Below are 60,989 nucleotides of genomic sequence, written 5' to 3' on the forward strand. Positions count from 1 at the left end.
GGTTGTGTGTGTGTGTGCGTTTCAGGGTGTGTGTGTGTGTCTGTGTGTGTGTGTGTGTGCGTTTCAGGGTGTATGTGTGTGCGTGTGTTTCAGGGTGTGTGTGTGTGTCTGTGTATGTGTGTGTGTGTGCGTTTCAGGGTGTGTGTGTGTGTGTGTTTCAGGGGGTGTGTGCGTTTCAGGGTGTGTGTGTGCGTCTGTGTATGTGTGTGTGTGTGCGTTTCAGGGGGTGTGTGTGTGTGTGTGTGTGTGTGTGTGCGTTTCAGGGTGTGTGTGTGTGTGTGTGTGTTTCAGGGGGTGTGTGTGTGTGTGTGTGTGTGTGTGTTTCAGGGGGGGTGTGTGTGTGTGTGTGTGTTTCAGGGTGTGTGTGTGTGTGTGTTTCAGGGGGTGTGTGTGTGTGTGTGTGTGTGTGTGTGTGTGTTTCAGGGTGTGTGTGTGTGTGTGTGTGTGTGTGTGTGTGTGTGTGCGCGTTTCAGGGTGTGGTTCCTTCTCGCTGCATGCGCTGGTGTGTCTTTAATAACAGGGACAGTTATCACTGGGGGAGCGCTGGGGCATTTCCATCTGTTCGGCGCAGACCACAGCCCCCAAAACCTGCCCGCCCCCCAAAACCTGCCCACCCCCCCCCCTCGTGAGAGGGGCACAGCTGCTACTGTACGGCCTGTCCGTCCACGGGACCCCCCCCCCTAAAGGACGAGGCAGGAGCAGTCAGGCTTTGAGCCGGCAATTTCAGACCCTTTAAATCATTCTCCATGCTCTCCGCAAATGAATAATGCGCACATTAACGGCCGGCGGGTCGTACATTTCCGTCTCACTGCACTGTATTTTTCAATAAGGCGCAGAGGGGTCCCGCAGAAAATCATTTTCTCCCTTTCCCACCTCCCCACTGCAAAGACAAAAAAACACTCCCTTTATTTAAACAAAGGATCCACTACAAAACCAAATGTCCCTCTAAAAATAAATCATTTGTTTATAGAGAACTTGGTTCAGTATAATGTTTACAATATTCTGTTTTTATCAATCCAATTTCTTGTCTTTAAAGTAATTTAAAATACCTGCTTCTGTACAGGCAATTGTCAATTTTCCAGTTTCCATAACATTCCTGAAACGAGCCAGAATATTTTTTTAGACCGCGCATTCAAACCCTGCTCGTTGCAGTTCTGTGAAAAACAAAAAGCGTCATGGTAACAACTGTCATTTTCAAAAAAGTGACAGTTGAAGGCCAGGCACTCTCAGCGCTCCACATTGCACTTTTCATTATTGCTGCGCCTGGATCAGAGACACGCAGCTGGCCTCTTCGGCCTGTTTATTGGCCATCAGGAGTAATTAATCACGGACGGGAGAAGTCCGGGGGTGCGGGAAGGGTGGCGAAACGCCGGGTGACAGTCGGCGTTCCTGGGAATACCGCCGCTTAACGGATGAAAGGATCTGTGCGCTCCCCGGACCGAGCTGCGCGGGGCGTCCGCCCTAATGACTGCCAGTCTGATAATCAGCCGTGAACGTGACCTCTGACCCCCGTGTCAGGGGAGAGGATGCAACCCGGCTGGATGAAAGATGCTGGGTTTTGTAGATCAACTAAATTTACATCAATTAGACGGGCAGTGGGAACGGAGAGGTGCATCAGAAACCATTAGTTTTATTTAAGAGACGGAGGGGGCGCGGGGGTGGGAGGGGGGTGCGTTTTATAAGACTAACAGTGAAGGCATCCTGTCGGGTTGATTATGTGTTTGTCAGGAGAGGCCCGGGCTGGAAAAAGGGGTTCTGTGTCGAGTCATCTTCAGACAGAAATCTGGACCTGATATAGATGTCGGAGCAGCTTATGGCCGATGGGTTTTCCATCTGGAGGAAAGGCTGTGTGCGTTTGTGTCTCTTCAGCTCCACGGGTGGCCACTGCCTGTGTTTGTTTCTGCCTGGAAGGGGTAACGGGGCTCGCTCAGTCTGTTAGCGTAGAGCGTCCGTAACGGAGATAAACATCTGCGCAGAGCCCAGCAATAAAAACTTCTAACAATAGGAGAGGAGCGTCCATTTTGATCAGAGCCAAGCTCTAAAATGAACAGTGTCAGACTCTTGAGTTTCCCCACATTCTAGCGCAGTGCATGTCTTATCCAACAAGGATAAGATCCTGACCTGACAACTTTTACAGATTCAGGCCTTACTGCCCTGCTGAAAATTACAGCCCGGGAGCTGAGCTGAGTTACACCGTGGAGCTGAGTTATACCGTGGAGCCGAGTTATACCGTGGATGAGAGTTATACTGTGGAGTTATCCTGTTCACCAGCTGAGCATCTTGCAGTCGGCTGGTCCACCAATTTGACTTCCAGCTTACTTACCATCTCAGCCACCTGTAATAAGCCACAGACCAGCTATGACCAGCTACAGACCAGCTATGACCAGCCACAGACCAGCTATGACCAGCTACAGACCAGCTATGACCAGCCACAGACCAGCTATAACCAGCTACAGACCAGCTATGACCAGCCACAGACCAGCTAGAACGCCAGAAATCGCAATTTAAACCAAGCTGGTATTAAACTGGATTTTTTTGCAGGGTTGGAACACTTTTATCAGACATGTAGAGCACAAGACCTAGGCCATCAGTTAATACTGAGGGTTGTTTAGGGCACGCAGATGCCAAAGAAGCTCTGCCACTAACTGTGGCTCTTAAAAGCAGTCAGAGTTCAAAACACTCTTCAGCCCAGATCACCGGTCTCATGCTCACTTTACACAGTTAGATTTCAGAGACTGGGTAGTTCAGGTTAGTTTAGCTTTAGATACTGGTTAGTTCAGTTTAGTTTCAGATTCTGGTTAGTTTAGTTTAGTTTCAGATACTGGTTCGCTCAGTTTAGTTTCAGATTCTGGTTAGTTTAGTTTAGTTTCAGATTCTGGTTAGTTTAGTTTAGTTTCAGATACTGGTTAGCTCAGTTTAGTTTCAGATACTGGTTAGTTTAGTTTCAGATAGTGGGTCGTTCAGTTTAGTTTAGTTTCAGACACTGGTTAGTTTACTTTAGTTTTAGTTGACTGGTTAGTTTAGTTCAGTTTCTGATTCTGGTTAGTTTAGTTCAGTTTCAGATAGTGGGTAGTTCAGTTTAGTTTAGTTTCAGACACTGTTTAGTTTAGTTTTAGTTGACTGGTTATATGCCTGCTTGTGAATCCTGTGTTTCGTCCGTGTTTTCCTGTAGGTGGCTGAGGGGCAGGAGATCTGTGTGATTGAAGCCATGAAGATGCAGAACAGCATGACTGCAGCCAAGATGGCCAAGGTGGGGCCCGCTCCGTGCTTTATTCCAGAACGATCCCTCAGGGCTGTGGAACGAACTTCCTGCAAGAGCCACGTAGTTTCTGGGCTTTACCACAATCATTTGTGCTCTTAATCAGTTCAGTAATATTCTGCTTGACATGGGACTGGGACTGGGACTGGGCGTAATGGCTCAGGCAGTAAGTGCAGTCGTCTGGCAGTCGGAGGGTTGCCGGTTTGATCCCCCGCCCGGGCTGTGTCGAAGCGTCCCTGAGCAAGACACCTAACCCCCAAATGCTCCTGACGAGCTGGTCGGTGCCTTGCATGGCAGCCGATCGCCGTCGGTGTGTGAGTGTGTGTATGAATGGGTGAATGAGAAGCATCAATTGTACAGCGCTTTGGATAAAGGCGCTACATAAATGCCAACCATTTACCATTTAACCTGACGGGGGCTTTTTTTCCCCCTCCCTGTTGTCTCTCTGAATGCCCAGGTGAAGAGTGTGCACTGTAAGCCGGGGGAGACGGTGGGAGAGGGAGATCTTCTGGTGGAGCTGGAGTAACGCCCCCCGTGCCTTCCCCACGTCTGGCTGCAGTGTTTCCCTCGTCCAGAATGAATACAGCACTTAGACTAGCGGACACATTCCTCCTGGACCTTCTCAGCTGCGTGGGCTTTGCTCTGAACGACAAACAAAATGACCTGCGTACGGTCTGCCTTTTACCCTTCCAAGAAGGTTATCAACTGTAAAAAGAGAATTCACTACACATTTAATTATTTATCAGTATGTTGGCTGTGTGCATTCAGTGCATTAAAATGCAGCGTTTGTGCGTCATTCACACGTGTGCCCATCAGTGTGTTTTCCGTTTTGCCACAAACCGCATTTTTACAACCTGTTGTGCAGATTATTATCTTTACCCTGAAATATGGCTGACGTCAGAGTAGACGAGTGACTGCACATCCATGGATGTACGGTAGTCTCGACTTCTGTGAGGGAAAAGTTGAACTATATTTCCTGGCAGGGGAATATCATGTTCAGCCTGAACTTTAAAGGGATGGACCGGGTGGAAGTTTGTTGATTACTGTGATTGCAGAAGCTTGTTTCATTTCACGTTCATTTTGTAATAAACCAATATTAGAATTTTTAACATGGTGCAAAGCCAAAATAAACAAACTTGAATCCCTTTAAAAAATTGCATAGGCAAATGTACTTATTTATTCATTTATTTATCAGGGACAGTGCAAATTCATCAACATTTTCAATTTCCACATCAATGTGCCAGAGTTAGCTAATGAGCTCAGTCCCTAACCTGAAATGTCTTGGGACTACAGTCAATGTTAAGGAAATCATTAAGACGATAACTTCATTGCATAGGTGTAATAAACACAAAACTAAATATATATATTTATTCATTTACTTCTAATTTCTGTCTACATTTGATCAATTACATTATTACAAATTACAAGTTCTATTGGAAAAACATGCTAAGCATCTAATGCAGAAAAATGAGCCATGTACCCCATTCAGGAGTTAGCGTTGTGCAGCAGGGCTCAGCTCCTCACGGTCCTCCAGGGCAGAGGTCTGCTGGTTTTCCACCCTCCCTTTACCTGGGAGTCAGGTGTGGAGACAGTCTGGCCAATCAGCAGCACTAATTACACCAGAGAAGAGAAAACCAGGGCTGGGTTTGGATTGAGTAACGTGAGCCGCCGGGCCCTGCTGCGTACACTGTGAAAGTGTTTCTCCAATCCCGTCCTCCGGTGAGTGTGCGTCGGCTACAACAAAAACCTGGTAAGTGGGTCCCGAGGACTGGAGCGGAGAAACACCCTGAGGTGGTCGACGTGCGCTTCCTGGGGAACACGGCACTAATCTGACTGACGATAAGGATTAAGCTGCCGGGATTAAGATGAAATCGGAGAAGAGAAATGTGGACCGGGGTGCGGAGCGCGGGGGTCTCGCCGCCTCACTGCCGGCTCTCACGCAGAGCGTAGACCAGGCCGTGACTGCCGTAGGCGTCGTAGTTCTCGAGCATGGGGAGTTTGAGGCTGTCGGGCTGGTAGGCGGTGGTGCTGTAGACGAAGGCCTCCAGGCCCGTCCCGGGGGCCGGTCCGTCTGGCTCCGTCCAGTCCCCGGCCACCAGCCTCACCGCCGTGCGCTGGTACATGCTGGGGCAGTTCTCGAAGTCGTCCAGGAAGGCCAGCATCTTGGCGTCCACGCGGTACACCTCCCCCCTGACCCGGCGGCCGGTGCCGGGAACGTTGAGCAGGAAGGGAATGTTGTACTTCCCGGCGATCACCAGCGGGAACGCCTCCGCGGTCTGCGCGCTGCCGCAGAATTCCGCCTTCCCGTTCGCCGCGTCCATCATCCGAAAGTGGTTGGGCTGGCCTCTCTTCAGAGTCCCGTACACAAAGATGCGCGTCATGGAACCCAGGGGAGTCAGGGCGCTCTGTTAAGGGAACAAGGGCAACGTGTGAGTCATGTTCCCTCCACAGCAGGTCATCGCAGAGTCGCTTCAGTGCCTAACTGTCAAATAACACAGCTCTTCTGAGGTTTCAAAAATAACTTGGACCAAAAAAAGAATAAATTGTCATTGTGTGCAGATCGGTATGTACATCTTTGCAGTTCTGCACACTCCCATTATGTCGACTGTAGGTGCCATTTTGTTTTTGAACTTGATGGCTGTAGGCCAATGTTGTTGTAATTTTAAAGTAGCAGAATCATTTCTCCATTGTGAGAAATGTGAGGCGAGTTTGTTCCATGCAGTGAATTGTATCTTAAAAGCTAAGTACAGGATCTTAACTACAGCGTTCCCTATGGGAAGTCCTGGTGTGAGGGATTCTTGAGAAAAGAATGATTCACAAATTAAAAGCCAAGGCACAGTAGGCAACAGTAGTCATTTAGCTGGCTAAAGTTAGGAAAGAGCAAGATGATTTCAATTTTTGTAGCCCTTGCAATTTTCTGTTTAGCTCACTAAAAGACAGTGCCCCATAGATAACACAGGTCTGACATGGATGAAAACTTATCACGTCGAAGTCACCAACTGTAGGAACCCCCCAAAAAAACAGAAGTATCTGAGAGGCGAAGGAAATGCGTGTAGTCTTACCAGACGCTACTGGAGCAGGGTTAATTAAAGGTGTTGTCCTTCATCGGAACTCCAAAAGGTAAATATAACCGCTCCTCTGTTCTAAACGCGCAACAAAAATAACTGCAAATGTCCGCCAATAGTGTTTCTCCTCTATACACCCAGGGTTTACAGGCTAAACAAGGACAAGAATGGCCCTGCTCTGTGTCTAACAAACCAGGTTAACCGGCACAGCTGGATGCTGACTCACAGCTGTGGTTTATTTCTAAATGGTGTTTCAAGATCTCTATTCAGCAACCAAGTGTACTGCACCACCAATGACACCAAACTATTTCCCACAACATGAGCTATCTAAAAGACACTAAACACTGTATGTGGGGAAAACCCATGATATATACAGTACTATTTCAAATGAAAACAGTTCTGGGAGCATTCCACTGAGGTGGCAGAATCGTGCAGACAGCACAATGATGGGAGCAATAGTATTGACGAGCACTGTCTTTTCATCAAACCTTGCTGACCCCGTGTCAACATGGTCAACACAGCCCGTTTCCTTCTGGGGGGTCTGCAGATGTAAAACGGCCTACACCCTGTGCTTTGGCGTACGATGCTGCACTGTGGTGTTTGTGAGAAAGCCTATTTTAAAAAAAGCTAGAGGTTCTATTACATGCGTGTTGGTGCAACTTACTTTATTATAATTGACTCTGCTTCATTGTGAAGTGTTTGTTATGAATGTACAATATTTGAATATTTGATTTGAACATCCTAACCTATACCTTTCAGCTTCTCAGAAATGGTGTACAATCTGATAAACAATAACGTTACAAACTGGAAGTTTTCGCAGTGCCGGTTTTGTTGGTCTTTTTGTTTTCCTTACAGCTCTGAACTATACTGTATATCCAAAGACGTTTAGCAGGTTGGACTGCTCGGCGTATTAACAGGGTTTGTCTGTGAATGGGCATGTGTGCTCAGAAAACCTACCCTGCATGAGTTGGTAATTTAATTATACATGTTTCTTTGAGTAGGGACATCATTACTGCCAGTTTACACCAGGCTCCTGTAGCTGATGTTCTGCACACAGAGATTATAGCTATTGCCAGTTTACCCCAGGCCTGTTAAAATTGCATAGACACGTAGAGACGTGTTCACTGAAACACTATAGCTGAGTGGGCCTAAGGAGGTAACGTTAGTATTGTTGAGTCAGAAAAGATGGGATGGGATGGAAATTTTGCCCATGCATTTACAAAGGCTTACCAGTAGGGCGGCAGCCTTTATCCACGTCCGTACTCCCATTTGCTGAGGTCAGCCCTGTGTGTGGAGAAGGGTGCAGCATTACTGTCTCGAGTGTGGACAGACTGGGCCAAGGGTATGAGGGGGATGTGGCTGGGTTGGCGCTAAGACATTACATTACCGCAGGGTGTGGCTGGGTTGGACCTAAGACACTACATTACCGCACGGTGTGGCTGGGTTGGAGCAAAGACATTACATTACCGCAGGGTGTGGCTGGGTTGGAGCTAAGACATTACATTACCGCAGAGTGTGGCTGGGTTGGAGCTAAGACATTACATTACCGCAGGGTGTGGCTGGGTTGGAGCTAAGACATTACATTACCGCAGGGTGTGGCTGGGTTGGAGCTAAGACATTACATTACCGCACGTTGTGGCTGGGTTGGCGGTAAGTCATTATATTACCGCGAGGTGTAGTTGGTTAGTGGTAATACTGTGGAACCGTGACGATGCATGTCCAAAATCATGTTAATATGCATTATGCGGTCATATGCAGGACTCCTTCCTTGCGTTATTGCTCTTCTGTATAATGGCATGATGTTCTATGTATGACCTGCTTTCGGTATTCATGTTATACATATAACATACAAACCACTCATTTCCTTTCAGGGTTCAATGCCAATAGAAAACATTTGCTTTTGCAATGATGTTTGTTTAAAAAAATAAAAAATGAAAAAACTCAAATGTGACCTCCCTCTTGTCAATAATTAAAGTGAAATTAAGTAAACTCTCCAAAAAATTGAAAGAGCTTGACACAACTGATGTGTCCATCACGTAGCTGTAATTTCATGTGCAATTGTGGATTATTATTATTCCAAGAATGCATAAATTAATCTGTTGCATTTATATAGCGCTTTTCTCACACTCAAAGTGCTTTACAGTGATGAGGAAGAAACTTGCCTCAACCACCCACCTGATGCAACGGCAGCCATTTTGTGCCAGAACACTCGCCAGCAATTTTTCTTTAGGCAACTAAATCAGGGGATGATTAGGTGGCAGGTTGAGGGAGGAATGGAATGGCTAATTGAGGTTTTTTGGATGCTAGTGTGATGACTCGCCAGTTCAGAAACTCCAGGGTGGAATAATATATTCCCCGCTCTGTGTGATGGGGATTGTGGGTATTTTGTCCTGCAGTTGCCCGGAATCCCAGCCAGGGGGCGCCCTTTTCATCAGAGCCTCACGACCGTTTTTCCCTCTGCATGATCCTTGAGAGCTGCTAACATTACTGCCATTTAGCAGACATTACGTCTAGCTGACGCTTTTATCCAAAGCGACTTACAGTTGATTGGACTAAGCCGAGGCCAGCCAATGAGGGGTTGAGGACCTCACTCAAGGGCCCCAACAGCTGTGCGGATCTTATCGTGGCTACACCGGGGCTTGAACCACCGACCTTCTGGGTCCCGGTCGTGTTGATGCCGGTCAGGTTGGGTACCTTGCTCACAGGTACAGTGGTAGTTGTACCTGTTAATGAAACCAGCAATCCTTCAGCATGCACGCCCTGTTCTCCTCCCCACTGCGCCCCGCTGGGTCTTCAGGGCCCAGTTCCCACAGTGTGGTTCAGCTGCTGGTGCGTTCACACCTGCAGAGACGGCGCTCATCTCCCTGCCGTGGTGAACAGCGCTTCACCAGGACGCTGCATGTCCATGCACGCTCGTTCAGTGCGCTTCAAACGCAGGCACTGCACTGCACGCGTACCCTCTTCCAGGCGCTTTGAAGGGTGCAGTTACTGGCCCGATTCTCTGGCCAAAGTTTCCCCCCGCACGGCTGTAGGAAGCAGGTGAAAAAATAAAAGCGCGCTGACCTTTGAACCCCGCAGTGGACCCCGCCGACTGATGTGTGTCCTGGGGTCACTCTTAACTTTCAAGATGGGGGTGTGCGTGGAGAGGGGGGCCCCTAAGGGACCGCTGCCCCGGGCTCTTTGATGCTGTCCTTCTGAGGCAGCAGAGACCAGGGGCTTCCTGCTTGGAGTGTGACCCCCCCCCCCCCTCCTGCAGGCACTTCACAAGGCTTCCTTGCCCAAACACCTTTCTTACATTAACTACAGAGGCACTGCCGGGAGCCAGCGCCCGAACCCGGCCCAGTGACCCCTCTCTCCCAAACTGCGAAATATTCCCGTGCGAAAACAAACACTGTAACGTGACACTCCTATTATCTCCCATCCAGGGTCCAGCCAGGCGGCTGGGAGACACCTGCTTTCCCCCGGAGACGCCAATCTTCCTCACACTCGCATTCTTCAAAAGGCTACACTTTTCTTTTTTTTTGGTTTTTGTGAGGTCTTCACTTGGTTGCAAATGGTAAATGGTCCGCATTTGTTTCACGCCTTCATCAAAAAAGCTGTGTGGCTGATGCTTCTCATTCACCCATTCTCTCTCTCTCTCACACACACACACACACACATAACGGAGACTGGCTGTGACTGGATGTGGAAGCAGTTAAACAAGATGCCAGTGGAGCAGCCAGACAGGTCTTAGACACACCTGCACGACTGCCTGCAGCGGTCGTGGCTGGGTTAAAATTAAAGTAGTCTCTGACTTGTGTGCCACTGGATGTGGTCCATGTCTTCTACATTCACATTTCTATGTACTTCTGTTAGGGATCCCCCCCCAGTGCACATTTTATCAGAAATGGCTATGGAAAAAAATATAACACCAATCAAATTAAAGACTGAGGTGAATCAACGGGCTCATAATCGTTTGGACACCTAACCGCTATAAAATTAACCAGAAGATAATTAAAAACAAATGATAACGTGCAAAACCTGTATTGTCTTCGTGGGTTTAAGGAGAAATGTCAGCTAAGTGTAAGGATATCGTTAGTAAGCGTATTTATCGGTCTGGCTTCGGTGATAACCTAAACTAATGTGTACGTTAACGTGTGTACGAATCTAATGTTGAGATGTGGGAAGGTGAGCTTACCTCTGCCGAAAGAAAATCTTCCCAAGGCGGGCCAACCGTCACCGTTAATTGTTGTTGAATATATATTTTTAATTAAAAGGTTCGGTTCGATGTCATTTGGTTTAATTGAAAGTTGAAACACAAAAGTAAAGCGGGGGGAAAGATACCGGAACCGTTTCTCCGTGACGTCGTCTTCCATCGCCCCTCTGACCTCACTGCCTTTTTACCTTGAGGCAGACTCCACCCTGCGGCCGAGTACATGAGGTGTGCTGATGGACGTGTAGTGGCTATTCTAAGGTGCTACACCATCCATAATAATGACAATCACGGGTATTAAACATTAAGGAGTTTGCAATAAACAACGCTACTTCTTTTTATTTTAGCCTGCAGATGACAACATCTAATAACTCAATATATCCAACACTGCTAATTCTCGGTTAAGACTCTGGACATGACACTTTTACATACGTTTGTGCCAACCTAGTGATTTTAATTACCAGGCATCACTCACTATAACTAAAGAACTCAATTTGAACTAGAATGCACGCGCTTAATCCTACAGATCTTGTGATGCATCTATGCATGCGTTTTATGGTTCCACCCGCGCCAAATTCATCGGAGTGTCCGCCCCAGTCATATTATATTATCTGGAAAACCTTTCCACGTATTGAAAACTACTTGAAAGCAACAAAATACTTTCTTGATTTCGGCAGACATTGAACACATTCTAATGTTCTATAGTCTACAGTAATGCTGTAGACACGGATGCTGTGGGCTCAGTCTCATTTAATAAAGACGTTAAAGATCATAGCTAATACAGTTTGAGATATTATGTTTTTACACAAGCCGTGTCATGTAACGTTAAACCAATCACGTAAAAGACATTTTGTAAAGTACCTAATTTCCGGTACGAAAAACGTTTTCTCCCAATTTAAATGATAGATATCGCTATACATCTATGTAAACCTTAATATTTTGTTTTTCGCAAAGACTAATGACTTGCGGATTACACTGTAAAGTGTACAAGTATTAAATATTCGCGATTAATGGGAAAATCTCATCTTACCTTTAGCTATTTGAACTTTAGAACAGCTAAACAATTGCAGTCTGTCCAATGTGTGGCATGAGTTTGCACTAGCTAGATAGATAAAAGAGTCCAGTCATGTGAAGATGCCAGCAAATTAAATTTGACGTTTGCAATTTTGATCACTAGGGGATAGGCTAAATTACTGCTGACACGTTGCATAATAGCGTGTGCTCGTTCATCTTTGCCCGTTCCCTTTAACCGAAAACTAATGTTAACGTTCGTCAAAACTGTAACGTAAATGAATTACGTATTTTACTCGATTCATTATCATACTGCAAAGTCGATTCACCAAAAAGCAAAGGGTTGCCAGTCGCCAGTAGGCTACATAGGTAATAAAATGCAACGGGACTTTTTCATTTGTTTGGTTACGTTAGTTACCCAGGCAACTTCGGTAGATTGGGAGTGCTGCCTCCTTGTTTATTGTAGGTAGCTATTGAAACCATACTTATCATTTTATATTTGCATTTTCGTTTCCATGTTGTTTACCTTAATAAACAGGGGTTTACACGTTTCTGAAGATTCTGTCCGGTTCCCTAAAAACGAGTGGTTTATACTTCCTCCTTTCAGCCATATGGGAAGTCGCAAGTGACAAAAAGATTGCGCGAAATGGTTTACTGACCTTGCCGGAGGACATATAGCGATTCCGAAAACTACCCCCATAACCAATGCTAGACAGTGAAAGTTATGTTGACAAATCATTGTTTTGTGTTCACGAACATTCCAAATGACAAAAACGTTAAGCGCATAGTCTATTTCAGCGAAACGAATTTCAGAAAGGGCTCATTTTTACCTTTATTTTTCTTCAATAATGTAAAGTACAATACAAAGATGAAGAGCACACATCTGCGCGATGCAGTTATTGAACATTCAGACAGTCGTCTTCCTCTGCTGCTGTTCGAGTTTGCGTCGAAGCATGTTGTAGTTCTCCTTCGTCCCCGGTGCGTTATGTTATGCGATAGTTTACCCCATCGGTGGTAGAGAACAGCTGAAGCGGCAGGACGTTTGGAGTTAAGAGTTAGTTTGAGTACGTTTTACTACGAATACAACCACTTCAATTCATCATTCGCCAATCTTGCCGAAATGTATATATATTGGGTGGACAAGAGACAGAATATCATCAGAATATCATTGGTCAACAAATCAAAATGGAAAATATTTAACCATGCCAGCCTTTATATTTTAAGTTTGAGCATCAACTCTGTCATGTTGCCAACAAAACCTTCTCCAATCAAACAAATTAAATATGGTCTTCACGTAATTCAAATATTTATTTCTGGTCAATATTAGTTTTTGATGCCTCAATTACCCGCTCAAATCTTTTCCTAAATGTCACATTTAATTTATTTCACTGCGGTTATTGAGTAAACACGATGTCCCATTCATTTGACACACAGTGCAAATACGGACTGCAGTGTATGTATTTTTTTGGTAATTACTTGGACAGTGGTATAATGTCTTTTGGCTATGTACTCAAGGAGATAAGATTTTAAATGTAATGAATACCCTCAAATTAAACGTGACAGTAACCTCATATGCATTATTGCAAAGGAATAATCAGAAACAGCTGCGAAGACAACTGTCCACTTACTTTTGGTCTACTAAAAGGCTGAGACTTTATATGAAAATAGATGTTATTCCTACATGGATTGCCAGAAATGGATGTAAATACCATCGAGTTAAAGTTACACTTTAACACTTCAACATCATATTCATGGTTTCATTTCAAATCCAATGTGCGGGAGACAGAGCCAAAAGAAAAGAAACTGACCCACTCTAAACTGTTTACGGACTGCACTGTATTTCGAATTTTTACATTTTGAATAACAGATTACATGAGTGATGCCAATGTTTTCCTTAATTTTCAAGTAATAAAGTCATCAAAGCATCATAGAGCTTTTTCATCATGAATTTCTCCACCGTATTTCTAATAATTTTGAAATACAGAGGTTTCAATTATTGTCTTCATATTCATTATATGCATCTTATTCTGCATCCATTTCACCAATAAAACGTCATTTTAATTTTTTTTACCATTTTCTCAATATTTGGAAATAAGTCTAGAGTCTTAAGTATATTTCTCATTTCCCCCAAAAAAACGTTATTTCACCATAAATGTCTCAAAATACACAGGTTTAAATTTATTTATTCATATCCATCATATGCATTTATTGGACCATTTTCTCAGTTTTTTGACATAAGACTATAGTCTCATGCATTTTTCTGATTTCCAAAAACAAAACCAGGTTTTTTCACCATAAATGTCTCAAAATACATAGGTTTCAATTTATTTCTTCATATTCATCATATGCATCATATTCTGCATCCATTTCACGAATAAAACCTTTTAATAATTTTTTTTACCATTTTCTCAGTTTTTAGACATAAGACTATAGTCTTAAATATTTACAAAATTCCCCCCCAAAAAGTGTTTTTTCACCATAAATGTCTCAGAAATACAACGGTTTCAATTCATTCATGCATATTCATCATATGCATCATATTCTGCATCCTTTTCTCCAATAAAACCTCATAATAATTTTTTTTAAACCATTTTCTCAGTTTTTGGAGTTAAGACTATATTCTCATGTATTTTTCTGATTTCCCCCCAAAAAAAGTTTTTTCACCATAAATGTCTCAAAATACACAGGTTTCCATTTTATTCTTCAGATTCATCATATGCATTATATTCTGCATCCATCTCACCAATAAAACCTCATTATAATTTTTTTAAACCATTTTCTCAATATTTGGAAATAAGACTACAGTCTTAAGTATATTTCTCATTTCCCCCAAAAAACGTTTTTTCACCATGAATGTGTCAAAATACATAGTTTTCCATTTTATTCTTCAGATTCATCATATGCATCATATTCTGCATCCATCTCACCAATAAAACCTCATTATAATTTTTTTAAACCATTTTCTCAGTTTTAAGACAAAAGACAATAATCTTAAATAATTTTCTGATTTCCAAAAAGACCAAGTTTTTTCACCATAAATGTCTCAAAATACACAGGTTTCAATTTCTGTCTTCATATTCATCATATGCATCCTATTCTGCATCCATTACACCAATAAAACTTCATTTTAATTTTTTTTACCATTTTCTCAATATTTGGAAATAAGTCTAGAGTCTTAAGTATATTTCTCATTTCCCCCAAAAAAACGTTATTTCACCATAAATGTCTCAAAATACACAGGTTTAAATTTATTTATTCATATCCATCATATGCATTTATTGGACCATTTTCTCAGTTTTTTGACATAAGACTATAGTCTCATGCATTTTTCTGATTTCCAAAAACAAAACCAAGTTTTTTCACCATAAATGTCTCAAAATACATAGGTTTCAATTTATTTCTTCATATTCATCATATGCATCATATTCTGCATCCATTTCACGAATAAAACCTCATTTTAATTTTTTTTTACCATTTTCTCAGTTTTTAGACATAAGACTATAGTCTTAAATATTTACAAAATTTCCCCCCAAAAAGTGTTTTTTCACCATAAATGTCTCAGAAATACAACGGTTTCAATTCATTCATGCATATTCATCATATGCATCATATTCTGCATCCATTTCACCAATAAAACCTCATTTGTATTTTTTTTAACCATTTTCTCAGTTTTTGGAGTTAAGACTATATTCTCATGTATTTTTCTGATTTCCCCCAAAAAAACGTTATTTCACCATAACTGTCTCAAAATACACAGGTTCCAATTTTTGTGTTCGTATTAATTATATGCATCCTATTCTGCATGCATTTCACCAATAAAACCTCATTTCAATTTTTTAAACCATTTTTTCAGTTTTTGGACATCGACTATATTCTCATGTATTTTGCTGATTTCCACCAAAAAACGTTTTTTCACCATAAATGTCTCAAAATACACAGGTTTCAATTTTTGTGTTCGTATTAATTATATGCATCCTATTCTGCATGCATTTCACCAATAAAACCTCATTTCAATTTTTTAAACCATTTTTTCAGTTTTTGGAGATCGACTATATTCTCATGTATTTTGCTGATTTCCACCAAAAAACGTTTTTTCACCATAAATGTCTCAAAATACAGTTTTCCATTTTTGTCTTCATATTCATCACATGCATCATACTCTGCATCCATTTCACCAATAAAACCTCATTTGTATTTTTTGAAACCATTTTCTCAGTTTTTGGAGTTAAGACTATATTCTCATGTATTTTTCTGATTTCCCCCAAAAAAACGTTATTTCACCATAAATGTCTCAAAATACACAGGTTTCAATTTTTGTGTTCATATTAATTATATGCATCCTATTCTGCATGCATTTCACCAATAAAACCTCATTTCAAGTTTTTAAACCATTTTCTCAGTTTTTGGACATCAGACTATATTCTCATGTATTTTGCTGATTTCCCCCAAAAAAACGTTTTTTCACCATAAATGTCTCAAAATACACAGGTTTCAATTTTTGTGTTCGTATTAATTATATGCATCCTATTCTGCATGCATTTCACCAATAAAACCTCATTTCAAGTTTTTAAACCATTTTCTCAGTTTTTGGACATCGACTATATTCTCATGTATTTTGCTGATTTCCACCAAAAAACGTTTTTTCACCATAAATGTCTCAAAATACAGTTTTCCATTTTTGTCTTCATATTTATCACATGCATCATACTCTGCATCCATTTCACCAATAAAACCTCATTTGTATTTTTTTAAACCATTTTCTCAGTTTTTGGAGTTAAGACTATATTCTCATGTATTTTGCTGATTTCCACCAAAAAACGTTTTTTCACCATAAATGTCTCAAAATACAGTTTTCCATTTTTGTCTTCATATTCATCACATGCATCATACTCTGCATCCATTTCACCAATAAAACCTCAATTGCATTTTTTTAAACCATTTTCTCAGTTTTTGGAGTTAAGACTATATTCTCATGTATTTTTCTGATTTCCCCCAAAAAAACGTTTTTTCACCATAAATGTCTCAAAATACACAGGTTTCAATTTTTGTGTTCGTATTAATTATATGCATCCTATTCTGCATGCATTTCACCAATAAAACCTCATTTCAATTTTTTTAAACCATTTTTTCAGTTTTTGGAGTTAAGACTATATTCTCATGTATTTTGCTGATTTCCCCCAAAAAAACGTTTTTTCACCATAAATGTCTCAAAATACACAGGTTTCAATTTTTGTGTTCGTATTAATTATATGCATCCTATTCTGCATGCATTTCACCAATAAAACCTCATTTCAAGTTTTTAAACCATTTTCTCAGTTTTTGGACATCGACTATATTCTCATGTATTTTGCTGATTTCCACCAAAAAACGTTTTTTCACCATAAATGTCTCAAAATACAGTTTTCCATTTTTGTCTTCATATTTATCACATGCATCATACTCTGCATCCATTTCACCAATAAAACCTCATTTGTATTTTTTTAAACCATTTTCTCAGTTTTTGGAGTTAAGACTATATTCTCATGTATTTTGCTGGTTTAAAATTTTTTGCTGATTTCCCCCAAAAAACGTTTTTTCATCATCAATCTCTCAAAATACACAGGTTTAAATTTTTGTGTTCGTATTCCTTATATGCGTCCTATTCTGCATCCATTTCACCAATAAAACCTCATGTTAATTTTTTTGACCATTTTCTCAATTTTTGTCCATAAGACTATTGTGATGTATTTTCCTGATTTCCAAAAACGTTTTTGCATATTTATTCATATTCAAATATTATTCATCATATGCATCCTAGTCTGCATCCATTTCACCAATAAAACCTCATTCAAATTTTTTTTAACCATTTTTTCAGTTTTTGGACGTAACACTATAGGTCTCATGTATCTTTCTGATTTCCCCCCAAAAATGTTTTTTCACCATAAATGTGTCAGAAAACTTAGATTTCAATTGATTTCTTCATATTCATCACAGGCATCCAATTCTGCATCCATTTCACCAATAAAACCTCATTTTTATATTTTTGACCATTTTCTGAGTCTTTGGAGATAAGACAATTGTCTCATGTATTTTTGTTTTTCCTTCATTTCCAAGTCATAAAGTCATCGATGTATCATAGACATAAAATGTAGAGCTTTTTTATCATGAATTTCTCCACTGTATTTCTAATAATTTTGTTGGAAACCCAAATGTGATTTCCCATGAATGTGAGATAAAAATGATGTCATGAAGATTTTGCTTTTTTTTTTTTTTTACCCATTATCAGACATGAAACTAGTCTAGTCTAGTCATTTCTTAACTTTTTTGAAAAAAAGACTATAGTCTGCCAAAACAATTTTTTGCTCATGAATGTCTTCAAATGTGTTGAATTTCCTTTATTTCTATCAATACACCATATGCATCCCATCAAAAAAACACATACTGTTCACCTCATTTCTATTTTTCTGACCATTTTCTCAGTTTCTGGGCATAAGACTTCATAAATCATAAATGTCTCAAAATACATAGGTATCAATTTATTTCTTCATATTCACCATTTGCGTCCTATTCTGCATCCATTTCACCAATAAAATCTCATTTTTTATTTTTTTGACCATTTTCTCAGTTTTTGGACATATTTTTCTGATTTCCAAAATAAAAAGGTTTTTTCACTAAAAATGTGTGAAAATACATAGCTAAACAATTGCAGTCTGTCTAATGTGTGGCATGAGTTTGTACTAGCTAGATAGATCAAACAGTCCAGTCAGGTGAAGATGCCAGCAAACTGCTGACACGTTGCATAATAGTGCCAGTGTGCTCATTCATCTTTGCCCGTTCCCTTTAACCGACAACTAATGTTCACGTTAATCAAAATTGTAATGTAAATTAATTACGTATTTTACTCAATTCATTATCATACTGCAAAGTTGATTCACCAAAAAGCAAAGGTTTGCCAGCCGCCACATAGCTAATAAAATGCAATGGGACTTTTTCATTTGTTTGGTTACATTAGTTACTCAGGCAACTTCGGTAGATAGGGATATTGCTGCCTCCTTGATATTGCTCCCATCATTGTGCTGCCTCTGCGCAATTCTGCCACCTCAGTGGAATGCTCCCAGAACTGATGAGTTGAAATAGCACTGTATAAACCATGGGTTTTCCACATACAGTGTTTGGTGTCTTTAGATAGCTAATGATGTGGGAAATAGTTTGGTGTCATTGGTGCTGTAGTACACTGGTTGCTGAATAAAGATCTTGTAGGAATAAACCACAGGTAATGCAAGTTACCTGTGAGTCAGAATCCAGCTGTAATACAAAGGTTAACCAAGTTTGTTGGACATACAGAGATTACATTACATTATTGGCATTTGGCAGACGCTCTTATCCAGAGCAACGTACAGTTGATTAGACTAAGCAGGAGACAATCCTCCCCTGGAGCAATGCAGGGTTAAGGGCCTTGCTCAAGGGCCCAACGGCTGTGCGGATCTTATTGTGGCTACACCGGGATTAGAACCACCGACCTTGTGTGTCCCAGTCATTCACCTTAACCACTACGCTACAGGCCACCCCATAACATTCACTGATGACATCAGCAGGACCATTGTTGTTACCTCTGTCTTTATTTGATGATTTGTTGTTTTTCCTGAAAACCCTGGGTATATAGAGGGAAACATGGAATGGTTTGAGGAGACTCATAATACGATCTCCTGCGCACTATTTGCGTATAGCCATTCATATTACAACTTGTCATTCTATTTCTGCAATGCACATTGTTTAATAAATTGAATTAATTTGAACCTGCATCCTCTTGGCTCGCACCACTGCACACATAGCAGTTTACAGTCCTAACACATAGACAACCTAGGATACCTGCACCCCGTAGTTACCTTAATAAACCGGGGTCAACACGTTTCTGAAGATTCTGTCCGGTTCCCTAAAAACGAGTGGTTTATACTTCCTCCCTTCGGGCATATGGGAAGTCGCATGTGACAAAAAGATTGCGCGAAATGTTTTACTGCCCTTGCCGGAGGACATATAGCGATTCCGAAAACTACCCCCATAACCAATGCTAGACAGTGAAAGTTATGTTGACAAATTTTCAAATCATTTTACGTTCATGAACATTCCAAATGACAAAAACGTTAAGCGCAGTCTATTTCAGCAAAACGAATTTCACAAAGGGCTCATTTTTACCTTTATTTTTCTTCAATAATGTAAAGTACAATACAAAGATGAAGAGCACAGATCTGCGCGATGCAGTTATTGAACATTCAGACAGTCGTCTTCCTCTGCTGCTGTTCGAGTTTGCGTCGAAGCATGCTGTAGTTCTCCTTCGTCCCCGGTGCGTTAGGGTCTAGTTTCAAAGACATCTCGTAGTGTTTCTTCGCCATGTTCAGTTTACCCCATCGGTGGTAGAGAACAGCTGAAACAGCAGGACGTTTGGAGTTAAGAGTTAGTTTGAGTACGTTTTACTACGAATACAACCACTTCAATTCATCATTCGCCAATCTTGCCGAGATGTATGCTATAAGTTCCACACAAATGGGTAGAAAGAGACAAGCGACAGAATATCATCGGTCAACAAATCAAACTGGAAAATATTTGGTATAACCATGCCAGCCTTTGAAAAAGAAAAAAGAAACTGTCCCACTGTTTACGGACTGCACTGTATTTAGAATTGTAGTATTTTTTCCACATTTTGAATATCAGATTACATGAATGATGATGGTCAGGGAAAATTATGCCAATGTTTTTTTCTTCATTTTCAAGTAATAAAGTCATCGATGCATCATAGACATAAAATGTAGAGCTTTCTCATCATGAATTTCTCCACCGTATTTCTAATAATTTCGCTGGAAAGGTTGTAACACAAACGTTATTTCACATGAATGTGAAATAAAAATTATGTCATTAAGATTTTGGATTTTCCTCCCTCATCAGACATAAAACTAGTCTTGTCATTTTTTAACTTTTTTGAAAAAAAGACTATAGTCTTCTGATTTTCTGCCAAAACTGTTTTTTGCTCATAAATGTCCTCAAATGTGTTGAATTTCCTTTATTTCTTTCAGTACACTATATGCATCCCATCCCTTGTGTATTTCAATAATAAAAACAGATAGTGTTTTGTCTTTTTTGACCATTTTCTCAGTGTTTGGACATAGGACAATAGTCTCATGTTTTTTTCAGATTTCCAATAAAAAGGTTTTTCCATCATAAATATATCTAAATACATGTTTCAATTTATTTATTCATATTTATGATACTCATCATATTCGTCATCCATTGCACCAATAAAAACATATTCAAATTTTTTTTTTTTTTTTCTCAGTTTTTGGACATAAGACTGTATTTTTCACCATTTCAACAATAAAAATACAATTAATTATAGTCTTTCTGAGCAAAAGACTATTGTCTTATGTATTTTTCATAATTCATATTCACCATATGTACCTCATCCCCCACAAATTTCAACCATAAAAATAGACATTTTTCCCATTTTTCAATCAAAGACTTTAGTACTACTGTATTTTTCTGATTGTCTGCTAAACTGTTTTTTCCTTATAAATATCTTTAAAACATGTTGTATTAGATTTATTTATTCATATGCATCACGCATATGTCAATTTCTTTTTTTTAAACTTTTTGGACAAAACACTAGTCTTATGTATTTTTCTGATTTTCTCCTAAAACTGTTTCCAATGCAACATTTTTCATCAGAAATGTTGTACATTTCACAACAATGTTTTGTCTCCCAATATTCAGTGAATAAACTAAACAGCTAGAGTTAGGTAGTGCACCCAGTTCTAACAACAGTTTTCATTAACCAGATTAATTTTGAGGAAGGACACTCAAAAATCTAAAACAATCTAAAGTGATTTAGAGACATGGTGAAAGAGCTCATTACCCGACAGGTGAACGATAACTGGGCTGTCTGAAATCGTACCCTCGTTCACTCACACTACACAATTCCTGTAGGCATTTGATTTCAGCAGTCTACAGTTTATGCATGTGTTCCAAGATTGTGAATGAGACGCATGTAAAATTCAGGGGCTGCCTACAGCCTAGTAGTTAAGGCACATGACTAGAACCCAGAGGTTTGATGGTTCAAGCCACAATAATATCCACACAGCTGTTGGGCCCTTGAGCAAGGCACCCCACATTGCTCTCGTGGGGATTTTCACCTGCAAAGCCTAATCAACTGTAAGTCGCTGTGGATACAAGCATCAGTTCATTAACAAAACTTGAGTGTACAGCGAGTGTCTCCCCCCTCAAGCCCCTCAGAATGTCTTTTGCCGCATCGTGAAAAACAGGTCTTACCTAGATTTCCATGGCAACTGGCAGAATTCGGGTTTATCTTCAGTGCATTAAGGAAGAACCCTTCAGACTCCTGCGTGCGGGAAAAACATGGTAATGATGTTGTGGGATAAACTGAAAGGCTGAAACAGCAATGTCTTGCATGCAAACGCAATAACAAGTTGCACAAGAGACACATACACTCAGCGAGCACTTTATTAGGTATTTATATTAGACTTATATTTTAGACTTCTACTGCTGTAGCCTAAGAGATGAATAATAAATCAAGAATGACATGCATCATGGAACAACAGTTCATTTCACAGGATGTCCATGCAATCAACATTTGAATCAAGACAAGTGCCAAAGAAACGCTGAATCAACACAACTGCTGATTAAAGTAGGGCAGCCCGTAGTGTAGTGGTTAAGGTACATGACCCTGTAGTGTAGTGGTTAAGGTACATGACCCTGTAGCGTAGTGGTTAAGGTACATGACCCTGTAGTGTAGTGGTTAAGGTACATGACCCTGTAGCGTAGTGGTTAAGGTACATGACCCTGTAGTGTAGTGGTTAAGGTACATGACCCTGTAGTGTAGTGGTTAAGGTACATGACCCTGTAGCGTAGTGGTTAAGGTACATGACCCTGTAGTGACTGCGGCGGCCTGTAGCGTAGTGGTTGAGGTACATGACTGGGACCCGCAAGGTCGGCGATTCGATCCCTGGTGTAGCCACAATAAGATCAGCACAGCCATTGGGCCCTTGAGCAAGGCCCTTAACCCTGCATTACTTCACAGCTTAGTCTAATCAACTGTACGTCGCCCTGGATAAGCCATTGTGCCATTAATGTAAAAGTGGACCGGGGGGGTGATGAAGTGGTCTGTCTCACCGTGTACTTCTGCAGTTTTCCCAGGACGTTGGCGAGGGAGAACATGATGGTGTGGTCATCGGGGAGGAGCCCCAGGGCCTCTCGGCCAATCGCCTCAGCCTGCGGAAGGTTGCCTTGGTGACACATGAGAAAGGCAGTCAGGTGGTACACAGAGTTCTTCAATTACAGTGGCATGGGAACATTCGAGATATGCTTCTTCAAGAGCCTTTCAAATTCCTGATGTGAGGAATATCGTGGGGCTCCAAAATGTATCAAATGAAACTAGAATTCTCAAACAGATATATTTCAATTGGTGCACAGAGAACATTTTGAACAGATCATATTGAAGCATAGAGTTTACACTACTGATTATCGACAGGAAAATGTGCTGAAAAATACCCGTTTTTCTTTTTTTGAATACACTTGAGGTTAAGTTCCTGGAGTTCATTTTGGGAGTTCCTATTTCATACCCAGCTTTGTGTGGTCTGCTCCCATCCGCACACCGATGTGTGGCTTAGTTTCCTCATTAGAGTTCAACACATGGGCTACTGATTTATTGATCTTTATGTCAGAACTCAGTTTGACCGGAGTCAGATATATTTGATGTCATTCGCCACCCCCTGTCTAATTCACAGGGGAGACCGTTGTCTCTACAACTGAAGCCAGGGGCATGACTGGGCCTTTGGTCATGCTCCACCACTTGGTCAGCACTCAGCAATTTATTTACACCACATTTAGCTCTGGGGAAAAAGGCTGGGAATTTTTCTTCTTTCTGTGGGTACTTGACGATAAAAGACTGGAACAAAGTCTACGCAGTCGAGGGGGAAATGTCTTGGTAGAAAACAAAGTTCTAGAAGCAGGACAAGGTCATAGATTTTCAGACCGTGCTAAATTACTGCAGGGAATCCTAGTCTGTGTGGGAGCCAAAAAAAAAGTTGGCTCTTTCAAATCAAGGCATTCTCCACACGGTAAGCAAGACTGCCCTTCGAGCAACGTGCAAATCTTTAATACATAAATTTCAAGCATTGCCGATTCTTCCTTTTCCAATCTAATCATGTTATTTGTGTAAATGCCATTACGAATACACACCCTCAGCTTTATAAGAGGTTTTTTTCAAATGTCTTGTTGACATAGTCTGGGACTAGGCTCTATACACGAAGGACTTCTGCATTCAGGCAAACAGGCTGAATTCTGACTGTACCCGTTTTACAGAATTGCCCAATCAATAGGCACACCAATAAATATATACTGGTCTTACAGAGCCTGTATTTTGTCCAACACTCTCACAACAACACGCAATAACAATCCAATAAAAAAAAATGCACCTGCTCCAGCTTGTTTGACCTTCATGCAAACAGCAATGCACTGCCAACTTCACCCCACCCTACATAAAACTTCAGGCAGGCATGGCTGGCTCTGTGAAACTTTCTCCCTTTGAAGACTTTGAAGACCTGGGTTGCCAGATTTCCTGAATCCTCTCCTTCACTCGCGACTCCCTTGAGAGTGATTGGCTGATCAGGTCCATGACGGACACCGAGGTCATATCCTGTTTTCATATCCGCGGTCATATTCCCCTATGTCCATTTCTCAGGCCTGTATCTATTTTCTTTCTTTACTGAGAACATCCGTTAAAATTTTTGTAGCAGGCCAATTCATATTTTCTCCAATTGAAGCCTGATCTAGAGGCATATGTACAGCCCTGAATGAAACCCTAAAATGCATCATCAAATAAAAAGATGAACAAATGAAATGGGGGGGGGGGGGGGGGAGAGGGGGAGACTGGCCCTCCTCACAGAGGCTCAGACCGGGCCTCCTCGCGGAGCTGCAGGCCCAGACCGGGCCTCCTCGTGGAGCTGGAGAAGTACCTGTGTTGTCCAGCAGGATGACCATGTTGTTCCAGGCCAGGCTGTGCTCCGGCTTCAGCATGGTGGCGTTCCTCCACGCGTTCAGCGCATCCAGGTGCCGGTTCAGGTCTGCATACTGGAGAGGAGCACACCACAACCAGCGCTGCTTCTCCCCATAATGTACCGCAGACATCATTGGCAGCCGGTAGCCTAGTGGTGCATGACTGAGACCCGGAAGGTTGGTGGTTCGATCTCTGGTGCAGCCACAATAAGCTCCACACAGCTGTTGGGCCCTTGAGCTTGCAAGACACTCAACCCTGCATTGCTCCAGGGGAGGAGTGTCTCCTGCTTAGTCTAATCAACTGTAAGTTGCTCTGGATAAGAGCGTCTGCCAAAAGGCCATTAATGTAATGTAATGGTTTCACACTGGGACCTGGGAGTTCCCCCGCCAGCCTTGACATGCAATGACTATACATGCATTTGGGAAGATACTTACAAACACACAACTTAATATTTAATACAACCCTTTTTAATATACACTCTCAGAAATAAAGGTAGGCAATTGCCAAAAAAGGTACAAACGCTTGCCACTGGGGCGGCGGCACCCAATAGATGCATAAAATTGTACCCCTAGGCAGCAATAAATAATTCATTTCTGCTTTTCTGCTTGGAAAACGTAATCATTTTGTACCAAAATAAAACATTACTGTACTTTCAAGGAAATTTGATCCTTGAAGATGTACCTCCACTGTGACTGAGTGTGAGATGGGGGTCCCCTGAATGCCTTTAAGTGAGGGAGGGGGTCCCCTGAATGCCTTTAAGTGTGGGAGGGGGTCCCCTGAATGCCTTTAAGTGTGGGAGGGGGGTCCCCTCAATGCCTTTAAATCTGGGAGGGGGTCCCCTCAATGCCTTTAAGTCTGGGAGGGGGGTCCCCTCAATGCCTTTAAATCTGGGAGGGGGTCCCCTCAATGCCTTTAAGTCTGGGAGGGGGTCCCCTGAATGCCTTTAAGTCTGGGAGGGGGTTCCCTGAATGCCTTTAAGTGTGTGGGGGGGGGTCCCCTGAATGCCTTTAAATCTGGGAGGGGGTCCCCTCAATGCCTTTAAGTCTGGGAGGGGGTCCCCTGAATGCCTTTAAGTGTGGGAGGGGGGTTCCCTGAATGCCTTTAATTCTGAGAGGGGGTCCCTGGGTCAGAAAGCCGCTGCATTACTACGCTTGGATTGGGTACTCACGAGCCGTCCGAGGTTGTAGTAGCAGTCGGGATACTTCCTCCGGAACTTGATGGCGTTCCAGTAGCTTTGCTCCGCATCGGCAAACTTCTGCAGGCTGTTCTGCACAATGCCGAGGTTCATCCACGCCGCCGCAAAGTCAGGCCTCCGGGAGAGACCACACGACCATCATCATCATCATCATCATCATCATCATCATCATCACCTGAGCCAAAATCGCAAAACTATAAACAAAAATGACTATCTCCAGAATCAGAAACACAACATACTTATCCAGCAGAAACCACTTTTCTTTCCTTGGTTCCCAGAAATTCCCTGAAAACTAAATTTGACGGCTTTGTAATACTTGTTGAAAACTTTGCTTGAAATTTGTGTTGGCAACCCAGATGCAACTTTCCTAACTGTCACAGGTACATTAGAAAGTGGAGAAGACAATAAGACCTGGATCAATTACATAATTGCTTTGGCCTCAAATACTTTTCTGATAGTACTTTTCAAATACTTTGAGAGTATTTCATAGGTTCCAATACACCAGACAAGCTCAGTGAAACATAGACAAGTATTCAAATCCAAAACAAATATTAAAATGATCCAGACTTGCCTAGGAGTGACATTTGGCATCGGTGATGCCAGACCACACCCAATCCTAGCAGCGTTGGAACGGAAAGTGAACCTACTGGATGTGGACCGCTTTGGAAAGCAGTTCTTCAGCTTCCACTAACTCGTTCCTCTCCTTCAGAATGTTCCCCAGGTTGTTCATGGCGTGAACGTATTTCGGATTTAACCTGTAAAACAGTCCAGTGGCCCCAGTGTCAACATGGCATACACAGGACATAACACGGCACAAGGCATACACAGGACATAACACAGCACAAGGCATACACAGGACATAACACAGCACAAGGCATACACAGGACATAACAAAGCACAAGGCATAAACAGCACGTGCAACATTTTAGTGGCATTAAAGATAAAACAGGGCTGCTTAGTTTAGTGCCGATAGCCTTGGGCGACATGGCTCAGGCAGTAAGAGCAGTCGTCTGGCAGTCGGAGGGTTGCCGGTTCGATCCCCCGCCCGGGCTGTGTCGAAGTGTCCTTGAGCAAGACACCTAACCCCCAAATGCTCCTGACGAGCCGGTCGGCGCCTTGCATGGCAGCCAACCGCCGTCGGCGTGTGAGTGTGTGTGTGAGTGGGTGAATGAGAAGCATCAATTGTACAGCGCTTTGGATAAAGGCGCTATGTAAATGCCAACCATTTACCATTTACCTTGTGAAATGCATGTCACTCCCACAAACAGTGCTTGGGAATAATACTGGAGCTCACCATTAAACTCGGAGCTAACCCCGCTGAGGAGCTAACCCCACTGAGGAGCAGGGTCAGCCAGCCCAGGACGAAGGCTGGTGCTGGACCTACAGCATTTTGTTGATTGTTTTCCAAGAGGAAAATCAACGCGTTGCCTGTCTCTGAAAAGCATTCACGTCCATTAGGAAGGAGTATGTCAATGGTGGTAAATCTGGGAAAGCTTTCCAGTGTTCCAGTGGTTACAAAACTCTTTCATCCTGGGGACTGGCAGCCGTGTTGCCAGGGACCAATGTTTGGGAGCCCTGGTTTTAAGCCGCATTAACAGCATATTAACGCACCGCACAGCTTCTCTGTAGTACTGGATGGCAGCGCTCTGATTGCCTCGGTCCGCCAGGTTCTTGCCAACATTGTAATGAACCTGAAAAAGAACAACTTTCACTTTTTATTCTGAATATTAAATTACGTTTGTAAGAAAGTCCAAATGGTGTGGTACTTTCAACAGCAATGAGACAGTGTCAATTGCCCACAGTATATTAACCGATATTTGACAAAAGACTAAAAACAGCATATTAAAAACCCACAGAGAAGAAACTTTTCGTAAATAAAGAGCGTTAATCTATCAGCTCATCTATCTTGACAAGTGTACCAAGGGGATTCCTAAACTTCCACTCAGGACATTAATGGTTTATCATGGGGCATTCTGTAGCCTAGTCACTAAGGTACATGACTGGGGCAGCCTGTAGCCTAGTCACTAAGGTACATGACTGGGGCATTCTGTAGCCTAGTCACTAAGGTACATGACTGGGGCAGCCTATAGCCTAGTGGCTAAGGTACATGACTGGGGCAGCCTGTAGCCTAGTGGCTAAGGTACATGACTGGGGTAGCCTGTAGCCTAGTGGCTAAGGTACATGACTGGGGCAGCCTGTAGCCTAGTGGCTAAAGTACATGACTGGGGCAGCCTGTAGCCTAGTGGCTAAGGTACATGACTGGGGCAGCCTGTAGCATAGCGGCTAAGGTACATGACTGGGGCAGCCTGTCGCCTAGTGGCTAAGGTACATGACTGGGGCAGCCTATAGCCTAGTGGCTAAGGTACATGACTGGGGCAGCCTGTAGCCTAGTGGCTAAGGTACATAACTGGGGCAGCCTGTAGCGTAGTGGCTAAGGTACATGACTGGGGGAGCCCGTAGCCTAGTGGCTAAGGTACATGACTGGGACAGTCTATAGCCTAGTGGCTAAGGTACATGACTGGGGCAGTCTATAGCCTAGTGGCTAAGGTACATGACTGGGGCAGCCTGTAGTCTAGTGGCTAAGGTACATGACTGGGACCTGCAAGGTCGGTGGTTTGATCTCCGGTGTACCCACAATAAGATCTGCACAGCCGTTGGGCCCTTGAGCAAGGCCCTTAACCCTGCATTGCTCCAGTCACTGTGGATATCAGATGAATAAGATGATCATTTTTCGTGTTACCTTGGCGTTGAGCGGGCACACAGACAGGGCGCTGGTGAACAGGCTCTGCTCCGAGCGCCACTGGTGGCTGCGGAGGGCACAGCGAGACGCGTTCACACACAGCAGCCCCAGCAGGGCGGCGTGCAGGAGCGTCTGCAGGGAGACACAGGGTCACAGGGTCACCACAGTGTCACAGGGTCACCACAGGGTCACCACAGGGTCAAATAGCGAGAAGGGGGAGAGAGGGGGGGGGGACAGAGAGAGAGAAAGTGAGCAGAAGGAGAGAGAGAGGAAGAGAGAGAAGGAGGGAGGGAGAGAGAGTGGGACAGAGAAAGGGGGGAAGAGAGAGCAGAAGGAGATAAAGATGGACAGTCAGTCAGTCTCACACAGAGGCTGGGCAGCAAGAGAGGGACAGAGAGAGAGAGATGGGCAGAGAGAGATAGAGATAGAGAGAGAGGGGGACAGAGAGAGAGAGAGAGAGAGAGAGAGAGAGAGAGCGCGACAGAGTCGGTCATTCTGACAGAGCATGGCTGCAGTACCTTGTGCGGCCTCCAGAGGCAGCAGGAGCGGCCCAGGGCGTATGTGAGGATCAGACAGTAGCCGGCACAGGACAGGTACAGCACGCGCTCTGCGATTACGAAGCCCACGCGGAAGAAAAGGTTACAGGCCGGCAGGAAGGGCACCACCAGGAGCACCAGGCCCAGGGCGAGTGTCCTGCATGGAGGCACAGGAGGAGTCAGGGGGGCTGGGCGGGGAGGCAGGCTTGGGGCAAACACGCCATGGGTCTGCATTCAAATACTTTTCTGTGCTCGACTGATATTGCCTGGTGCAACAGGAAACAGGAGTAAAACCATGCAGGGCCAGTTTCACGGACACAGATCATGCCATGGCCCTAGTCCAACAGTAAATTCTATTTCTAGACTCTCCGTTAAAAAAAAAAAACTACATTTAGTCAAGGACTAATCTTAATCGGTGTCCGTGAAACCAGCCCTTTATTGTCACCTGCCATAATTGTAGTTTAAAAAAAAAAAATACATTTTTAAAATTAACTTTGACAGCTGTTTATTTCATAGGTACTCAGCAAACATTTCCCTAAGATTGCAGACCCCAAAGCTGCTGAAGCCAGGGTTAGGAATGAGAACTCCAAGAAGCAGCGTTTGCCTGTAGTGCTAATTTAACGCTCAGGACAAGCTGCAGTGGCGTTTGACTAAACCTCAGAATCTGAAATAACGCGTCAGGTGTCCGTATAAAGCAGTGCTTCTCAAACTCAGTCCTGGGGGATCGATCCCTGAGTGCGTCGATTTTCAGCAATCTTAATTACCCTGGACAGTTCTGAGGGATTATTTTGCCTCTTAAAACAGAAATACGCATGCCACGAAGAATAAAAATCCCACATCCATATTGTGTTATTGTGCAACTGATTACACAAAGACACAGAAAGACTGATCAAATTAAAAGACTAGCATCCTGGTGAAAGTGTGGACGCATGGCCACTACAAGTAACCATTTGGTAAATAATGAAGAAGTCAAAAACAAAGAAACTGATAAAGAGTCAAACCTGCATTGTGTTAATATGTTTAAGAAATAATTCCGAATTTTTATTTTTTTATTTTTTATTTTTTTACACACAATCCCAGGACCAAGTTTCAGAGCCACAGTGTAAAGAAAGGCACACAAACCACAGGACTTTACCTCCTCCTGTGACCATCCTGCGAGAGCAAAGCCTGACTCGCCAAGCCAATGAGGCCACTCCACAACAGCAGCAGTGGGACCATCCTCCAATCACAGACTGATTTAATAAGAGGTACACAGCCCATTGACCAATCAAAACACAGCCACCAGGGACACAGGAGCAGCCATGCATTCAAGGAGTAGTAGTAATTATAGTTCACAGTCTGTCAGGCAAAAGAAACAGGAGGTATTGAATATGAAATTTTACGGAAAAAACCAAAACATTACACTCAATATCACAGCATATTTCAAAGCCTTCTGTGAGTGAAAGTGATGGTTTGGCGTCGACAAAGTAAACTAATTAAATGAGGGCTAGGTCTTGGCTCAAGTTAAAAGTGATGGTGTTTCAGAAATCAATGCAGGATTGCTCCTGCTGTGTCATAAACAACCACACAGCGGTGTACAACTCCAATATTCAGATACTGTTTAATGTCATAACTGGAAGGGCCAGGGTTTGATGTTATTCTGGGTATTTAGACTAAATTCGCTTCACAAATGTTCAATATTTTTTGGTAGAATATAACTGAGTGACGACGCAGAAACATGTTTAAGGAACTGATCTCATAACCTAAAGGTTGCAGGTTCAGGGATTACACAGGTGTGGTACTCTTGAGCAAGGTGTTCAACCTGAATTGCATGTTATATAAGGGGATTATCTGCTACAAATGCACATGTTGTGAAACTGACTTTGCACGAGGCTGCCTGTTAAATCCCTGTGTATAGCACTGTAGTGTAAAGCACATCTGTTCAGCACAGTTGTGCAATACACTGTTAAAAGGGATATTTAACCCTTTAATAAAGTTTGCAATAACAGATTACAATGTTCTTAACAGAAACATTCTAATGCTGTCGTAACAACCAGCACTGGTAATTGAAAAACAATGTTCTAGAACAGTTTGTTATAGAGTTCTAGAACATTGAACTGTTCAAGGAGTTAAACGCTCTACTCACTCGCAGAAATACGTTTTCTGCAAAGGATGCTGGGTTATCAACCTCAGTGAAGGCAGGCGGACCTGTTCCCATGATCCTCCAGCGTGCGTACACAAGGAAGGAACCTCCGAATGTCAGGAGAGCCATTCTTATCAAGAGTCCCCTTCTGAACACTTCAGTGACCTAAGACAGGAAAACCACACGTTGACAAAGAAGTGTGGAATCAAGTAAGCTAGGGAGGAAAAGTCTTAAACTCCTTTAAGCGCTTTTCTCAAGTCCACAGGGACATGGTGATGATGACACCGGATTAGGTCATTTTCGACCACTTTTACATTTCAGAATATGAAGGGGATAAACTTACATCCATCATCTTCTGTCGGCCCAGAAGCCGCTGGCTCAGCTCGAACACGTTCACATTGCAGATCATGAGGATGTCAAAGGCAGCATTCACTCCCTGAAACAACAATTACATATTTTGAATATTGCACATCTGTTGAGGCGTAAAATAAATGTTGACAGAGATATGTAATCAGAAAAAGGCCATCTGCCACATTCTTACTGCAAGACACCATTAACACTGTGCAAAAATGACAAGAATGTCGGCACGTGTTGCAGAATAGACGCATAACCTAACTGAAGATAGTTTTCACAAAATATATTTTATAATATTTTAAAGACGTACCAAAACTGTGATCCCTTGTTCTTTGCAGAGCATAGCCACTGCACACAATACAAGACTAATTACGATCCACGCCATCGAGAATCTGTCCTCCTTAGCATTCCCTTTAGAAACACAACAAACAGGAGAACAAATCAAACAAAAACCAACTCCAACAATGTTGGCACAACTTTAAAGGATAAATGGCAGTCCCGTATATTTGTAATTCGTTGCTACTGCCAGGGATTACTATCTACAGACATGTTTAAAAATGTAGAACTTGCACTGAAATACTGTAAAATGTGTTATTATTTAAACTTAAACTTAAACTTGGGGGCCGGGTCTCTGTAAAGCTGCTTGGTGACAAAGTGCCTCTGTTAAAGACGCTATACAAATAAAAGATGATTGACAGATTTATTAGTGCTTTAAGTAAATAACCGGCACCACTGACTCACATTCTGCTCAAAGTTTCTTTCTCTTCTTCTTGCCCGCCAGAGTTTTAATGTCGCCCTCGGCGTGATCTAAGCTCCAAACAAATAAAATGCAACTGAACTGAACTTAAATCTACTTCGTGACAAGCACTGACACATCTCTCCGTGCTCTCTCTTGACAGGCTGTCGTGAGAAATATGTAAAGGTGATGGTCGTTAATCCTTAATTTGCCTACTTACCGCGCTGGAAGGCTCTGCAGTACGTGAGAAAGGAGAGCTGGAAGAAGAGGGCACACAGAAGGTCTGCCCGGCCTACAACTCCCGCCACCTGGGGGGGTAGCAGACAGACTCCATTACAGAACACTGTTACATTACATGATGCCGCCGCCCCAAAATGGCTGCCCTCTGCATTAAGACAAGACACTTACTGATCCCTGTAAAATATGTCCCTGTAAACATGGTGAATAGTAAATGAACTGCATTTTACAAGCAATGCCTCTCATTCACACACACTCATGCACCGGTGGTGAAGGTCTGCCATGCAAGGCACCAATCAGCTCGTCGGGAGAAATTCGGGGTTAGGTCTTAGTACAGAGCTCAGGAACACTTTCATCAAACCTAGGGCAGGGGATCGAAACCAGCAACCCTCCGACTGCCAGACAACCTCACTGTATTAGGTATATTATTAAATTATACTAGGCAGTACTGTTAGGTAGAACTCCCAACCCCTGGCTTTTGTCCCCATCCAAAGTCTGAGATGGGAATTACACCCACAACACAAACCATGCAAACGGCGGCAAACCCCAATTCAACCAACGTAACCATCAAGAGCAGTCGCCCAATCTGACAAATACCGCAGCGTCGACGTCCGACTGCAATCGCTGTATTTATCGTGTCCGTGTGTCCTCCCGTGGCATTACCTACGGTACCCAATCAGCAGAGCTGACAGGGGGCTGTACTGACAGCAGCTCTCCAGCTCTCTAAGGCAGGGTGTCCTTTGATATACACTCATAAGCTAGTGGTCTTTGTGGCACCCCACAGGTCCCAGGTCCAGGGCCGTCCTCTCAGTTGACTGATTAAGGCAGGCGCGAGAGCCACATCCCCGCACTCCTGACGGTTCAATAGCGAGCGGAGGCATCGCTAACAGGCTGAAAACCAGACGTCTTCAGCCCCTAATAATCTCGCTGGGATACGTAACACACTATGCTGTGACGCACACAAGCTGTGAGCTGCCCAACTCTCTCGCCAACATTTTTAATGCATGTTTAATCCCATCACCAGGAGAGGGAATGTGTATTTTGGCAGTGCCTTTTATTCTGAGGAATTGTTACGGCATTAGCTCAGGAGGTAAGAGCTCTTGGCAGTCGGAGAGTTGCCGGTTCGACGAACCGGTTGGTGCCTTGCATGGCAGCCTCCCTCCATTGGTGTATAAGTGCACGTGAATGGGTGAATGAGAGGCATCAACTGTAAAGCACTTTGGATAAAGGCACTACAGCATGGAAATGCGGTCGTTGGTACCTTGCGTGGCAGCCTTTCGCTGTGTGCGTGAATTGTAAAGCACTTTGAAGAACATACACTGTGTGCATTTTGTTAGGTATTTTTTAGGCTTCTGCGGGTGGAGCCTATTTCTTTAAGAGGTTTGACGCTTTGTGTGTTCAGAGATGATCTTCTGCAAATCACTCTTGTAATGTGTGGTTATTTGCATTACTGTCACCATCAATCAATCCGGCCTTTCTCCTTTGCTTATGTAAGATTGTGTACACACCGTACCCACACTTTCTGTGTAAACTGTATTATGTTTATGTAACAGTGTGTTCATCTAAGATCACGCAAGTACTGTACTCACACTTTCCGTGTAAACTGTATTATGTTTATGAAACAGTGTGTTCATGTAAGATCGTGCATGTACTGTACTCACACTTTCCGTGTAAACTGTATTATGTTTATGTAACAGTGTGTTCATGTAAGATCGTGCATGTACTGTACTCACACTTTCCGTGTAAACTGTATTATGTTTATGAAACAGTGTGTTCATGTAAGATCGTGCATGTACTGTACTCACACTTTCCGTGTAAACTGTATTATGTTTATGTAACAGTGTGTTCATGTAAGATCGTGCATGTACTGTACTCACACTTTCCGTGTAAACTGTATTCTGTTTATGTAACAGTGTGTTCATGTAAGATCGTGCATGTACTGTACTCACACTTTCCGTGTAAACTGTATTATGTTTATGTAACAGTGTGTTCATGTAAGATCGTGCATGTACTGTACTCACACTCTCCGTGTAAACTGTATTATGTTTATGTAACAGTGTGTTCATGTAAGATCGTGCATGTACTGTACTCACACTTTCCGTGTAAACTGTATTATGTTTATGTAACAGTGTGTTCATGTAAGATCGTGCATGTACTGTACTCACACTTTCCGTGTAAACTGTATTCTGTTTATGTAACAGTGTGTTCATGTAAGATCGTGCATGTACTGTACTCACACTTTCCGTGTAAACTGTATTATGTTTATGTAACAGTGTGTTCATGTAAGATCGTGCATGTACTGTACTCACACTTTCCGTGTGAACCGGGTGCACGGCAAAGAGGAGAGCGGCTAGAGAAGACGCCTTCGGCGCCTGGTTGAGCCTCCTCCCGTTCCCATCGTAGGCCAAACCCCCGATCAATACGGCGAACACATCGATCATTAGCACAGAGATCGCGCTGTGCAGGGCGATATTGATCACATGGAAGCCCACCGGATGGAGACCACCAGCCAGGAAGTAGTTGAGTCTGAAACAGTGATGCAGCAGCGCTACACAGTCATGCGGGTGTCGACTGTATGAACAACACTATCCACACAGAGCTACTATTACTAAAGGCCCAGGCGGGAATGACATGACTTCTATCTGCAGCTAGTTTCATTTTGAGATAACATTCTTGATGTTGATCCAAGATTGATACATTTGATGTTTATTTATTTGACTTTACCTGAAGGTCAGCACCGTGAGAGGCCGGTAGGATTTGTGGCTGGTGTTGCTGCTTAAGTTACTTCCCCAGAAGTCATTTCTCCAGATGTTATTCAGTGGTGTTTCTGGTTTCAAATCCTTAAATGAAAAATAAGCAGATGCAGAGAATTTTAGGCAACAGTACAGAGGAATCGTGCCAGAAATTATAACAACAGATTCTGCTTAACCGAGATGCTAAATGCCTCAAAGTTGGAGCTAAAGATTTCATTTTTTTTTTAATGTTCTCTTAAATTCAGCCACTAATTGCATGCAACAATATAAATGTGAAACATGCTTTGATCCTTAACTCAATGTTTAGTTAGAGTGAGGTCATTGTCTGCAACTGATTTGCCGTATTTGTGTTGAAAAGTCACAATAAACGTGTGGTGCCCACTGCTAGGAAACCCCGGTCCTGAGCGTTTAGGATACATTTCAAACAACTACTTTCCGGGAATAATATGTGACTCAGGTTTCCATGTCATTATTGACTGTTGATAAGGGCCAGTATTTCAAATGGCAGTAATACACAGATTAGACCGAACAATACAGTATGTGGTTGCCAAATGAGTGCTTTTTAGTCACGTCGTTGTGCAATACCCGTGGTCATGGGAACTGTTTATGGCGTATTTGAAACAAATAAATGTTAATGATCTATTCAGGTTAAGTTGTTACCTTGTTGTTGATAATGGCTTCGGAATCATCAAACACGAACTCTCCGTCATAGCTATTCATGAAACAGAGGAGAGCCGCTAGACAAACGGCAGCCCTGGACTGGTATTGGGGGAGCTTCGGAAAGGGGATGTGGTGGTCCCAGTTAAGCTCTGACAGTACCATTGTGCCCGTAACCCAGCCATCGGTTTCCTGGTAAACACACATAAACCCAAAATTGTATTATTTTATAACCAGGGCTGCGTGCAAGATCATTTCTCATGATCCATTTGCTTAGTTACAGTCCTGACCGGAGATTCTATTTTGTCTTTTTTTTCCACCTCGTGGCTGTGGTTGTGTTTTGCTACTTCTGCACCAACCGGTTAGACAAGGTAACTTACTATACCCAAATGTTACCATGGTTATTAAATGCTGTGCTAACACCGTTGTCACAAGCTGCCTTGCACAGCACCAGAAATGATCGTTGTTTATGCGTAGTTGTGTCGCGTAAATGAGAAATAATACATTTAAAATCACCATTTATACACAGCTAGCTAGCAAACAAAGAACTACCAGCGTACCCCGACATTTAAAACACCGAAACGCAATTAGCTAGCAAGGAAGCTAGCTAGTTGTTCATTTCCCTGCCTGGACATCTCGTCACACGAAATGCTGACAGCGCGGTTTGATGTGCTTGTAAACCTCACTCCCCTGATTAAACATAATACATATTTTAATATGATGCACGCACAGAATCGAATGCAACCAATGGAAATGCACAAGACACAAAGGCCTGCGCGCTCAAAGTCAAACATGTACGCGTTCCCACTGAACCCAACGCAAGCAGCAAGCTTAGCGAGACTACTTGTGTTACCATGGCGTCACGTCAAATACAATACATACAACAACAAGCTATAATCAACAGAAAGCCACATGGCATTCAAAGAACGGTGTGTGCTTGTAACTCACGGCTGTATGTACGCACGCTGGTCCTACCCCCTCTTTAAGACGTGGAAACGGCGATACGGGCGCGGAGGGCGGACACTAATGTCACGTGGCACAACACATAGCACAGTCCCGCTGGTTCCGCAGTAGCCGGCAGTGTGAACTTTTCAGCAGTCGGCAGATATAAACACTGTATATTTGTATCATCCCCTGAAAAAGACGCGTTTATCGAGAAACAGATTAACGTAACGATGGCACAATTCAAATTACGTGTGCAGCCGTTCTTCTTTCTGTTCATCGAGGCTTTATCGATGCTTCTGGTCTTTGGGTTTATGGTTAGGGAGGCGCATTGTAATTTGAGGTATTTTCTAAAATACTGAAGAATAATTTAACTCCACAGTTTTCACTGCAAGGGATCTGTAGATTTGTAGATTTTTGTGTATGTACTTTTCAGGTGTGCATCCGTATTAATCTGTTTGATTCCCTCAAACATTAGTTAAAAAGACCGGACCCACAAGACAACACATGCTTACATACAGTGAGAAAAAAATAGTGTGAATGTAACACAATAGCTGCAAAATGAAAGAAAAGTAGATTAAGTGAAGGGGAGCAAACAAAGTAAGGCACTTTCATTGAAGAACACAGCGGCCCAATTTCTGTGATTCATTGTTTTTACCATTTAATTTTTTTTAGGTGTCAAGGTAAATGTAATGCTACTTCAGCGAAGTCATGTCAAAACTGTGTACAATAGCTGCTCTCCCACCACTCCCACACCCACATACCTGCCTACAGTTGCTAGGTTGCCAGCAATTTCTGGCTTAGCAATAACAAGTGCAACTTGAATTAATGTTACTTGAATGAATGTAGACAGACAGCATTTCTTTGGGATATGGCTTTCATAGTTTCTCTAAAAGATATTTGTAAAAATGTATTTGTACACTTGTGTGATGCAGGGCTGGAGTGGACAAACAACACTAAGGAAAGGTTTGCTGCAGGGAAAGAGGGAGGCAAAAGATGCTAAACTGAAAACCTAACAAATGGATCCTAAATCGAACCAAACAGTCCTCTCCCTAGGCCTGTGAGCCAGGCCTCTGGTATAGGGCCCGTAATGCAACAGGCCACAGCTGTAGTGATTGCAATGAATCGCAGCTGTTGCCATACCTGTGCGTGGGGCCAGTGCTGCCCCCTGGTGGATAGCACCCACATTTCCCTTCCTGGTGCCAAACTTGGCATAATTTGGATATCCATAAGTTGGTCCACAGAAATATATTTTGGAATAGATTTATTTATTTATTTAGTACAGATTTACATTATGTATTGTTTATGTTTTTGTTTTTTTAATGTTTTGTCGGGATTAATATGAACCTAAACCAGGATATGTTACACAAAGTACATGTCCTTTTGTGCCTATTGTTTGAGATGCGGTTTTAGGAAAACATGCAGAGGACTTCCGCACCTCCTTACAGTGTCATTTTCAAAGGGCGCCTCTTTTGATATTAAGGGGCAATACCTCTTCCCTTCCGTCGATGCAGACAATAGAAACATGAAAAAAGTTCATAAAAATAACAGCGTGCATGACTCTTCGTGTTTGCATACAATGATAATTGTCATTATATGTACACACTGCACTCCTGGATCAGCATGCAACATGTTAAAAATAGCCAGACATCAAACCCTCTGTGTTCGTCCTCATTATCATCTCAGCAGAAGCTTGGAGGGGCCACAGTTACAGCACACAAACTTCCTGTGTTTTTTAATTTTATTTTTTAAACACAATGAACCACCACAATCTAGGTCACGTGGAAGGGAAATTAACACAGGATCGCTTTGTAAATTATGTAATGATTTATTTTACAGGAAGGAGTGAATATAGAATACACACAGGAGGAAGGAGGCTGCCCGTCCAGTGGAAATGAAACGGAGTAAAACTGAGTATCTGTATGGAATACCTGAAGGCATTTGAGACTGAGACTTACTTATGCAAACAGCACCAAAACATATTTACATAATGCAAGTGAACGATTGTGCTCTATGTCTATGCAAACACACTCCCTGTAGCATGGCCTTAGTGCTTCTGAAAAGACGACAGCTGTCCTGTGAACCCAGATAAACGCTGACCGTATTATACAAGTCAGAAGCGCGCCATTTATCTGGAACAAAAAAAGAATAAATAAATAAACTGTTCCAAAACATGTAAAAGCTCAAGTTCATTTTAAAGCCACGCATAAACCAAACATTTCTTATCAGCGCTGTACACGGTGAGGTTTGCTGACGAGAAATTAAGTTCATTAGGAGGAAGGGCAGACTTCTCTTGTTCAGGCTGGAAATCAAAATAAACATTGGCACAGCCGTGGCAATATAACCCACACGAGTGATTCCTGAAGCCGATTACTACACTGACTCCACACACGGGCCTTCCACAGAGCCCTTTCAGAGAGAGGAAGCGATGTGTTATTCCCCGATCACGAACAATCGACTTCGGCAGCAAGGAAGTAGTTACACAGTTTTCACTTCCGCTCGCATTTTGGGAACTCCTTTGGAGTGTCCAATAGAGAATTCCTAGGAAGGAGGGATATTCTGGTGAGGACCAAGTAGCGTGTGGTACAGGGTCAATATAGGATGAATGTTGTCTGTGTTTTTCAGGGTGTTGTACTGAAGGTGTTTTTGTTTCATGTTGTCGAGAATATTCTGCTATTACATTAGAACAACATACTGTATATTCTATGTTACGAGAACCTGATGTGGCTTTGGTGAAATGTGCTGTTGGCTCATAAAGGTGAATCAAAATAAGAATGAAGTTCGCTCTTTGTAGCACCTTCTGATAAAAATGAATCAAGAGAAGAATCATTTATTTTTCTTTGTCCTTGTTTGCGGTGGACAACTCCACACTGGAACGTGTTTTATGTTTAGTTTTATGTTTTCAATGTAGTAAGAAAAAAAAACAAGAAATGTAATAAACATTGATTGAACCTTGTTGTTCACCAAAAGTCCTCAACCTTACACAAGCATACTGCAATAATTTAAATAAACATTGCAATAACATTTGCATATCCCTCCACAGGCACTGAAGTCATGTGCTTTTTTGTATTTTTTAAGATTATTATGTATTTGTTATGGAGTCAAGACGCAACTCTGTAACCCCCGAATACACGATTTTAGAAACAATAAGATAGCTGCTTGCGTTTTCCTCTAACTTCCCCGTGATTTAACCGCCGTAGTCTACCCATAGCACGGCCAAGAACAATAATTAAGTTTCATTATCTTTAACTGCAGGGGTCTTTTGAATGAATTCACGAGCCACGAGTGCTACTGGTCACCGTAATGGTGTGAATTTCCAGAGCCTACAGGAGGCTTCTTTCAGACCGAACCGTCATTATCTAATGAAACAGAATGCGATGAGCCAGCTCACTTTACCGCTGCCAGAGGACATTACGCTTACATCATTAAACATATACGTGTCATCTTTTATCAGGCGTGCCAGCGGATCTGTGAACATAATGCCTCCAGCCTCCTGTGAAAAGCATTTCAGAGATGGGCGCCATGTTTCTCATCGTCGCGCAACCAGATGCTTCCACCTTACTTATCAGTTATTTGATACTGTGTTTAGTCAGTGACATACTCAGACTTGACTTCACATGAGTGACAGGGATTCTTTAGGTAAACACTATAACATTTTCATTCCCAAAACTGTCCCAATTGTGATTATATTTTTTTTGCTTTAAATCGGTCAAATATTTAAAAACTAGAGAAACTTCTTCATTCTCAGCAACAAACTCTACTAGCAAATATACTGCCTTCCTGATAGTATCTATAGTTGGATAAAATCTTGTACGGCTAAGCTCCCTGAAATAAGCTAGGCTTTTTAGCATTTTTCATTTTCAGTTATTATTCATAAACATGTATAATTGCCAGTCATTATGTCAGAAGTAATTTATTTTCTTAAAAGAGCTTAAGTCTGTGATTTCACATACATCATCAATACGAGTGTTTATCCGAAAACATTATACAACCTCAAACTATAAATGAACATGAAATATGAACAGATGTAAAGGTGCTTTGCAGAAGAGTTTTTATCATCATGGAGGCCATTTTGCCGTTATTTGGGTGAGCGTCAGTTAGGCAGTGTAACCTGAGAGGCAGGGTACCCTGAGTGGCACTGACAACCTTCTTGAGCGGATATGCCGCATGTCTCTCAGACTGACCCCCAGTGAACCCCCTCGCCCCAGCCCCCCCCCCCCCCCCCCCCAGCCCTGGGGGCCATCTTAGATCTCAGGCCCATTATGGAGATTCCATGTGTCCCTGATGCGATGACAGCAGAAATGGAGCACTAAACCCTGGGACCCGGGCCTGTCAGTCACAAGCCCTGACTCCGCCCCTCTCACCTGGAGCCGTGATTTCATTGGACGCCCTGCGGGTGACAGGTCCTGAGAAGGCGGGGCCATGGGGGTGATGCTGATCAAGGACAATGAGAAAATATATTATTTTAATATTCATTCATATTATTATTATTATTAACGGTCCAATATACAAACATCTAGGCAATTTCACAGACACAAAGATCTTATTAGCCATAAAAACATAATAAAACTAGCACACAAAATGACAAAATCAAATGCAAAGAAAATGAAACAAAGTAGACATTTTTGTTAAATTAGGTGGCTTTCTCTCACAAAGTCACAGGGTACAAGAGATTAGTTGCATTCTTCTTCATTTCTTGACTTGAAATATAAACAAAGCTCATTATCAAATACAGCACTGTTAGGTAGTATTACATCGACCCTGAGAAAAATTCAATGGGAAATTCAATTAAACATTATTCATCAACAAGCCAACAGATTAATCCTGATGACACAGTCCAAGTTGAAGTCATTTCTGGATATACATGGAGTGGGTAAACCTTAATCTTAATAAAATGATAAAATTATATCCTCCAACTGATGACGTGTGGGGGACTGCCTGCCCTCTGGCAGGGGCAATGTTCCCTGCTGTCGCTAAGCCACATCCTTGACTTCACGTGACCTTATTTTCAGCATATCTAAGACCTTTTTTGCTTAAAAACATGCAGTCATGTGGTAGGATGCCGATCGCATTCGTAGTAAGAGGTGATCGGCCGTAATTCGGTGAGACCCAAAGCGGTTTTATTTACTGACCACACGCTATGAGGGAGGTAGGAATAGAGTCTAAAGAGGGAATTATCATCTGAATTCATCCTTTGATATGTTGTATAATATGGTCATTGGCGTTTTAGCAGCCCTTTGCAAAGGCTTTCAGTGAACCATATTTATCAATTTTTGTTTATTTTTTTGGTCCCGTATTTGTTTGTCAGAAATTACAGCGCATCTGATTACGCTTGCATGAAGCAGGCGTCTGTTCATTTGAGCTTACAGTATCGATGAACACCAGCGAACCGACTGCCCTCCGTTGTTGATAGAAGACCTCTATCATATGAGGCAAATACTCTGCAATAGTCCACAGCTGTTTTTGGTTTTGTAAATAAACTAGTGTCCGTGCTTGTTGCTCTAGAAGGGTCTGATGTAAAACTATAATCCATACCAGAGACCAATACACCATGTGCAAAGATCAGTATCCAAAGAAAAACAGTCCATCTCTTCAATAGTCCATCGCTGCAGGTCTAGTGTTTCACTTGCATAATTCACACAATTCATGAAAGCAAACATGCAGAGCTTCAGTGGCAGTCGGCTCCACCTCTTCAAAAGGACTCGTTGGTTATTTTGGTCACAGAATGTCTTTTGTGGTCAGTGTTTACTTATCTTGGTCATTATCTATGCTTTTATGAACCAGGGAGGAATTCTTTTTTTCCGTGGGTCATTCAGGTCATGCATACTGCACACTGCACACTGCTTCTTTCAGATACAGTATGCGAGTATGAGCTTATTCTCTGCACAAAGTTCCAAAATATCTAAGTTTGGAAAAGTGAATCATCGGGAATTCTGCATCAAACACTCCAAAAAAAACAAAAAAACTAAAATAAATAAAAAGGAATAAATACTTAGCCTAGATGGAGATGTCTAGATACATAAAATTATACTCCAAGCCAGCAATACATAATGTGTTTGTACCTTTCTTGCTTGTAAAAGGTACTTATTATAACCAAAATGGGACATTATTGTACTTTCACAGTGCATTTTGGGAAATATGTTACATAAGAACAAAGATGTAACACAACACAACACAACATAACGCGACATAACATAATATGATGGTGAGAACAGGCCATTCGGCCCAATAATGCTTCTCCTACCACTGCAGTGTACCTGCTGCTGAGCTCGCCTAACAGCTAAATAGTATCCGGCTCCACTGTATCTTCATCTGAGAGCGAAACAAAAGAACAAGAAATGGCACTCCGGTACGGAGCTGCTTTGGAAACCTGCAGAAGAGCTTAAATCAATAACTGGAATATGATTTATGACGGAGCGCACGTAACTGAAAACGACGAAGGCCTCGCTGTTATCGCTATCACGCTGATCCTTTCTTCAGTCTCCCACCTGCAACAATTCCATCACCTCGCATTTTACACGTGCCGTAAGTGCAGGTATTGACACATCATAATTCCCTCAGACGTTAGCGGCTGTCGAGCGCTTCGCGTGAAGTCCATGCTGTTCAATTCACGCCCGAGCTCGGTGAATTTACTCACATTACTACATGGTGATAATCTACAGTAGGAGAACTGCGGTTGGGGAAGAAACCACTATAATCAGCCGGACCGCAGTCTTTCGGCGAGAGGGACACGCCAGCCACTCGTGTACACACACCCATTACTTCAAGTCAGATCGCCGTTCATTTGAGCCGCCATTTCCCCGGCGCCTGAATAACAAATCGTCTCGGAGGAAAATAACACGATGCCGCGACCTCGGGCGTTCTCAGAGCGCTCGCAACACACGCTCTCCTCCGAGCAGCCGAGCCCTCCAAACGTGTTAGTCTATTTTTAAAAAAGGCTAGCAATTGTCAGTGTTGGGAAAGCGGCGTGGGTGTGTGTCCCTGTGTGTGTGTGTGGCTCCCCCCGCAGGTTTCTGGGTGCGCCTGCTCATGGTAAGGAGGCGCTGGTCCCAGGCTGGCAGTCCGGGGCGGGGCGGAACAGCTGGCGAATGAATTTTGGCATCAGTCATTCCTCCTACACCGCGCTCCTCACAAGCTGCTAGGGCTCATTTCACACCTCCCCAAATGTGTGGAGCCACACAAAACACAATATTTTCACAATATCTGTGACCGCTGATTTTATGCCAGTGGCAGTATTATAATGGACCTGTGAGGAAAGGAAATTGTGACAAACTCAAAATTTAATTTTTGATGGACTTGGGCTTTGACATTGACGTCGGTGAATTTATCATTACACTATGTTGAGCATGTCTACCAGTTTTGTTTGGCAGACATAATTATCTTTAAGGAGATTTTCATGTTCGCATTATTTGAAGTCCCAGTATAAAAAATGGCAAATACTGTAAGCCACTAAATGAAGTTTATTGAACATTGAATGTTTATTTGACTTTGCTGATTGTGGCTGAGAAAATAAGCCACAAATCTTCCTAAAAAGACCGGCGGTTGGACAGAACATCGAGAATCATACCCCTAAACAATCATCACACCCAGTGGGTTTGTTCACAGAACCGGGCCCGGTTCCACAGAACAGGATGACTGCACCCGGAGCCCTCCCAAATCTGGAACATGGACTGCAGTAAAAAGCTGAAGCTGTTCTTTGTTTAACAGAGCTGGTCAGAACTGCAGAAACCCTGCCCATCTTCCATTGCAGATTCAACACTCACCTTCTCAGATCGCTGCAGGGCTCTCACCCCCGATCTATCCTTCTTTTGATCTATCCTTCTTTTGATTTTCTGTTGGACAATGTTATTGGTACAGCTGTGCTACGACATTATATAATTATATATCCAAAGAGACTTACAGGCCCTTGACACCACATTGCTTACCCCTGGATCAATGTGGGGTAAAGGGCCTTGCTCAAGGGCCCAGCAGCTGCACTGATCTTATCGTGGCCACACTGGGGCTTGAACCACCAACCTTCCAGGTCCCAGTCATGTACCTTAGCCGCTAGGCTACGGGCTGCCGTAAAGGTTATGTGTGTAGTAGTACAATATTTCTTGTTAGACTACAAATTGTGTGCTTCTTAATATTGAAACTCATTGATTATGAAAGTGGCTGTACTGCTTTTCTTCCTGACAGTGATGTTGTTCACTGATATTCTCCCTCTCTGCTCGTCACTCTGGATGCCAGCGTCTGCCCAGATCAGCGGCAGTAGCGTGACGTCGTGTTCCTGGTGCTTCTCAGCCCACTGTACCCAGTGCTGCTGTACCCAGTGCTGCTGTACCCAGTGCTGCAGTGGCCAGTGCTGTACCCAGTGCTGTACCCAGTGCTGTACCCAGTGCTGCTGTACCCAGTGCTGCAGTGGCCAGTGCTGTACCCAGTGCTGCTGTACCCAGTGCTGCTGTACCCAGTGCTGCTGTACCCAGTGCTGCTGTACCCAGTGCTGCAGTGGCCAGTGCTGTACCCAGTGCTGCTGTACCCAGTGCTGCAGTGGCCAGGCTGTGTCAGGCCCTCAGTGGGCTGCTTAGATCAGGCGGTGGAGAGCTCTGGAGGAGCCACAGGAGGGGAGGGGGGCGCACGATCACTTCGTCAGACCCCCCCCCCCCCCCCGGGCCCCGTCAGAGCTGGTCTGGTGGCTCTGCGGCCCTCTGAGGGCCCCAACCCCCCCCCCCACATCTCCCCCGCCTGGGGCCCCAGGATGTGATTGACACCCTGTCACATCATCTTATCAGAGACGCACCAGGCGAAGGCAGAGACCGATCCTGGGAAGATTGTTTTTTTTGTTTTTTGTTTTTTTGGGGGGGGGGGGGGGGGTGCCCAGGGACCTCCGTGGCGTTCTATCCCAGGGTGCCGCGGGGCAACAGCACGCTGGCGGGATTCTCAGCTAATGCAGAGGCGCAGCTGTTTCGGTTTCTCACGCGGAATTCAGATTCACTATTTCTGCCATACCATTCCACCAACACGTGCCATAAAACACGCCACACCATTCCACAAACACACGCCGTAAAACACGCCACACCATTCCACCAACACGTGCTGTAAAACACGCCACACCATTCCGCCATCACGTGCTGTAAAACACGTCACACCATTCCACAAACACACGCCGTAAAACACGCCACACCATTCCGCCATCACGTGCTGTAAAACACGCCACACCATTCCACCAACACGTGCTGAAAAACACGCCACACCATTCCAACACGTGCTGAAAAACACGCCACACCATTCCACCAACACGTGCTGAAAAACACACCACACCATTCCAACACGTGCTGAAAAACACGCCACACCATTCCAACACGTGCTGAAAAACACGCCACACCATTCCAACACCTGCTGAAAAACATGCCATACCTGCCCACCAACACCCACTGGCTTTTAGCCAGGCTGCAGCTGCGTGTCTTGATTCTGCCTCTCAGGGAGATCAAGGTTTCAAAAATCACGGTGCTTACTTCAGGGATCAAAGTCTTCTTATCAAGAAGTAATACACCATATCATGTAACCTTGAATTGGGTTTTTCCAGACACCAAACGGACAGTGACTGGGTGCATAAACCACTGGTTCAACCTTCCCACCTCCCTGAAATGACAGATCTTATGTATAAAAGTACAGACTATTACTTGACACATATTACTTGACACAATCAGCCATGTAATGATTACCCTGGTGTAAAATCCAGATATGCCAGCTGGACCAGCTTGAAAACTGACCTGGTCAAGTTGATCATGAAGCTGGTCTAGCTGAGTATGAGCCAGTGCTGGTAGCTTGTCTGAGCTGGTAGCTGGGAGTAGGTCTGAACTGGTCAACCAGCTACCAGCTCCCAGCTGGTTTTTTTTCATTTATTTTTTTAAGCAACCAACCAACATATCTCATCACATACCTGTTGTATCAGCATATTTGCATTTGATATAAACTTTCAGACTTTGGACACTGATTGGGCTCATAAACCATCACTGACAGACCGTATGAAAATACAGACTATACTACTGCACTATGATCAGCATGTAGTGATTATAGATCAGCATGAAGAGTAACGATAAAGCAAGAATGATAACTATAACGATGTGGGCATCCATGCTTCTGAACGATAACATTGTCTGAATAGACACTAGGCTGTAACCCGCAATTTTGCAAGTGACACTCTTTAAATTCAGATGGATTTTGATTGGCTGTCAGTGTTTTATCGTCCATGCAGTGCTGGAATAGATCATTCTGAGAGTGATCCCAATGACATCGTTTGTCACTATCGTTGTCGTTATAGTTGTGGTGTGGACTCTACCATCGAATGGAATTGTTTAGTTTTTTTTGTCAAGTCCACAACACAACTATAGCAACGACGACAGTGTGGAACGATCTAGTTGGGATTACTTTAAGGGTGACATTCTCCAGCTGCATGAACGATAAAACACTGACCAATCAAAATCCATCCGAATTCACACGGCAGGTTAAAATGCCAGATAATATAGCCGAGAGACTATTCACAGAACATTACTGTTCAGCAGTGTGGATGCTCACATGGTTTTTGTTATCGTTGTGGTTATAGTTCGTAGTGTGGATGGGGGTTAATAAACCCCGTAAGTGTGAGCAGTTGCTAAGCTTGTTTTTTGTTTTGGCACACTGACTCACTGAAGTGAACTTGACAGATGCACACATGTAAACATGACCCAGGCAGTCACCCCACTGTCACCCCACTGTCACCCCACACTCACCCCACACTCACCCCACAGTCACCCCACACTCACCCCACAATCACCCCACAGTCACCCCACACTCACCCCACAATCACCCCACACTCACCCCACCCCACACTCACCCCACACTCACCCCACACTCACCCCACAATCACCCCACACTCACCCCACCCCACAGTCACCCCACACTCACCCCACACACACCCCACACTCACCCCACCCCACAATCACCCCACACTCACCCCACCCTCACCCCACAATCACCCCACAGTTACCACACACGCACCCCACACTCACCCCACACTCACCCCACCCCACACTCACCCCACACTCACCCCACAGTCACCTCGCCATGTTAGTCAACATCAGGCCGCCCTTGTTTACATCCCCCCCATGTAAAGACCAGCTGGGTGTTTCTGATATCGGTCACAGCATGCCTGGGAAACGGAGCACGGGAACGCCGTCTGCAAGCAAGGGAACGCCGTTTCTGCCCATCGTATCTCAACGTCTAAAACGAAACATTTTGCCCATTGTCGATTGAAATCTTGGCGATAAGATATTTCATTTCTAAAGCAAGCAGCACAAGAAACGTGTGTTCAGTTATGTTGATAGATTTAGTCACGCAATAAAATCATTTCTGAACTCTGCTCCTCTTAGAAAAGTGATATTGCTTAGAGGTTCTGAATCCATAAATAGGCTACAGAACTGTCAGCATTATTATAGTAAAGAGGATGCATATGTAAATACACTAAGTCAGTCCAGTATACACTAGCAGTACACAACCTTGAAGATATAAAAGAAAAACATATATTTTTTTGTCTTTCTAAATACCAACTTTTTTTCTTTTTTTTGCCCTCTTTCACTTTTAGGACCTCGGAAGATATATCAAACATTTTACAAAAACAACCGTCTTGCACCAGTGGATTCATTATGTCTACAAATGACATGCAAGAAATCCAATCATCTCACAATACTTGGAAACACACTGACCATCAATTTAAATGCAGTGTACTTTGTGCCTTCCAGTAACAAAATGTAATTTTTAAATGTAACTTTTTGTTATCTTACACCACGTTATGAGGCGGGCATGTAATGTGGCATTAATAAATGAACAATAAAATAAATATTGATTAAAACACATTAAATATGGGGAAGGGACAGAAAATGGCCGTGATATTTAAAGACATGCAGAATAAAAAATAAAAAAAACGGCGTTAAATGAACGATGCATTTCTTATGAGCTTTAACACTCTCGCTGCTCAGTAATAAGAAGTGCCTGAGGAGACCGGGGTCTGCATATGTGAGGCACTGAATCTTAACCAGACCCTCGCCTCCCCATTCCCTTATTATATGGACACATTTTGCGTCTGGGGTATTTCTTTCCGGGTGGGGGGGGGGGGGGGGGGGGGACACAGGGACAATTTCTTTTTAAGAGTAAAAAATAAAATCCCAATTAAAGAGCATCTGGGACTACCTCGGGGGAGGGGGGGGGGGGATGATAATTCGGGCTAGTACCCACTGAGAAACAGCTCCTGACCCCCCCCCCCCCCCCCCCTCGAGGACAGCCTTAAACAGAGAAGGCCTGCACGCATGACCAAGCCAACAAATTACGGGGGCCGCTAAACGGGAAATGATTGGGCGCGCGTCCTGCGCCTCGCCCCGGCCCTGCCGTGTACCTGCCAGTGTGTTATTAAATATGTCTCAGGCCTTTTAAATAAACATGATTTCACTCTTCAGCTTATTGCCGTCACTTAGGGTCCCTCCGTCTCACGCTCCGCTGCCCCGAACCCGTCACCCTCGCCCGGAAAATCTCCGCTAATATACATGAAACTGTTACAGCTGCTGGAATAACCTTTCAGGACATCTCCTAAGGAGCACGGTGATATTTGCGCTTAATAAAATTATGCCTACCAGGAGAATTCCGCGTTGACATTTGCCATTTGTCAAAGGCGGGCCGCAGTGATCCTGTATGAGCCATTAACTCCGTCACCGGTCAGAGCAGCTCTCCGTACCCGGGACCCGTCACTGATCCGATGCTCCTCACACTGTACCAGGGCCAGCCAGGGGAGAGGGAACCTCGTACAGGAGAAGCACCTGCTCATTCAGAGGCATCACCCATTACAGTTACATTATTGGCATTTGGCAGACGCTCTTATCCAGAGCGACGTACAACAAAGTGCATACCCATAACCAGGGATAAGTTCGCTGAAAGACCCTAGAGGGAAGTACAATTTCAACTGCTACCCGTACAACAAAGATAAGGACAAGGGCCATTTTTTTTTTTTTTTTTTTTTTTTTGAACAAAGAAACAAACAAACAGAGCAAAAGTGACCAAACTTAACTATCCAAACACTGCTTACCTAGCCAACTAAAAATACTGATACACCAAGCAAGTCACAGAGACAACAACTAAGGTTCACAGGGAGGTAGGGAGGGATGGGGAGAGGTGCTGCTTGAAGAGGTGTGTCTTCAGCTTGCGCTTGAAGGTGGGGAGAGATTCTATAGTTCTGACCTCAACGGGGAGTTCGTTCCACCACCGTGGAGCCAGAACAGACAGTAGTCGTGAGCGTGAGGTGGAGGTTCGGAGAGGGGGAGGTGCCAAGCGGCCTGTGGAGGCTGAACGAAGAGGTCTGGCAGGGGTGTAGGGTCTGATGATTTTTTGCAGATAAGCTGGGGAAGACCCTTTAACTGCTTGGAAGGCTAGCACCAATGTTTTGAATTTGATAAGCCATTACAGTTACTTAGCTGACGCTTTTATCCAAAGCAACTTACAGTTGATTAGATTAAGCAGGGGACAATCCCCCCCTGGAGCAATGTGGGGTTAAGGGCCTTGCTCAAGGGCCCAACAGCTGTGTGGATCTTATTGTGTCAACACTGGGGCTTGAACCACCAACCTTCCGGGTCCCAGGCATGTATCCCCACTCATCACCCTTTGTACACTGACAACCTATGGTCTGATTATTTGGACCGCCGCTGACATCCCTCAATGTGGGGGAGTGCAGTGTGATGGTTACTAGACTCCCTGAATGTGGGGGAGTTCAGTGTGATGGTTACTAGACTCCCTGAATGTGGGGGAGTTCAGTGTGATGGTTACTAGACTCCCTGAATGTGGGGGAGTTCAGTGTGATGGTTACTAGACTCCCTGAATGTGGGGGAGTTCAGTGTGATGGTTACTAGACTCCCTGAATGTGGGGGGAGTTCAGTGTGATGGTTACTGGACTCCCTGAATGTGGGGGAGTTCAGTGTGATGGTTGCTAGACTCCCTGAATGTGGGGGAGTTCAGTGTGATGGTTGCTAGACTCCCTGAATGTGGGGGAGTGCAGTGTGATGGTTACTAGACTCCCTGAATGTGAGGGAGTTCAGTGTGATGGTTACTGGACTCCCTGAATGTGGGGGAGTTCAGTGTGATGGTTGCTGGACTCCCTGAATGTGGGGGAGTTCAGTGTGATGGTTGCTGGACTCCCTGAATGTGGGGGAGTTCAGTGTGATGGTTGCTGGACTGGGCCTGCAGCAGCATAAGGGCTGAAGAGCATAGGGCTTTCTCTTTAGGTCCAAGAATAATTTCTGTGTTAAAATGTCCTAAATGACATCCTAAATGTCCAGGTCCACAGGTTGTATAAACGACACTGTTAAGACCCGGTACCCACCGATGTTTCAATAACAAAGAGAGTTGAATGCAGCGTAACATTCACTATCACAAATTCTTCAGAAAGAAGTAACCAGTACGCAGCGCTTTAAAAAAGAAGAAGATGGTTTATTACAAAGCTAAATAGAGTCCTATACTGATAACGTCCTCCTCTAATTAAAAGTCTGTGATACGGAAGTCTCACCGTCTAAGCTGTTCTACAAGGGGGTGAAACTTCTCTCAAAGATCTTCTTAAAGTCACAGATAACTTGACGGTAGCGGAGGTGAAAGGAGCGGAGCTTCCAGCTGCAGGTGAATTGATGTTGTCTCGCGCTCTGACGGCGTGCAGACCGATCTCTTTCCGGTTCAGGTAAGGACAGAGAACACGGGATTGGAATGGGCCCTGCGTGACCTCTGACCCCAGTGTGACCTCTGACCCCAGAGCTCTGAGGTAGTGGACACCAGGGGAAGAAGAGAATACCTTGTCACTTCAGCCAATCAGCACCACCCCTCACCCCAGCGATACAGTCGGTACCTCCGGCATGACAACTCAGATTAACTACAATCTCCTTTACCAATTCACTGGCCTCTCTTATCGGGATGCAGTTAAGCAATCTGGCAAATTATGGATCTAAGTGGCATAATAACAATGACTACACTAACTAGACTCACTCTTCTGACAAACATTAACTTCCCCTCTGAAAACACAGAATTCAGTACCACACAATAAAGCCCTGAAATTATTTTGTCAGTATTCTGCACTCAGACACATTTTGGGAATGTTTATTTCACAGATGTGTATTCAATTCAATTCAAACGTTATTTCAGACTCAGAGTCCAGATGAAAGGCAAGAAATAACATTCAATAGATGATATTTATTGTATTATGTGAATAACTAGGGTTTTTGTTGAGACATGGCATACCAGTTTATATCTGTGGCAGCACATAGTTGTTTATTACTGCTACAGGTATTTACTTAATTGAGTGAATTTTCTTTAAAAAAATATCTTGCTTAAATTGAACACTTGCTTGTTGAAATCTAAAACCTTAAGCGATGTACATGTTTTTAAACTGACGTGACTGATGCAAATAAATGTGAAAAGGTGTGATGTTTGTGGTGGTCTCAGATCTCAGAGCTGGATAACTGATGAATAACCATCTACACAACACACCGGTGTCTGTGACTGGTCACCTCAACCAGCCAATCAGCAGCACATCAATGAGAGACTGATTGCGGCCGTCTGGTGATCTGGTGAAGACCAACCCGATGATTCCTGACACGACAGAAAGCATCGCTTTGTGTGACCCTAGTTCCTCTGTCAGTGGCAGTTAATTTCAGTTAATTCCACTCACTGTCTCAGGATTTTTAAATCTTGGTTTGAAACCCTAAGGCTCTGTTACTCTCATTGCGATGGCAATCAAGTATGGATTGATGTACACATCCAGGTAACATTCTACCATTTTGAGACAGGGCATCTACAGAGATGAAATGACAGTGTTTCTTTGTTAATTTTTATGGAATGACAATTAAAATTTTGATATCGTTTTTTTTTTTTTTTTTTTACAGTAAAGATTGGCAAGTATTCTCGAGCGTGTGCGTGCCCTGCCCAATATGATATTGTTTGTATTTCTAAAGAATTAATAGGTGAGAATGAAACTGTGAAAACTGAAAAAATAAATGAAATGAAAGATAATTAAAAATAATGACACTCTGCAGGACAACACTGCTACATGCTACACCGACCGTCATGAGCACACAATCCTGATACTGAGTCACCAGACTGAGCTCTCTCCTGACAATTTGCCAAGTCATCACACAACACATATTGTGTTAATAGACAGGAGAGTAACACTTAAATTCTATATTAAATAAGGGTCAACAATGCAATTATACTTTGCTATGTTTTACAGTCCATACAATTCGCCACTGTATTTTTTATGAAATAAGGCTGCTTGTTTCTGCTGTAAAAACAAATCTATATTAAGTGCGGCAACTGAAAATATCGTACATTTCCCTCCTCCGCCGTTCGCTTCTGAAGAGCGATTGGCAATAGTGTGAGTCGAGCGCCCCCTGCCGTTAACCACCATACCCTGTTCCGAACGCCAGCGTTTCACTGATGAACACCCCCTCCTTTCTCAGTAATTAGGGAGATTTTTTATACTTCGATTGTTCCATAATTGAATCCGGTTGAGCCCACGTAATTTCGGCTGGAACGTGCCACTCACGCCCTTGTCCTGGTGCCGGATCAGACGCTTTTCTCCGAATAATTAGAGGGGGTAGAACACGCAACAAGGTGCGGATAGCGAGAAACAAATGCCAGTTGAATGGTTGTGATTGTGCATTTTGTTAAAATGAGATTCCGTGGCTCCGAATCGAGGCGTAGTCTCTTATTTCCGGGGTGGCACTTGGCCACTCTTGATTAGGGAACGAAGCTTAGTCATTTTCAGCATTCATCGTTCCACAAAAGAAACCACCATTTTCTATTCTTTTTTTTTCAAAGCCAAAAGCAATTCAATCAGCAATCATACTACGACGGCAGGCGTTAAACAGACACAGGCGCAAGGTGACACAAAACACAGTAATATTCACTTTGGCGAGAACCTTAATAGAAGCATATGCTCGTCATCATACTCGACAGCTCTTGTAGATAAACAGATGCTGCAAAAGTTAAAATATATCCAATGTAATTGGTTTACTTATTAACAAAAATAAACTGCATAATTACTTATGCATGCGTTTTGTGAGAAGTGCTCTTATATAAAGTGCATCATTACCAGAAGCACTCAAATCAATGCTTTAGTGGCCCAACAGGAAAATGGTGAGCATTGCTGGGCTGAATGGCCTATTCTTGCCATTATGCTATGCTATGCTACGTTGTGTTGTAGCTATTATTATTATTATTATTATTATTATTATTATTATTCTATAGGCTCCCTCTCAAATGCTAATGCTCCACACCAAACTCCCGGAAGGCTGTGTTATAGCATAGGCTAATCTGCGCAATGATTTAATTTGCAGCATATGCCTGTTAAAACCTGCTCATTTCCACAATATTTATTAAGATTACTGTAATGTAATAATGTAATGTAATGTGAGCGCAGTCATGAGCTGAGATCCGTCAGTTTCATTAGTGGATTGCAGAAATGGTCAAAATGAGCAAATTACTGAAAGTGGTGGCAGGAAAAAAAAAAGAAAAGAAAAAAAAGAAAGATGCCCCCCTAGAAATTATAACTATATTTTATTGGGCCACGGACTCAGCGGAAGCCTGGTCCTAGATTAATTATAATTAGGACAGAGATTCTCCCGACAAAAACTCAATTTAGTCCAGGACTAAGCTTAAACTGGCCCAGTGGGCCCATCCCGTAGTCGCTAAGGTACATGACAGGGACCCAGAAGGTTGGCGGCTCAAGGCCCTTAACCCCGCATCGCTCCGGGGGTGGACTGGCCCCTGCTGGTCTCAGGCCATAGGCAGGGATCTACGGGCTTGTCCGGCAGGTTCAGTGGGGGGACCCACAAAAATCGCTCTGCAGAAGCTGCTGCTTTAACCCTAATAATACTGCATGTCGTTAAATACTGTGAGCTGCTCTGAAGATCGCCTGCAGTTGTTAATGCCATAAAGCAACCTAAGACACTTTGTTCAATACAAAACTCAGTACTGGAGTAGAAGTAGTTGGCCAAATTGACTATGCTTGTCACCACAGTGTCGAAAATATATTTTATTTATTCATATTATTATATTTAAAAATATATTTTACAAAATGCATAATATTTGTTATTATTATTATTATTATTATGGTAGTTGTTATCATTGTTATTATGATTATGATTCTTTTGGTGACGATTAGTTGTTTTGATGATTACGGTTCTTTTTATTGTTATCATGGTTGTTATCGCTGTAATGATGATGGTGATTATTGTTGTTGCCGTTTTTGTCGTCGTTATTACGATTATGTTTACCGTCGTTATTATCATTGTTGCTGTTATGGTTATTATGATGTTTATTGTTGTTGTTGTTGTTGTTGTTGTTGTTGTTGTTGCTGTTGTTATTATGATGTTTATTGTTGTTGTTGTTGTTGTTGTTGTTGTTGTTGTAAAGCGGCCGTGGCGTGAAACGCTGGCCGCTCTGATTCAGCATGAAGGTCAGAGGAGCGGGAGGCCGAGCCGCGCGGTAGCCGGGCTGTTTGCCAGCAGACAGGCCTCTCATCGGCTCAGAATGGGTTTTAATCAACACATAATGCCAGTTGTTAATTGCCTGCGCTGCCCGCTGGTAAAATAATGCGATGCTTTTATTCTGCCGCTTACCATCTGTTTAAAAACACAGAAAAGCAGATTACTGTATTTCCTGCGGTGATTGTCGTCACGGATACAGCCCTGCTAATTTAGTTTATTAACGAGGGGAAACAATCAACTCCAGCTCTTTTAACAAGGGCATCGACGTACAACTCCTGCAAAAAACGGAGGGGATTTATGGAAAATCTGAGTCACAGACTTTACAGGAGCGGAGAAATCCGAAATCCCGGGATCTCATCGTACCCATTGTTACTCACGAGGCACGACAGCAAATGCCACCTTCTTTAGTGACCGTGTAAAGTCTGTAATCTACCGTACGTATCGATCTTTATCAGTCTTACTCTCAGGATGAGTTATATTTTCATGTGTGCTGTCTGAAAATGTTGAGAATAGTCCGCAACCCGCACACGACACGATACCTCCTGCCATTTTGCGGCATGATTAGGTCACGCGCGTGAAGAATCGGCAGCCGTGTCTGGCGTGGACAAAAGGAGGTAAGAAAATGGCGGAGAATGGCTTGGCCTGCTCTGCCCTGTAATCAGCCCCACTGTTACAGCAGCTCACAGCGGCCACTGCCTCCATTCATCCCAAACTTCAGCGCCACACAGAGGAGTTTGGGTCACTCCGGTGGCGTGAGGGTCGTCTCAGAAGTCGCAGCGTCCTCGCCTGTAATTATCGTGATTTTTTTAACGAGGCAGTTTGGGTTGTAAAAAAACAACAAAAGCTTTGATTTTTTAAAAAATCTTCATCAAATCTCTTCTTTCTGCATGGTGGGGGAGGTGTGTGTGTGTGTGTGTCTGAGTGTGTGTGTGTGTGTGTGTGTGTGTGTGTGAGTGTATGTATGTGTGTGAGAGAGTGTGTGTGTGAGAGAGTGTGTGTGTGTGTGTCTGTGAGAGTACGTGTGTGCGTGTCTGTGTGTGTGTGTGTGTATATGTGCCTGTCTGTGTGTGTGCGTGTGCATGCATGTGTGCGTGCGTGTGTGTATGTATGTATGTGTGTGTGTGTCTGTGTGTGTGTGTGTGTGTGAGTGTGTGTGTGTGTGTGTGTGAGTGTGTGTGTGTGTGTGTGTGTATGTGTTTGTGAGCCTAGTGGCTAAGGTACATGACTGGGGCAGCCTGTAGCTTAGTGGCTAAGGTACATGACTGGGGCAGCCTGTAGCCTAGTGGCTAAGGTACCTGACTGGGGCAGCCTGTAGCCTAGTGGCTAAGGTACATGACTGGGACAGCCTGTAGCATAGTGGCTAAGGTACATGACTGGGACAGCCTGTAGCATAGTGGCTAAGGTACATGACTAGGACAGCCTGTAGCATAGTGGCTAAGGTACATGACTGGGGCAGCCTGTAGCCTAGTGGCTAAGGTACATGACTGGGACAGCCTGTAGCCTAGTGGCTAAGGTACATGACTGGGACCTGGAAGATTGGTGTAGCCCCAGTGTAGCCATGATACAATCCACACATCAGTCGGGCCCGTGAGCAAAGCCTTTAACCACACATTGCTTCCTGGGTGCTGCACTGTGGCTGCCCACTGCTCCTAAGTAACAATGATGGGTCAAATACAGAGGACAAATTACCCCACAGGGTTCAGTAATGTATATCTCTCTGTCTCCCCCTCTCCCTCCCTCTCTCCTATCTTCCTCTCTCTACCGCTTCCTGGGAAGCAACTGGCCATGTCCCCTCTGAGAGGATCAGTCTCTCTCATCACTGCCCTCTAGCACCCTCTACTGGAAATGCAGCGCCAGTGCGAGTTGTGTGATGGGGGAAAAAAAGCAAAAAAGCTTGTTCCTCTGTTGTTGCACACGCAGGCTTGACGTCGCTATCACCAGGGAAGGTTAGTGGCAGTGTACACATGCCAGAATAGTGGTGGATGAGGTGTCCTACCAGGTTTTGGGAGTTGGCCGTAACTAGAAGTGAAGATGAAACTGGAACACTGTTCGGGTGTGTGGTGCAGCTGCCTGCCTGCCAGGGTTTTGGTTTTCTCTGTCTCAGAGGGGGAGGGGGGGGGGGGTGCTGGAAAAGCAATCATGTGCTTTAATTACAGGTAATCTGCATTCTCTCCTGTCCTTAGAAAATGACTAAATTGCTCCAATTAAGCTCTAAATACAGTCTGAACATGTAACGCAGCAATTAAACAGGAAATGAAGAAACAACAGGTTCCCTGTGTGTGTGAGTGTGTGTGTGTCTGCACACGGGCTATTAACCACGATAAACTCCATTTCTCCACTAAGGGACATCTCTCTCTCTCTTTTTGATCTCGTCTTTAACGGAACACAGGGTGGAGTTTTGCTGTGAATTAAGAGCGAATAAAACAGGAAAGGACACATCTCTTATCGTCCAAGGACAAGTACTTGGTATGTATTTTATACACGATAACTAAAATAAGTCAACTAACAATCCAAATGAACTGAGGTTAAAAATCCTCTGGGTTCATGAAAACAAGATGCAGTCGGAAAAGGATTTCTTTTCTATTTGCGTCCAAACACTGTTCTTCAGACTGTTATACACTGTTACAGCACTAGGGGGCGGGATTAGGAGACTGGAGTGTGTGTCTAAAGGAGTCAGGCTTGGCTCAGAGCATAGACCAGGGGTGATAAAATCAAATCTAAAATCCAGCCCTGGTTTTCCTTCCTCCTGGGTAATTAACTGAACAGTTAGTGCAGACTCCAGACCTGACACTCTAGTGTCTCCACACCTGACTCCCAGGTAATGGGAGGCCCAAGAGGACCGTGATTTGGGGGTCCCTGGCACAGACTCAGGCAGGGGTGCAGGGTTCACCATCGGCCTGCAGAGATGGGGACACCATCCCCGCCGATGCCGGGTTTGGCTCCGTCAGTCTCGGCCTGTCGCTAATTCCAGGCTGGAGTTAGATACATATGCTAAATTATCAGAGTAAACCTCATTATTTCCCTGAATAGCCCTAGGTGCCATTCAACTGTCCAATTATGTTGTAGGTCAATTTGACCCATTTCAGTTTTTAATGATCCTGAAAAAAAACTGAGAAACGTATTTTTTCTCAGGGATATTGTAGGACTTTTCCTGAAATTAAATACTGCTACTCAACTCCACTGCGGGAGGCAGTGTCTGCAGGTATTTGCCACTGCTACACCACCTGATTTTACTAATTATTTTACCTGCTTGGTTCAGATAATAGGCTAATTAGTGAAATCAGGAGGTGTAGCGCACGGTTGAAGCAAACGCCTGCAGACACCACAGGCCGCAGGGCATGTAGTTGGGTAGCGTTGATGTCGAGTATTTCACACACAACTGTGTTATCAGATGATATCACGGCTAAAACTGGGTGAGTTGACTTTTATAGTTGCCTTTATGACATGTACACCTACTTATTCATGCGATCATCTAATCAGCCAATCGAGTGGCAGCAGTGCAATGCAAAAATAAATTATGTAGATTTTTCAACATACTATGAGGGAAAATCTATGACACGGTGTAGAGACAGAGCGGTGAGGAAACTGAGGGCTGGGACTGTCACTGTCGCGTCTCTAAGTGCGGCGATCACACACCGCGTCTCCTCCAGACCGAGGCTCGGAGGAACCCCAGAGACACAGAGACGCGGCTCCAGCTGCTGCGTGATTCGTGGCGGAGACTCGCAGAGACTCGACCTGCTCTGCACTGTGAGGACACACGCCCTGCTCTGCGCTGTGAGGACACACGCCCTGCTCTGCGCTGTGAGGAGACACGCCCTGCTCTGTGCTGTGAGGACACACGCCCTGCTCTGCGCTGTGAGGAGACACGCCCTGCTCTGCGCTGTGAGGAGACACGCCCTGCTCTGCAGACACACGCCCTGCTCTGCAGACACACGCCCTGCTCTGCGCTGTGAGGACACACGCCCTGCTCTGCGCTGTGAGGAGACACGCCCTGCTCTGCAGACACACGCCCTGCTCTGCAGACACACGCCCTGCTCTGCGCTGTGAGGACACACGCCCTGCTCTGCGCTGTGAGGACACACGCCCTGCTCTGCGCTGTGAGGAGACACGCCCTGCTCTGAGGAGACACGCCCTGCTCTGCGCTGTGAGGACACACGCCCTGCTCTGCGCTGTGAGGAGACACGCCCTGCTCTGAGGAGACACGCCCTGCTCTGCAGACACACGCCCTGCTCTGCGCTGTGAGGAGACACGCCCTGCTCTGCGCTGTGAGGACACACGCCCTGCTCTGCGCTGTGAGGAGACACGCCCTGCTCTGAGGACACACGCCCTGCTCTGCGCTGTGAGGACACACGCCCTGCTCTGCGCTGTGAGGACACATGCCCTGCTCTGCAGACACACGCCCTGCTCTGCGCTGTGAGGACACACGCCCTGCTCTGCGCTGTGAGGACACATGCCCTGCTCTGCAGACACACGCCCCGCTCTGCGCTGTGTGAAGATGGAGGCGGGTCTCCGCTGGGGGGAGATAAATGAAGACGGAGCGATGCGTCACATTTATGAACTGAACATCATCGCGATGAGTGATCAGTGCAGCCTTACTGTGGGAGTTTCCAGCGTCCGTTATGGATGAGATTAATAACACACACAAGGTCACTGATCGGGAGAATAACAGGCATTAATAATATGCATATCTTACACTCACGGGTTTGTGTGTGTGTGTGTGTGTGTGTGTGTGTGTGTGTGTGCGTGTGTGAGCATTAATGTGTGAGTTTGTGAGTGTGTGTGTGTGGCTTACAGTGATCTAGGCAGCAGACTTGGCAGTTAACTTATCAGCATGAGCAAGATTTGCATGTTTAAGAAATCTGGACAGCATTAATAAAATAGTATAATAACAAAAAAATGTTCAGTGTTTGTTTTACAAGAAGGGAACATGTAATCATATAGGTTAATAAAATTAAATCCTGAAACTGGGGGAAAAATAAAACAGTAATACCTCTGTTGTCCACTGGATGGCAGTGTCCTGCAGCACAGTGCAGCAGCAGCAGTCCCGCAACTCCCCCAGCTCAGCTGCGGTTCTGTTCAGGCAGACAAATCACCTTCCGCCCCTCCTTCTCTCTCTCTCCCTCTCCCCCTCCCGCCCTCCCTCTCTTATTACTGAAACCCTTTTGTTGCTGCGTGCCATTTCTCATTCAAATCTAGTTTGACATTTCGAAAAAAAGAAGAAAAGAAAATCACGCTGCCCACCTCACGCTGTACATCGGATACTGTAATGGGCAGTAAATCTCAGCCAGGCCCCAATCATTTCCGCCCCATTCAAACCGGCGGGGTTCTGGGCCGAGCCCCTCCCGCCCGCGAATGGGCCGCGCCAACATCGCTGCCAGGTGCATGCTGGGAAGGCGTGACAGCGACATGACCATGAGCGCCTCTGGCCCTGACACAGACAGGAGAGAGCACACAGCCCTGCTACACACAGGAGAGAGCACACAGCCCTGCTACACACAGGAGAGAGCACACAGCCCTGCTACACACAGGAGAGAGCACACAGCCCAGCTACAGACAGGAGAGAGCACACAGCCCTGTTACAGACAGGAGAGAGCACACAGCCCTGCTACAGACAGGAG

The 60,989-nt window shown here is 43.8% G+C and overlaps 3 protein-coding genes across 11 annotated transcripts in view; 1 reads left to right on the top strand and 2 right to left on the bottom strand.

Moving 5' to 3' along the window:
- Positions 1 to 4,413, top strand: part of pcca (propionyl-CoA carboxylase subunit alpha) — a 144,488-nt gene extending 140,075 nt beyond the window's left edge. The window contains exons 23-24 of the mRNA XM_061225833.1: positions 3,173 to 3,250; positions 3,717 to 4,413. Coding sequence (XP_061081817.1) covers positions 3,173 to 3,250; positions 3,717 to 3,785 — 147 coding nt within the window. The 3' untranslated portion in view covers positions 3,786 to 4,413. The remainder of the gene's footprint in view (positions 1 to 3,172; positions 3,251 to 3,716) is intronic.
- Positions 4,414 to 4,428: 15 nt separating this feature from the next.
- LOC133116363 (gamma-glutamylaminecyclotransferase-like) lies at positions 4,429 to 12,157 on the bottom strand. 7 transcript variants are annotated; one of them, XM_061225826.1, is made up of 3 exons: positions 12,054 to 12,157; positions 7,555 to 7,608; positions 4,429 to 5,664 (listed from the first exon to the last, which is right to left on the bottom strand). In XM_061225826.1, the coding sequence occupies exons 2-3, from the start codon at positions 7,591 to 7,593 to the stop codon at positions 5,182 to 5,184; spliced, it is 522 nt and encodes a 173-aa protein (XP_061081810.1). In that variant the 5' UTR covers positions 7,594 to 7,608; positions 12,054 to 12,157; the 3' UTR covers positions 4,429 to 5,181. The 7 variants fall into 7 exon arrangements, with proteins under 7 accessions (XP_061081810.1, XP_061081812.1, XP_061081811.1 ...); XM_061225828.1 differs by lacking the exon at positions 12,054 to 12,157 and adding an exon at positions 11,547 to 12,038; XM_061225827.1 differs by lacking the exon at positions 12,054 to 12,157 and adding an exon at positions 10,502 to 11,508.
- A 7,532-nt stretch (positions 12,158 to 19,689) lies between these two features.
- tmtc4 (transmembrane O-mannosyltransferase targeting cadherins 4) lies at positions 19,690 to 36,968 on the bottom strand. 3 transcript variants are annotated; one of them, XM_061227247.1, is made up of 18 exons: positions 36,848 to 36,968; positions 35,903 to 36,091; positions 35,214 to 35,329; positions 34,799 to 35,015; positions 32,473 to 32,560; positions 31,827 to 31,927; positions 31,506 to 31,598; positions 31,228 to 31,327; positions 30,176 to 30,272; positions 29,023 to 29,197; positions 28,505 to 28,636; positions 27,376 to 27,455; positions 26,412 to 26,519; positions 25,738 to 25,879; positions 24,529 to 24,643; positions 22,685 to 22,797; positions 21,824 to 21,893; positions 19,690 to 19,928 (listed from the first exon to the last, which is right to left on the bottom strand). In XM_061227247.1, the coding sequence occupies exons 2-18, from the start codon at positions 36,062 to 36,064 to the stop codon at positions 19,777 to 19,779; spliced, it is 2,061 nt and encodes a 686-aa protein (XP_061083231.1). In that variant the 5' UTR covers positions 36,065 to 36,091; positions 36,848 to 36,968; the 3' UTR covers positions 19,690 to 19,776. The 3 variants fall into 3 exon arrangements, with proteins under 3 accessions (XP_061083231.1, XP_061083229.1, XP_061083230.1); XM_061227245.1 differs by having other exon boundaries at positions 30,176 to 30,378; positions 31,166 to 31,327; XM_061227246.1 differs by lacking the exon at positions 36,848 to 36,968 and adding an exon at positions 36,460 to 36,831 and having other exon boundaries at positions 30,176 to 30,378; positions 31,166 to 31,327.
- Positions 36,969 to 60,989: the final 24,021 nt, after the last annotated feature.

The sequence above is a fragment of the Conger conger genome, chromosome 17 (genome assembly GCF_963514075.1).
Source record: "Conger conger chromosome 17, fConCon1.1, whole genome shotgun sequence".
Classification (NCBI taxonomy): domain Eukaryota; kingdom Metazoa; phylum Chordata; class Actinopteri; order Anguilliformes; family Congridae; genus Conger; species Conger conger.

What these genes read in the sequence shown, in the direction of transcription:
- LOC133116363 (XM_061225826.1), bottom strand. Translation starts at nt 7,593, where the DNA reads ATGGGAGTACGGACGTGGATAAAGGCTGCCGCCCTACTG. An exon ending in TAAAGGCTGCCGCCCTACTG is followed by an intron (nt 5,665 to 7,554) that starts GTAAGCCTTTGT and finishes TTCCCTTAACAG; the next exon opens with AGCGCCCTGACTCCCCTGGG.
- tmtc4 (XM_061227245.1), bottom strand. Translation starts at nt 36,064, where the DNA reads ATGGTACTGTCAGAGCTTAACTGGGACCACCACATCCCCTTTCCGAAG. An exon ending in TGTGCCCGCTCAACGCCAAG is followed by an intron (nt 27,456 to 28,504) that starts GTAACACGAAAA and finishes GTTCTTTTTCAG; the next exon opens with GTTCATTACAATGTTGGCAA. An exon ending in GAAAACTGCAGAAGTACACG is followed by an intron (nt 21,894 to 22,684) that starts GTGAGACAGACC and finishes TCCCGCACGCAG; the next exon opens with GAGTCTGAAGGGTTCTTCCT.